This window comes from Mastomys coucha, unplaced genomic scaffold (genome assembly GCF_008632895.1).
Source record: "Mastomys coucha isolate ucsf_1 unplaced genomic scaffold, UCSF_Mcou_1 pScaffold15, whole genome shotgun sequence".
NCBI lineage: Eukaryota > Metazoa > Chordata > Mammalia > Rodentia > Muridae > Mastomys > Mastomys coucha.
In genome coordinates, this window is record NW_022196897.1 from 95,995,569 (window position 1) to 96,065,568 (window position 70,000).

The following is a 70,000-nucleotide window of genomic DNA, read 5'->3' on the forward strand; positions in this document are numbered from 1 at the left end:
GCTGAGTAGTACTCCATTGTGTAGATGTACCACAATTTCTGTATCCACTCCTCTGTTGAGGGACATGTTTGTATGTGTTTATGCTATGCATGTTCAGGTGTCTCAGAAGCACCTTCAGGTGCCCTGATGGTGGAATTAGAGGTTGTAGTGAACAGTCTAATAGGGGTGTTTGAACTGAACTTGGGTCCTCAGCAAGAGCAGCAGGTGCTCATAGCTGTGAGCCATTTCTCCAGCCCTCATAATCAATACTTTCAACAGCACATACCTTATATTTTACTATATTTGTGATGGACTGGAAAACATTTTCTGAAGTGGGAATAAAAACTTTTAGGCTTTATCATCATGGCTAGAAGCAATAGTGAATGAGTGTTATAATTTTTCTCCATACAATTTTTTATAGAGAGACAGACAATTCTGATGAGTGTCATGGTTAATCCATCCCTGATCTAATACCTGAGTCTGGTTGTTCTAACTCACAGATCAGAAGAATGGAAAGTATGGTCCAACATTTCAATGGTTCTGGAAAGAGCCTCCAGGACTTTATCATAAGATAGAAGAATACGTCATAGAAACAACCCATACTGAGAGAGCTACATTGGAGAGAGAAAAAGCCAGAGATCAAATTCATGGCTACATTATCCTTACATTTTCTTTAAGCAAAACAAACAATCCCACTCCCATGAAAGTCTTATAAGAACTACATTAGTTTCTCTGAGGCAAACATTAAACAGGACACAGTTTCCTTGTATTAGTTTCTACTTTTAGCAACCTTCATCATCAGTAATTATGAATACGGGAGCTACATAGATATTTAGCATGCATACATGTCAAGTATGTATGTATAATCATCTCTTTAGGGATGACATGTTTATAACTCATTTACTAATATAAAAATATTTTTATTTTAAATATCTTTTCTCCTTTTATCAAATAGAAGTCATGAGACATGAATGCCGGCATCAATACTTAATTATTTTTATTTTGTAAAATATGTAAAGATATTAGCTAATTTGTGGGACTTAAACAAGGTCTCCAAATCCTACCTCAGTTTTTTGATTTGGATGATCTTGAAATGAATACACTAGAACAAATTTTGACTCTGAAATAAGCATGTGCCCTGGCTTTTCAATGTTCCTAATTATATAATTACCAGGCATATCTAAATTATAGAATGAATACATTTTATATTTCTTGTAAATACTAAGAGTAATTTCAAAGATATATTTGTCATATAACATTGACTCACATATCTCAGATAGTAAAACTCATTCCAATAGAAGAACAGACAGTAGTCAATTTGGCTAGCCTGGTTGGCCTATGAGCATTAAGGATCCATTCACATCTGCCTCCTCATGGCTTTGATTACAAGTTTATACTATCATGTAAGTTTTTTTTATGTGAGACCTAGTGACAGATCTCAGGTTCTAGCACTTGCAGGGCCAGTATTTTACTCACTGAGCGATGCCCATAACTCCTGTACTTTACTGAGTAGCCATAACAGTTTTGAACAAGAACAAATGATAGGATTTATACCTCATGATTTGAAAGCATATTACACCCTTGCAGTAGTCAAAGCAGTGTATAACCAATACATATAACATATGAGCAAATAAATCCGTAACCTAATGTCATTGAGACAGCTGTCTAGATCACTCACTAAGCAAAGGACAGTTAGTTCAATGAATGGTTTCTGAGAAATGTATATCTGAAAGCAAAAGAGTGGAATATAATCCGTACTTTATACTATACACAAAAGTTGTCTCAAAGTGGATTGACAGCAATTAAATTGTGGAATCTAAATGATAAGAATCCTAGAAGAAAATGATAATAAAAACTGAGGGATGTTGAGGTCACTAATGATTTCGTGGGTTTGACACCAAAGCCCAGGTAACAAAAGAAGAAAATATAAATGGAAAAACTAGGCTTAAAACTTCCATTCATAAAATGATACAATTAACAAAGTGTAGAAGGGAAGATGCATAATGATAGCACTTGCCAAACAAAGAACTAGCATTAAGGTTATGGAAAAAACTCCCCCCATTTCTCTGTAACCATAAAATCAACATACCTATGTCAAATGAGCATATTTCTCCAGGGAGGAGACAGAAATAACCACAAGCATATAAAGAAATGTGCAATATAACTAATGACTAGAGAAATACAAGTAAGCCACAATAATGTATCATATCTATTAGATGATTTGAAGAACAAATAACAAGTGATGGCAAGGGCATTGAGAAATAGGAACCCTGTTATATAACTATGTGCAACTGCTACAAAAAACAGTATCAAAGTTTCTCAAAGATTAAAAATTGAGTGACCTTGTGAACCAGCAATCTTAATTCTGACTGTATATCTAAATGAGCTCTAGAGTGTCACACAGATATTTCACACCCATGTTCTTGGCACTATTGTTCATAGCTGAGGGGTGGAAGCCACCAACAGCTGAACAGATGAAAGTAACATGTTCCCAAGATAGTGGGTTGTTTACCAGTCTTTTAAAAGATTGTAAATTACTTTGTCTTGAGAATAAGATTCTTTAGTGTGGTCCCTCAACAAGTATTCATTTCCTTGTGGATACGCAGTGGGAAATCAGTTTTCATTCCTGATGTTTTGTGTCTTACATATCCTTGAGAATGTCCTTGATTTCCCATCTAACAAGTAAATAATTCATGAATTTTCTCACTTATGCTTCATGATTTCATAAAATAAACTTTATCTTTCTTACACACACAAAATAAGTTTTTGCTTTCTTTTTTGCTTCTTATGCTTTTGTCCAATGCACTTTGGTACAGATAAGCAGTAACATCTATCACAGGATAAAATAATAATTAACAAAAGCCAACATCCAAAATTAAACTTCTAACTGGAAGAAAATTTGGCTTGGTTATAGTCAAATTGCTATGAAAACATTTAAAAGTTCTAGCGAAATAAAGTTCATTTTTGTTGTTTGGCATATTTATATATTTCATATCCTCTGTTAGATCTTATAACTGTGATTACTTACTGAATTCTATCTGTGTTCTTATTGTTGGTACTATCCACTTTAAAAGTATCCTACAAGTATCCTTCATCTTACTAGCACAATTTTACAGATGGAAACAATGGGTTTTGAAGTGTCATAACTCTCCTTAAGTGTGTACAGTAGGATATAACTTATAATTTAGATTCACCAAAACAAAACCCTCAAATTACAAATAAATAGAAAATATGATTTGACTGCTATATTCTATTTCCATAAAACTTGACCTTTAGCTCTACCCTAGAAGGCTGCATATTGATTTTTATTCTTTTGACATTAAAAGTATCATGTCAGATTTCAAATGTAATGAGATCTTTGACACATAAGATTTCTGTTAGGTATATTAACATGGTTGAGCAGTACATAAAGAGTAACTTCTCAAGAGTCATATTGTTCCTTTTCAAAAGAAGTATTGTCAGCTGATCCTAACAGGCAAATTACATAGAAAGTCAGATTGAACACATGAACAAAGCAAAGGTCATTTTTATGAAGCTCTCATAATTTCAGTAGGCCTACTTTCTCTTCCTGGTTTTTATTTTCCCATAAATACTGATATTGATCTTAACAAAACAGATGTGTGACATTTTCATTATTTAGTGAACATTCCACCTTACAGACTGAGTTCCAAATGCCAAAGTACAGACTAACTGCACTGTGAGGTGTTCTTTCTCCACTGTGGGAATGCTATGACATACCAGGATGGGACACCCGCTGCAGGGCATGATAGAAACGGGTGCTTCTCTCCCAAGTACCTTCCCCATGGGAAATGTGAGCCAGGTGGTAGGCACTAGAATGTGAGACCATTCTATAAATTTCTGTGATTAGAACAAATTGCCCAACCACTTGCCTACATTTTAGCCCGAGGCATTGGAAGTCAATTCTGACATTCCACGGCCTGATGTGTCCCCTTTAAGGGTGACTTCCCAAGCTGTTTGCTGATGGTAGTCCTCTCCAGTGTGACATTCACTGTCAAGATAAACAGTTTTCATAGTGAATACTAAATTCCATGTCTCTGCTTGCAATGACCCTTTTACATTTATTCTCCATGTTTCTATCTAAATGTGAATATTTTGGAGAATGGACCAGGTTTATATACTTACTCAGCACAGCACATGTTGCAAGCAGGAACTGAGGGACAGAAAAACCTAGGAAGTCAGGAAATATGATTAACATTGGTTTTAATGCTGACCAGAATTAGAGTCTAACAGAATGAGAATCCTGAGGTCTTCAGAACATTCTGGTCCTTTGAAGGATGTCTTGCCTTCTTAGTATTTGTTTACAGTATATTGGCAGAAATTCATCTGGAGAAGCTTCTATCTCAGTGTGTTTCTAGGACTCAAAGTTCCCTGCATTTCCTTGTGTCTAGAAGTTCCCGTCAACAAGCAATGGGTGTGTGTTGATTAGTGACTGCTGACCTGAGAGTGTTATAACTATAAGATCAAAGATGTTGGTTGTTTGGTACAGTGAAGATCTGGGTGTTGTCATCTTAATGGCAAACAGAAATACAGCTGGAAACTGAAAGGATGGAAGATATTATAGGCAAAAATATCAAAACCAAGTAGGAATGCATACATTCATATCTGATAAGGCAAATTTTGTACTAAGATTATTGGGAAGATAAAAAGAAAGTTACTACACAGGGAACCCTTTGTCAAGAGACTATAATAATTATATACATGGGTATTTGTTTATGAGATTTCATACAACAAACATTGCTAGACACAAAAGTTTAGATAGGCTCTTATCAAATGTATCTTCATTTGATTGTAAGTCAATGAGCTTACACATTTTTATAGTTATATAAAAAGCAAAATAAAATAAATGTAAATATCAGCAACAGGAGACTTCTTTCCTCTTGGGTATCATTTCAAAACTTCTATGCTCATGTCTATAAGCCCAGACCAAGAAAAAATTTCCCCTTATGCTCTATTTAGCATATCAGAGCCCCAAAAGGCCACGGTGTTGGTTCCAGCATTTACTGTTCAGCAGTTGAGTGGTTTGTGAGGATCCTAGTGTTAAGGAGCAATATTCTTTATGCCCCATGATCAGCTGGATATTATAAATGTTACTTTTATTTCCTCAGATGAAGAGATGAGATGAAAGTCACACCCAAGCTGTACAAATACATGGGTTGTGCTGAGCCCAGAGTGTTTCTTTCTCTATTTTATCCCTAAGCCTGGAAGCTTCTAGCTTCCATACAATCTAATCTTCCAAGCTGACTGATTCAATCTGGCTTCTCTCAACTTCTGCCTGAATTACTCTGCCTGGCCTCATACTTTTAGTAATATGTTTTAATCTTCTGTCTTCTCATTTTCTGGCCTGTTCCATCTTCACCTGTGTCTAGCCTATCTCTGTAAAACTGTCTTGGTAAAACTAATACACACACACACACACACACACACACACACACACACACACACACACACCCTCCATCTTCTCTCTGTCTCTGTCTCCCCCTTCTCTCTCGCATATCTCTTTCTTTCTGCTCTTAAAGCCTCTGTGTTCTGTATTGTTATCAGTTAGTTGGGGATATCTTATCTCTGATTCTTTTTGTCAAAACTTTCTTAGTCACTTTGTGTTTCCCTAAGAAATAAGTGCTTCCTTCTATAAACTATTCTTATCTTCATTGTTAGGGATTAAAAGTATGTAGTAAGTGTGTCTGTATTCTAGCCAAATCATATTATAATCTAGGGCATAACTACATTCTGCCTGGATCATATAAAAATAGATCTTTGTATGTGATCCCTTGCCAAAGCATCCATGTTGCTAGATCAAAATTCCTCTAGAGGAAATCTTCCTTAAATATCTTACTTACTATAGGATTCTTTTGTCATTAGTATATTTTAATATCAAATGCTCTTCTCTGCTGCTCTTAATATGTAGACTATGAAATCTGCTTTTTAAAAATGCTTAATCAATATGTATTGTCACATATGTTTGCATTTGAGATCCCTGGAGCATGGTGACAAGATACTGGGTTTTCTTCACATCAAAGTAGCACACTTCTCTCTGTTTTCTGGTGTGAATTTTTGACATAAGAATATACTACTAAATTTTAGAATTCTTTTGGTTTTCCTGAAAACTTATTAAAATGTGATTCCAAGTCTTATAAACTATATGAACCCTGCATGGGATGAATTGTAATGTAAAATAGGAAAAGAGTATGAGGACATTAAATGCTACCAAAGATAAGAATTGACAACAATGTAGAAAAAATAGCAGAACATAGTAGACTAGTAGGCTGATACCATAATTTATAATCATTGATATGTTAAAAACAGTACATTCTTTTTACTGAAGCATTTTTCACATCCTTGGTAGCCACATTTTAAGCCAAGACTAATAGGAATCACATGAATAATAGTTTTTCAGGACTGGATTTGATTAAACGTATCAGTGCCTCTTGATTCTTCAGCCACAAGCTTTTAGTTCTTAACCTTGGACCTCATGGATGTAATGGCTGTGTTCTGAACAAGAATTCACTGTCTCATACAAGTGTTTACAAGTCTTGTTGATTGAATATTAACACATAGTAATGTTAATATTAAACGAAACAGTTCAATCTCTAAAAGTCAAATAGGGTTCTGATTTTCTGCTGAGGCCACTACAAGGAGAAGCTATAGCAAAGTCAAAATAAAGGCACGCCCTGGGCATATATTGTTGTAGTATCAGACCCCTGCAAGAAAGCAGTTAGAGCAGTAAAAGCAGTTGCATGATTTTCGGGGCATCTCAGTATAAAATCTATTAAAGTTATGTTCCTATCATACTACCATGTGTGACTTATGTAAAAATTTTTAAAATGTATGTGCTTAGATAAAAAATGTCATTGATTGCCGTAGGGTTACTATTGATGTAATGAAATGTTTTGACAAAGAGTAACTTGGGAAGGAAGGGGTTTATTGGGTTTTAATATCCTGAATCATAGTTAACTGAGGGAAGGTAAGACAGAAACTCAAAACAGGCAGGAACCTGGAAGCATGAGCCATAGAGGCACGCTGCTTACTGACTTGTTCCTGAAGGCCTTTTCAGCTTGTTTTCTTATAGAACCCAGGACCACCAGATCAGTGGAATCCCCACCCACAATGCGTTGGGCCTTTCCACATCAATCACTAGTTAACGAAAATGTTCTACAAGTTTGTGGCATACAGCCTGATTCTATGGAGGCATTTTCTCAACTGAAGTTTCTTCCTCTCAGATGACTTTTCCTTGTATGAAGCTGAAATAAAACTCTCCAGGGCAATTGATGAAATGCTAAGACATCATCAGAGCCTTCTGAAAAGCATATGCTTTTACTTTTTTTTTTTTTAGATTTATTATTTTATTTATTATATGTAAGTACACTGTAGCTGCCTTCAGATATACCAGAAGAGGGCATCAGCTCTAATTATAGATGGTTGTGTGTCACCATGTCGTTGCTGGGATTTGAACTCAAGACCTCCAGAAGAGCAGTCAGTGCTCTTAACAACTGAGCCATCTCTCTAGTTCAAGCTTTTCCTTTTGAACTGCCATCCTGCCTTTATGTTAATGGATGCTAGAAGTGATGCTTGGTGGTTGGTTGGTTGACTGTGGCAACTGCTTAAGATAGATAATAGTGAATTTTGCCAAATAGTCTGATTCCCTTTTTCATAAAAGACTTTTTTTTTTACATACCATAATGGTTTATAGTATTTTTTTCATTTTTTATTAGAATATTTTTATTGACTTTGGAAATTTCACATCATGAACCCTGAACATATTCTATTCCCAATTCTCCTAGGTCTACACTTACCCTTGTGAACCCTCATCCCCCCAAAAAGAAGAATAAAAAGAAAATAAAAGAAAAACAAACAAGTCCAATTTGTTTTGACCCTATACTTGCTGGAACATGGTCAAATTCTCAGTGACCAGCTCCTTAAAGAAAACTGAGCCCTTCCTCACCTGAACTCCTACCAGAGGCCATTAGTTGTGGAGAGCTACACTTCAGTATCCTTATCACATTTTCTAAGAGTTCTCTTCAGTGCTTTCAGTCTAGGATGTTACTTTTGGTGGGTGGGTGGGATATAAGGGTTGGGATTGTTACAGAAGAGATTGTTACAGAAGCCTTCCATGTCCCTCTTTTTCAACTCTAAGTCTGCAGTCAACAATACCACAGCAAAAGTGGCTTCCTTTTTCCACAAGTAGACCTTTCAAATTTGGAGCCAGTGTTTTCAAGCACTGATACAAGTTTGGTAACTAAGGTTATACTATTACAAATCTGTTATAAATATTTTTTGTTACACCAATAATGTTAACATCATCTTTCCTGGTAGTAGATTTTACCTAAAACCAACCCACCAACCAACCAAACAAACACCAGTATATTCTTCCATCAATAATCAGCATATTTTTATAGATTCAGATTTTTACGACGAGGTTTCAACCATTGTGTCATATCCCCTTACTTCCTTTCTAACTATGATTTTTATGCTATTTCTATCGTATCTGCAATTACCTTCTTCACTGAAATCTTGAATCATTAAAATCATTTGGAATCAATGTTTTGCAAACCATTGTTAACTTTGATGTTTGACTTTTTCCCAGTGATATTTAAAATTTTTAGTAACATTTAGAATGGTAGTGAATCTTTTCAAAGGATTTTCAATTCCTTTTTTCCACATCTGTCAGAGAAACCACTATTTGTGGAACCCAGGTTTACCAAATGTGTTTATTGAATAGCAAGACTAGAAAGTTGAAATTACTCCTTGGTCTATAGGCTGAAGAATGATTATGATCTTAGCAGGTGTGGAAAAATGAATGTGTGTATCACTGTTACCATCTTGGGAGACCAGGTACATTTTGACTTCTCAGCAATAGTTTGAAAAGAATCATATGCTGCATAGTCGACTTAAATTATTCAGTGAATCATGGTATAAAATAAATGTGTAGTCATTAAAGCATTATCATTCCACTTAGGACATACTTAGAGCCTTAGGGATGTTCAGGATGGTAAATGGGCATTGATTTCCACCAAAATTCATCAGTTATCCTAGTCATTAAGAAGAGAGTTAGCTGTCCTTTGACATCAAGCATTGAACTTTATTCTCTGGCTACTAAAGTTACGGATAGTTCCTTAATGTAATAGTAAGTTACTCACCTGCATTGAAAAGTCTATTATCCAACAGAGCCACCTTCATCATTAATCTCCATAGATCTGGATAATCAACCACAACTCCTACATTTGCTGGTTTAATCACTATCTTGAAATAAGTTTATTTCAGAAATTGTATGTAATGACCTCAAATAGGTTCTCTCTCACTTTTTTATTCTGTACCTCTCCCAGACCTCACTGAAGAGAACAGAATTTACTCTAGATTAAGATTAGTGGCTAATTTGAGTCTATTCATTCTATATATACTACTAAACATGCTACTATAGCTTTCTATACTTCACTGCTAAGGCTGATTTATTTCTAATATCCACTCTCATAGAACCTTTTAATTTTGTTCAAGAGCTTCTCCTTGTAGTAACGATTTAATTTGAGAGCTTCATGATTGTTCCTCTCAGTTAAACACTTATGAGTCACTGTAACATACTCATATAGAGAGGCAAAGAGAAATGATCAATGGCTCCACTATAGTGTGCACATTTACCATGCTCATTGTTCATGACACAGAAATAGTTATTTCATAACAATGTGAATATTCCTGATCACAGAGTACCACAGTGAGTGTAATGATAGAAAGGTTTCAAATGGTGAAATAATTCATTTTAAAATATAACATGGAGAACAAAATCAAATGCAAGGTGTAAGAAAAAAGTAGATATGAAAGACTTACTTGGCACAGTATTACCACAAAATTTCAGTTTGTAAATATATAGTGTCTGCAAAGCTGAATAAATTAAGGAAATAAAGACAAGAAACACCTGAGCTTTCTGATAAAAATAGTTAAAAGGGTAGTTAAGGTAAAGATAGTAAAGATTCAGTGTCCCATTTATAAAAAGTTCCGTAAATTGTGCAAATCTAGGGAAGAAATTTCAATAGCAGAACACAAAGGGGTTATTGTAGGGTGGGAGGTCTTCACTTCTTGTAACTGCTTTTGGTACATTCTCACACCTAATACAGGTCCCTGAAGAGAATTAGAAAATGAGATTGCCATCTAGCCTAAACTAATAATCTAGTCAGTTATCCAAAAGCAAAATTAAGAGTTTCTTCTGTTTAAAAGAAAGTATTCAGTTGTTGGACATCATAGATAAATTAAAATTTCTCCTTTTGGATTTTGATTACTTTCTATAATGGCTCCTATTTACAGAGTATAGAAAGTAGACCTTTTGCCTCTGTCTCTATGAAGTTAGTCATTTGTAGCATCTGATCTAAGTGCACACAGACAGGCTTGGATGTGCAGAAACTGCTGAAAACAGATGAGAAGAATTGCCAGGTATGAAGGAGAACTAAGGGATCACTACAGGAATTGAAGTGGAGGGGCCAGACAGGGTACAAAGCTGAGGAGACATAACTAGATCCTGTATACTAGGAAGGATTTGTAGAGATGAGGACAGAGAAGCAGTGTGAGCAAACAGAGGGAATAGCTCACAAATGTCCTACTAAAAGATTCTTCCAGTTGTTCAAGGATCCACAAAGAACAGAAGCTGTAATATCCTATTTCATCTTCCTTATCCTCTTACTTGACTTGATCCTAATGCTAACTTATCCTTCGTATGCAAGTATAGAAAACAAGAGAAAATAAAGGAGTGGAGGAGAAAATAAGGTGGCTACAGATAATTTACCAATTATTGGTTAATCCATTCCCTGAGTTGGAAAGTCAGGGGAGATTGCTCTATTTAAAGTTTTCCATTGTAAGTGCAAAGATAGAAGAACAGAAGGGGTCAGACAGTGTGAGATTCAGTCTCACAATGTCTTATCCCAGTGTTCCAGGGAAAGCTCAGGAAAGTGAAGTGCTTTATTAACAGTACCTCAGTGGCGATTGAGCCTTGGTGTGGGCAAAGGTCTCTGGATTACTCAGTTCTTGCTCTTTACCCTCCACCACACTGTCCCAGCAATTACAGGTATGAACACTCCACACTCCCTTAGTCAGGAGGGAGATGCCACTGACAGTTGGGCTTGCATTTTTATGTTCCACTTCAGGAATAAAAAATGCTGAAGTAGCCGGATTTTATTACCTCCATGTTTCCTAATAATGTTTAACTTTCATTTAAAAAAAAATCTAGGAGATAAAAAAGCATGCTAGCAGGCCAACCTACTCCCTCTCCCATAGTAACTTCAGAAGTCCTTTCACAGATGATTCAGAAGAAAAGCAGACAGCTAGTTGCCAGAATCTGATCTCAATTTGTTATTTTTTTCCCTTGGTGCCAGTTTCACTACTAATTGTTCTTTTCACAGCCAGCTTTTGAGAACCTTGAAGAGTTTGGTATCTGAAAATTTACACATGGGAGGGTGATCTTCCACTCTTCAGAGAATCAAATTCTTCTTTCCATCTCAGAAAAACTTTGGCTGTTGGAAACATCTCAGTGAGCCTTGTTTGAAAGAGACTCTCTTGTATCCCACTTCCAAGCATGGAGGTGAAGAACTTTGAAGCTTGGGATTATGTTGTATTTGCAGGTCTCTTTGTCATTTCCTCTGGAATTGGCGTCTTCTTTGCCATAAAGGAGAGAAAAAAGACAACATCTCGGGAATTCTTAGTAGGAGGAAGGCAAATGAGCTTTGGCCCTGTAGCTTTGTCTCTGACAGCCAGCTTCATGTCAGCTGTCACTGTCCTGGGGACTCCTTCTGAAGTCTACCGCTTTGGGGCATCCTTCCTCCTTTTCCTCATTTCATATGCATTTGTGGTCTTTTTCACATCTGAGCTCTTTCTTCCTGTGTTCTACCGATCTGGCATCACAAGTACCTATGAGGTAAGAGATCACTTCCTCCCTGCCCACAGCAAGGAGATGGCACTTGCTTCCCACACAAAAAGTCTTTCTTTTCCTTGATTTGTTGTTTTTCTATGACATCTTGACATCAATAGTAGATGACTATTTTCAAGGTAAGTCAACACTGTTTAGAGAGACAATATGTAGTATGGGGTTGGAGGTGTAGTGCTAGCTTTTGGCTGTAGACACATCTGTTTGTCACTCTGTAGAAGGTAACTAGTAATGTCACTCCCTCTGGCTATGTCCATGATTTAATAAGGAGCAATGTTATAAAAACTGATGCTCTATTTAATTGATGAAAGATAAGTAAAATGAAAAGAGATAATGTTATTTTTATTGTCATTAGCGTGAGTACTCTGAAAAGGTAAGTGGAATACATAGTGCTAGTATTATAATTTGCAAAGAAAAGTAAGATCTAGATAGATGTGTTAGGCATGTTTTAAAATTAAATGAGAATCTACTGAGAAGTCAATATTTGCATATGATTGTTTAATGACCTGTATATCAAACAATAGCTCCATAATGATAATTAATGTTGCACTCCAGTTTTAAGTAGCAGATGGGAATATTTTGGAAAAGTGGGAAATATTTTAGTAGGAAGAAATTCCCAAAAAATAAAAATATGGAAATTATTGTAATGAAGGGGAAACAAGACTGGAATTTTGGCCTTGAAACTATGCTAAATAAAACCAACATGTTCAAAATTGAATTTTCATGCCCAGTATTTAAGTGTGCCTATAAATCAGTTTTTGTGAAGAAAAAAATATTGAACTTCATTGCCAATGAAAATCCTGAAAGTTGCAGAAGACTCATAAAGATACTTACTTTAAAAAAATCTGTGAGATAAATTATCACAAAATGTTTCTCTAGTGTTCCAAAGCCATTCACACAAATAAATATTTTCTAGTAGGTCTTAAGACATACAGTTTCATGGACAATCATATCCCAAATTTTCAACATTAATTATATTGGTGCTAAGAAATTAATCACAATTGGGCAATTCAACAGCTATAGTTTGAGACATAACCACAAGAGAAAAACAAGTAAATGTATGTTTAGCTCTATAAATTGCACACACATGCCATTCAATTGTGCTTCTGAAAACCAAATCATGGCCTAGATTTTCTCATCCATGCATGAAGATTTGACTGTAGAAAACATTGCTGAGTTTTCTAGTTTTGTTCTGGAATTTTTTTTTTAATATTTCCCACTCTTTTATCTGTTTCCTCTTGGAATAGATGTTATGATTATCTCTTCATTTAATAAATATCCATTCAGCACTTACTCTGTCCTATGCATACCTTCAGCTCTTGAGGACATGAGGTAAAGTGCTGTACTGCCCCCGTAGGGTTTACGTTCTTGCAAAAGGAAACAAACAATAAGTGCATAAAATAATTATAACACAAGGTTGTATGTATTTAGCTGTGTGCTAAGTACTGTTCTCAGAATTATCTGTATTAACTCATTTGGTGTTCGTCAACAGAAACATCGCAGCTCTCACCTCAGGGCATAAGAAGTAGTTTATTCTGTAGCCAAATTTGAGCGAATAGAGCTTTGGAAATACACAATTAGGTTAACATAGGTTCTATGTTTACTTAAAAATAATTGAGTAATATATTCACAGGAAGAAACCTGCCTTCTCTAAAGCTTGTAACTTGTATCTAATTTTAGTAAGGTGAATGAAAATTGCAAAAGTAATTCAGCAAATTTCAAACACATAATTTACAGGAAACCAAGGACTCTAACCTGAGAAACACATGTCTCTCAATGCAGCTAGACCATGCCAACTCTGGATAGATTCAAACTCCTTTCAAATTTACATGTTAGATTTAATATACAAACCTATTTTAAAATTCCCATCGCTTGCCCGAGGATTCATTAAAATCCTGTTATATAATAACAGGAGGACATAAGGGTTGTGTAAAGTACTTGTATGGTTGTTTTGAGATAGGCTTCTACTTTATAAAAATTAGCAGTGTGGCCAAGACATGAACAGCACAAACTCTAAGTGTAAGCCTCCTTGGCTTGAATGGTGTGTCTGCCACATGCTAGCTATACCACAGGAAAAAGTTCTTAAATACTCTATATCTGGTTTTCACACTCCAAATATTGTTAATAATACTTCTGTCTCGAAGGATTTCTACAGTGGATGAGATAGTATATGTAGTTATTTTTATAGATCTGGGCTAGAATAGTATGTAAGCATTTCTATTATTTTCTTTTTTCTTTTTTGATTTTTATTGGATATTCTCTTTAACATTTCAAATGTTTTCCCCTTTTTGGGTTTCCCCCAGAAACCCCTATCCTACCCCCTCCCCCTGCCTCTATGAGGGTGTTTCCCATCCACCCACTCCTACCTCCCTACCCTGGCATTCCCCTATGCTGGGGCATGGAGCCTTCACAGGACCAAGGGTCTCTCCTCCCATTGATGCCCAACAAGGCCATCCTCTGCTACATATGTGACTGGAGCCGTGGGTCCCTCCATGTGAACTCTTAGGTTGGTGATTTAGTCCTTGGGAGCTCTGGGGTGTCTGGTTGGTTGATATTGTTGTTCTTCCTATGGAGTTGCAAACATTGTTCCCTCAAATACTGTGGTATTTGAGATTTCTTCATTATGCCCCATTTTATAGTAAAATATATGACTTTTGGAATTTTTTTCAGGTTTGAAAGACTGAAATAAGTGGACTGTATTTTCCATTCCTGGAACATCAACTAGTTTTGTAATTTGCTTTGATGAATAAAAATTTTCAAACAATTAGTGAGTTTGGACTCTAGACCTCATGAAATTTATAGCTTCTGTGTTTGTCCCTTGGAATACTGCCATTATATTGCTATGTAAGCAAGCTGGCACAACCAGTCTAGCACTGGAACAAGAATACACACACACACACATACACTACCACCACCACCACCACCACCATCACACACACACACACACACACACACACACACACACAAACACCACAACCACCACCACCACCACCAACAACAACAAAAGGGGAGCAAGGTGGCTAACTGCCCACTTCCAAATATGTATATAGGCTAGGCCATTCCATTCCTCAAGCCATTGATTGTGCAGTTGACTAGAGCTACACAGGAGCTTGAAGCAATAGCAGAGGAGTAACAACTACCCTCAGTGAGATAAAAAATAGTCATTTTTGAGTTCTGAACCCATCACTTTTGAGATGGATATTCTAGTTTGTTTTCAGTTGCAGTGATAAAAAACTGCCTGAAACCAAGTTAGGGAGGAAAGTGGTTGTTTCATCTTACAGATCCCAATTCAGTATAGAAGGAAGCTCAAGCAGGAACTCACCTGAGGCAGGAATTGAAACAGAGGCCATGAATATGCACTACTTACATGGCTTGTTCTGCCTGCTTTCTTGTTCAACCCCGGACCACCTTTTCCAAGGGTGGTACTATCTCTAGTGGTCTAGTCCATCTTTTATCATTAATTCAGAAAATGTCCCACAGACTGGATGAAGCTATTCCTCAATTAAAGTTTATTCTTTGCTTGATTCTAGTTTGTTTCAAGTTGACAGAAACTAATCAACAATTTATCCTATAGATAAATTACAGGAATAGTCAAGTGTTTGGGTGCTTTGATAGGCAGTGGGATTTCAAGGAGAAACTATGCATGTGTGCAACTTTATCACTAGCTCATCCCATGTCAAACATAGGAATTATTTTCATGTATGTGTTCTAAGTTAGTCTTAGCTCTCTCTGCTTTTGTCTCTTGAAATCTGGGTTTAAAGGGATGTGCAACCTTACCCAGAATAGCTCAGTTTCAATAGCATACATTTTTAGAATCTCCAGTTTGATGTTATCTCCATTTCAGCTTAGCTTATATTCATTTTCTGTGCTAATGAACCCAGCTTATTATGTACTCTTAAACTGTTTAAAATATGTTTCATATTCTATCATTATATCCAGCTTCTTCAGTTGGATGACCTTCCTACTTCTCTCAATGTAAAGTTTTCATATAAAAACCACTTAAATTATAATGTCTCACACAGTGATCTCTGAACATTTTAGTAAGTATTACATTTTAGTAAGTTAATTTTAGCTCTTCTGTGAGTTAGAGTCTATGACATTATTTTGATAATAATTGAATAAGTAATATGTCTAATTATTATGAATACTACTTCATCAAAATAAGTTACATTACAAAATATTTGTTCTAAAATGGATATTTAATATCTGATAGAATATAACCCAATATTATAAAGATTTTAGTTCAATCTATGAAGGAATTAGCTATTGATATTTATAGATATGTCACTATACTGTTTGGTTGAGGAGTGGCATATTTTATGTGGTTTCTATTTTAGGGTTAGAGTCTAGTTGAATGTAGAGAACAATTTTAGGGTTTTAACCACTGAAGCAATTGGGCTAAGTAGGAGTCTGTTGCCAAAATTTAGAAGAAAAGGTAATTTTAAAGCAGCACTAAAAGAAACAAACCAAGTGTTTTTGTTTGAAAATGTGGTGTACCAGGTTCTTTTCATGAATTGGATGTGTTATGACGGCTGAAGATGGGGCAAGATTAGCTTCTTATTATTACTATTTCAGTGTGAGTAACCATGGAAAGTAGATTTTATATTTCTTGAGTTAGGAAATAATGTGGTTGGGCCAAGTCTAGTGTTCTAAGAAAAGAAACAACGCAATGATACTAAATATTACCATTGGGACTTTTAAAAACAGGCATAAAATATGTAATTTTTCTGTTAGACTCAGTTTTTACTCTCTCTTGTAGTTAAAAGGTTACATATTCATCAAAGATAATCAATAAGTGAGGGAAAACACTTGAAAGGAAGAGCAAATACAATTCTTTCAGATGTAGGATTGTGTGATTTCATGCAGGAGAAAACATTCTTAGATCACTGAAAGAGGTAACATTCTCCAGGGCAATGGAGCTAAAAGAGAAGGACTGCCAGAAGATCCTAAGAGTACAGAGAAGCTCAAGGGGGCAATTAGGCACTTCTGTGGGAATGTGGTGCTGCAGCAGTGATTTGGCCTAGGGGAATTTATTTTAAATGGCTGCTCTTCAGAAAAGAAAGGTTATACATTTCTCTTGTTTTAAGCCACCCACTTCCCAACATACCCAACAGGGACTCTCAGAAAAGAATATGCATAGAAATATGGATGCCAGCTGGTTCAATCTCCCTGAGATATAGAACTAAAAGTGTTGGGAACAAATATGAAACTTTACATTTGAAGAGAATCTCTCTCTCATTTTTAAGTAATGTTGAAAAAGTGAAAAAAAAACCCAGCTTTTGGTTGCCACCAACATGTGAATGACACTTATTGCGCCTTTATAAATACTTTGCCGTGGTGGTAATTGTTGTGGTTTTTAGGTCCTATAGCTGGGTAGGACTGCCCCTTATTGATTGTCAAATACAGAATGGTCAACTTTAAAACCGTATATGTATAAGGGTCTGAATATCACTGAAGGAAGACCCTAGACTTAGATAGTAAGCAAAAATAGTGTTTATTGTTACTGCAGAAACAATCAGCATGCAGGGGTCAACCATTCTCTATAATGTTGACCCCAGACAAAGGTACATAGGCCTTCTTATAGAGAATGGGGGTGGGGGAACTCTCTAGAAGAATTAGGTAATCTAAAATTTCATTGGTGGGTACTAGGGGGTCACAGGTGGCCACTGGTCTGCATTCCTATGCCATGAATTCAACCATGTGGTGAAATAGGGCTATCCAGTACAGATGACCCATTATGAGATATTTCCCCATTTTTGTGGTTGTCTTCAGGCAGTTCTTTGGGAGGGAGGTTTATGATCTTGATCTGGGTTTCTTGGTCTTTCCCTGGAGCTGGTTCTTATAGCCTAGTTTATGGGACTTAGGCCGGGTCCTTAAATGGAGACAAATATCCTTACATATGCACAAACAACAGTAAAGGACTTAGTAAACAATATTTATAGATATTTGTGCATACAGATACAGAGATTGCCACATCCACATACATAATAATGATCGAAGGAAAAGAGGCTATCAACGTGTGGAAGGTCATAGAAGGGATTTGAGGGAGAGTAACTCGAAGGAGCTGATGGACAAAATAGAAGGGGGAAATGATGTAATTCTATGTCAATCATAATACTAAAATATAAAAATATAATATAAAAATATAATAATTACCAGTTTAGATACAAATAATTATTTAATCTGGAGAAGACCTGGAAAGCACATATAACCTAAGATAGACAGGTGTAGTCAGACAATAAGGCAGATCAAGCCAGAAAGACATTGTTTTGACAACCACAGCCACTGGAGATTTTGAGATTGGTATGATCAGAACTGTCCTAAGAGACACAATATCATGGGTATACACTCATACTGCCAAGGCTTAGTTTTAAAATAGTCAATGAGAGGGCAACAGAATTCGTCTAGAAAAGAAGAAACAAAAATTTAGGCTAAGTTGTGGGCAGAAGGGACATAAAAGATACATTGCCGTCAATGGGTCCAGCAGGAAGACCCCTGGTTAGAAAATGAAGAAAACTTTCAAGCTATTACTATTTCAAGCCATAACTATTTCAAAAAAAAAAAAGATGAAGAACTAGATGTTAACATATGCTTACTTTTAACAATCCATGTTTTTCCCCACTCTGGTTACTTTCAAGGAAGCATACCATAAAATAGTATTATAAACCCAAATCCTATATTCAAAGTAATACTAAGAAATTAAAAAAAAATGTCAGCTGCTTGTGGTGGTTTGAATAAGAATGGCTCTACTGGCTTGTATATTTGAATGCATAGTCATCAGAGAGTGGCATTTACTTAAGGATTTAGAGGCGTGGCCTTGTTGGAGAAAGTATGTCACTGCAGGTGGGCTCTGAGGATTCAAAAGCCCAAGTCAGGTTCCTTGGCTTTTCCTTCCTGCTGCCTGGGGATCAGGATGTAGAACTCTCAGCTACTTCTCCAGCACCATGTCTGCCTGTGTACCACCATGCTTCCCACTCTGATGACAACAGACTAAACGTCTGAAATTGTAATAACTCCCAATTAAATGCTTTCCTCCATAAGAGTTTGCACAGTCATGGTGTCTGTTCACAGCAATACATTGCTGACTAAGACACAACTCTTGTTTAAGGCTTACAGATTGCTTTTTTTCTCTCTGTTTTCTAGTACTTACAACTAAGATTCAACAAGCCAGTTCGCTATGCAGCAACCTTTATCTACATCGTGCAGACGGTGAGGAGTAAGGGTTGTGGGAGAGTTGGAAAATGAAGGTGAAAAGATATAGTTACAGCTCTGTTTATTTGTGGAGAAATGATCTCAACTAAAGGATAACTTTCTTTCTAAGAAGTTACTACCCTTTTCTAAAGATAGCATTTCTCAGATGTGTAATTGCCCTGAGATGAATCCAGCCAGCATAGATTGCTTATTTCTGGACTAATAACTAGTAACAAATTGTAAGCTGGTTATAGTAGCTCAGGCATTTAATCTCAGCATTTGTGAGGCAGATGCAGATGTTCCCTGAATTCATAGAGACTCTGGTTTACATAAAGAATGAGGCTAACCAGAGCTACAAATGAGACTTTTCCTTAGAGGACACATGACAAACAATTTTCTTCAAATTTATTTCATGCTCTAACTTTTTAAGATTTAATAATGTAATGGTCTGGTGTGTTGTTTTTGTTGTGAGACACGTTCTACCTATGTAACTCAAGCTGGAAGTTCTTCTGCCCCTGTATCACAAGTCCTGGGATCAGGCATGGGCTACTATGTCTGGCTTAATTTTTTAAAACCAATAAATTGAGTCACTCCAGAAATGCCTGCTTTTCTGTAAATCCTTTGTCTCTACTGTAGGAATTTTCATTAACATGTTCTCCTGTCTCTGATGAGCTTCTCCTCATGGGCTTTAGATTCTTTAAGTTAAACACCCAAATGCTGCTTCCTACTTCTATTCTCCAAGTACTTTCTGCTACAAGATAACCTCCTGTTCTCCTAAAATTCTGCCCCTGCCTGAAGGATTTGTCTAAGAAATAGAAGGCAAGTAATACCTTTCTCTTTTGGCCATTACCATTATTTCATTAAATAGTGAGTGTATCAAATACAGTATAAGATTTCTATCCTAATCAATCTTATATTTATTATTTTTTGAGGTTATAATTTAAATATAACATTTCTCCCATCCCTTCTTCCTTCCAAACCTTTCCATTTACCCAACCCTGCTCGCTTTCAAATCCATGTTTTCTTTTTTTCCATTAATTGTGTTTGCATGCATATTATATATGTATATATATATATATATATACATATATATTTACTAAATATAACCTGTTCAATCCATATAATGCTACTTGTATGCATGTTTTCAGGGCCGACAATTTGACACTAGACAAGAAATTGGTATAAAGCAACACTTGTTGAATGGACCACATATTTGCATTTTGAAGCCATGGGATTCACTTGGGATTCCTATTTACATAGCTCTAGATAATGGAATTCAGCTTAAAATAAAATGAAGGTTAACGAATTTTCACCAGTGAAGCAATTGAAAGCATGGCCCAAATGGGTCTGCACCAGGTACACTGCATAGATGCTATGACTGTTTGCTTGATGTTTTAGTGAGACGTCTAACAGTACGAACAGGTATATTTCTGATGTTTTTGCCTGCTTTTGGGGCTCTTCCTATTGGGTCACCTTGCCCAGCCTCTATATGAGGGCTTTCGCTGTGTCTTACTATATCTTGTTTTGCCTTAATTAGCTGTCATCTTTTGGGGGCCTGTTCTTTTCTGAAAAGAAAATGGAGGAGGAGTGGTCCTCGGAGAGACAGGAGTTGGAAAAGAGATGGGAGGAATGGAGGGAGAGGAAACTGCCCTTGAGAAGTATGAGACAAGAACTTATTTTCAATAAAAAATTAAAAAGAAAAAACTGGAACAAAAAAGGACTAAGGTGAATAAAGAACTTTCTAGTCAGGCTTTCCCTCCTTTAACTTTCTGTCTGTTCCTGTGTCTACAACAGATTCTCTACACAGGAGTTGTGGTCTACGCCCCTGCTTTGGCTCTCAACCAAGGTGAGTTCCTGGGCATACTTCATCTCAAAATTTCTGAATTCTCAGCTTTGAAAATGTATATTTGATACCTTGTAAGGGAGATACTCTAGTGGTCACTACATATGTGAAGCTCAAAAATGTACTTGATACTGAAAATAGTATAACACTATTACTAGAATTTGCTTTACAAATCTTGCTTATAAACACACAGTTCTGTTGCATGTGGTTTGTTTGGATGTTTCAGTTTTGTTTTCCAGTATTTGAAATGATGTCAGAGTTCTGATTATACATTTATGAGTTCTACATATGTCTTCTGTGTTGAAGACCAGTTCATAAAGCAGAAGATCTTAACATAAGAGTAAAAGGTGTCTATGACTACATTGAGATATACAATGGATCTCTTTGAGATAATAGAATCCTGGAAATAAAAATAAAGGAAAAATAACAATACAAAAGGTACTTTTCTCAGAGGCAGGCATCTCTCATATTGAAAGAGCACAGCAGTGATATTAATTGAGCTGAGAAGTAGTAGTTCTTCAAATTAACTAAGAACAACAACAAAACTGGACCTAGGATATAAACTACAGAATCAGAGGAGGCCACATTTGCTGTTACTTTTTGGCAGAGATGTTCGCTTTAATGTTTTGTAATGACTTTTCTTCTTTTGTAGTGACCGGTTTTGATCTATGGGCCTCTGTGTTCGCAACAGGAATCGTTTGCACATTCTACTGTAGCTTGGTATGTACAGAGCTGTGAAAAAAACTATTATGAGCTACCTCCTAATATGGGGAAAGGATACATTTCCATCAAGAAGCCATCTAATTTTGGAGGAAAGTGCTATTCTAAAACTAAATGAAAGCAGCGTATTACCTTGTCTGTCATAATTTCTTGAGGAAGGCACTATTGTTTTCCTTAAAAGTCTTTGTAGTGTCTATTATAAAGAGAATTTGGGCTCTGAGCTCATTCAGAAAAAAATAAAGCTTTGTTTTGGGGCTTCTGTGGGTAGCAGCTTAGGGTGGGACTGTCTCACTAGCCTTGGGTCATTGAGAGAATCTGAAGTGGCTTATGCTTCATAACTCGCTTTGATTCATGTGATGTAAAAAAAAAAATAAAAAGGCAAAATATGTTTTGGAGAAGAATCTAATTAAGGCTATAAAACAACCAGTTAAAATCATAAAATAATAAAGTTTCTTTCTAAAGAATAAAATAATTGACATCAAAAATCATGTTTAATTAGAGATAATTTAGTGAAAGAAATATCTCCTTAACCAAAGGATAAGTGACCCTTTGTAAGCTCTGAAAAAAATTTTCTTCTTAAGAACACTTAGGAATTATAACATTAAATTTCTTTGGATACTATAAGAAAAATAACAAAATACATGTATATGAATGATCAAGGACAGTTGTCACTTAATAAGTCTGAAGGTTCTATGCCTATTTTGTCTCTTATTTATAGTTCATTTAATCTTTTGATCATAAAAATTATCAGTTCTCAAGCAAGCAGTATGGTATGCATAGAATTTATATAGTTGTGACAACTGAGATCAAATAGTAGTTAATGTGTACTTGCTTGTATCTATTTCACACAATTAAAATCTTTTATTCTTCTGAATCATTATATAATTTTCTGCCATACTTTAGCAATTGTTACCAGTTAGGTACATTGTGTATCTGCCACTGCCACAGCAAAGAAAAAATAGTTGATATTGTAGATGGATGTACATATATTCTGCACTATGCTCATATCATATACCCTTTGTAACACATACACTGCATACCCTAATATTTCTTAACATTGAAACATTTATCCTTATCACATACTTCTTCACATTTTGCTTAAGAAGAGCCTCCTTCTCTGTCTAACCTGTCCAGGTATGACAAACTTGTTGCTCTAATAGAAAAACAATTAGACTCTAGTATAACTTTTAGATGAGCAGCTGAGATTGCACAGAAAACCATAGCTCCCCAGGGAAATCTTCCACCATGCCCACCCACTTATAAGTAATAAAAAATGCAGTATTAAAATAATTTAAATGTGTGATATTCAGAACTATTAATTGGAAAGTGTAAGTGTTTGGGCAAGAAGATCAGACTCCCTGGCAATCTCATAAGTGTGTCTTTATTATATTAATGAGTTTTGGAATCCTGTCAATATAGATGAGGTTGGGACTTTCTTACTAAGTTTAGATCTTTTGAGGGATCTGAAGTTACTCGAGTTTAAAAACTCATTTTTCTTTGTTCAATGCAAATATAGTATAAATTATCTGTGAGAATAAGTCCAGCTTACCACTATAAAATGTTCCAATTAAAATCTTAATGTAATAAATCATCAGAAATAGAATAAAATACCAAGAATGAAGAACAGTAAAACCTCAAACAAGATTTAGCCTCTAAGAAATACCACATACTTAATTGTAAGATGTTGAATAAGGAGTAGATATGCATAAACTAGTACAATAAAGTACTATTTTAGTATATCATGTAGTATGTAGTATAATGATGTACTATATTAGTAATAATTTACTACGTAGTATATGGTCAAGTTATGTAATATGAAATACTAAAAGACCAATCCACAGTATTGCTGGCAAGGCACTGGCCTATTCTCTCTCTCTCTCCTCTCTCTGTCTCTCTCTCTCTCCCTCCCTCCCTCTCTCCCTCCCTCTCTCTCTGTGTCTCTCTCTGTCTCTGTCTCTTTCTCTCTCTGTCTCTCTGTCTCTGTCTCTGTCTCTGTTTCTGTCTCTGTCTCTGTCTCTCTCTCTAGTTTTTTTTTTTTGTTGTTGTTGTTTGAGACAGGGTTTCTCTGTATAGCCCTGGCTGTCCTGGAACTCACTCTGTAGACCAGGCTAGCCTCGAACTCAGAAATCTGCCTGCCTCTGCCTCCCAAGTGCTAGGATTAATGGCTTGCACCCCTCACTGTCCGGCTTCTGGCCTATTCTCATCTCATGGAGACTCTCTGACCCTGGAGCTCTGAAATCTCTCCACCCAGCTCGCTAAGTTCCCACTGGTGAGTCACTACCATGCCAGCCCTATGTTTCCAAATTCCCATGGCCTTTTGGGGTGCACTTCTTGCAAACCCACACTTAGTTGTTGTACTTTTCTCTCTGGAATCCAGTTGAGAGGCTGTGTGAAGGAAAACAGCACACAAAACTTAGTTCAGATTTAACAGTTAACTCAATTACTGAGCTCAGCAACTAGCTTCCTAATTTATAAGCCTTTCTGAGTTTAACTCCTCCACCCAGTGATTGGTCCCCTGAAATCTTCATTCATATGGGAAAGATTCTGCTGCAAGTTTAGAACTATTACAACAAATTGGATTTATTTGAAGAGATGATTTTCATCTTGGAAGATATATCTGAAGGAATAGCATCATGCAATCAGAAAGATAATGAATGAAAGAAACTATGAAGGTATATTGATAACAAAATGATATTTAATTTATGTTCAATTGGAGTCTAGAAGAAGAATATACCAAGAATGGAGAAAAGACAATATTTACAAATCATATATTTGAAGTTCTTTAGAACTGATAAAAGGTAGAAATCTACAAGTTTAGTATGTGCTATCTTTAAAGATGAAAAGTCCATCTCTAGACACATCAGTAAATGCACTGAATAATGTACACAAGGAAGACCTAAAATAAAGCTGGTGATGTAGAAAGAGGCTGTGTAGGAACTCATCAGACAGATTTCCTAGAAATTTTTTATTATTTATCATAGCTGGAAATAGGAATAATATGTTCAATGATGGAGAGAAAGCTACTCTAAAATTATAGTTAAGTTCCCAAAAAAGTTATCTTTGAGAAATTGAGTATCAGTTAATCTGAATATTTACAACTAACAAATCATCCCCTAGGATTAATATAAAGGAAATACTGTGAAGAGAAGGGGAAAACCTGGCTAGCTTAAATAGTATAATTTATAAGAAGAAAGGAAATACAAGCTGAGGGACCCTAATCCAAAAATCCAAAGTGCTACCCAAATCTGACACTTATTGAGGAAGCTCAAAATTGTTTAGACTTTAGATCATCTCAGAGGTTATACTTTGGTGTCACTATCAACTTTATCACAAACTCTATATGAACATTCCAAAATCTGTAAGACTTTGAAATGTGAAGCACTTCTTTACCTAAGCACGTCATACAAAGGATTGTCAAGTTTTGGCACTTGATAATTATTGTTTTAATGTGGTTTATAAGTAACATTATTGAATTTTCTAAGTATTATTTGTCATATAAAACTTGAAAAACATAATAATTGTATATAGCTATGGGTTTAAAGAATGAACCCTGCAAAATATCAAATGATATCAAGTGAGTTAGGAAGACAGCAATCAAACTTTTAAAACTTTCAAAAATCTTGAATTTGGAATACTATTGAATTGTTTGAAATTTGACATTCGTGAATGGATAAGAAAATTTCAAGAGGATCTATGTAATAAAACAGTCAAAATGAGAAAGTGGAGTTTAAATAAAGCATCTCAATGTATCTATGCAAGAGAACAGGAAAGTATTGACAGAATAAGAGATGCTCAAAAGTAAGTAGCAATAAGTCTTTATGTTTCAAGAGTCACTGTATAGGAAGAGAAAAACAGTCATACACTGAACCAGCTCTGTCCTGCCTGTCTTTCTCACACAGTCTGTTTGCCTAAAACCAGCATTTATTCATGACAAAATTATTGCTTTCAACTTTTGCAGAATAGCAAGCTTGTTAGTGTGGAGTTGAAATTCTTTCCAAGTCCCTCATCTATCCTTACCTCAAATCTCTGTTCCATCTCTTTTCTGTCTAGTCAGCCAAGAGTGACAGTGCCTCACCAACAAACAATTTATTTATTCAGCAGTGACTTTCATATTGCACTCTCTTTATTCTTTGATCTTGTGGATGATCCACACTTGGAAATTAATCAGTTGAAGAGATTTTAAAAGTGATTCTTGTTATTCAGATCATTTGCAATTTAGTAGTCAGTGCAATTACAATAATTAAATATAGTGAGAGAGAGAGAGAGAGAGAGAGAGAGAGAGAGAGAGAGAGAGAGAGAGAGAGAGAGAGAGAGAGAGAAGAGGGAGGGAAGGAAGGAAGAAAGGAGGGAGGGAGGGAGGGAGGGAGGGAGGGAGAGAAAGGACATCTGAATTTGATAGTTTTCTTGGATTACCAGCTGATGTGATGATTCAGTTATGTGTAGAATCTTATACAACTAATGATAAGTATGCTCAGAAAACAGGAGCCTTTAATATTTCATCTTCATAGTACTGAAAAACTGAGGTTTGGATCAGAAAGAATTAACATCTTTGTTTGGTTTTGTTTTTGTTTTTGAGACAGGGTTTCACTATTTGCATTGAATCCTGGAACTCGCTATGTAGACTAGGCTGGCCTCAAACTCAGAGATCTGTCTGCCTTTGCAATCCAAATGCTGGGATTAAAGGCATATGTTACCATGCTTGTTGGGTTTAGCATCTTTAAATACAATCAAGACACTGGAGATGTGTATGTGGTCATGGGGGGATTTATTATTCTTCAAAACATTATTTGAAAACTATATACATATAAAATGCTTTTAGAAGAGACTTCAATGATTAAGATTATGGTTTAATTTCAATTACCAGTAAATGGTGAGCAACTCCAATGTCTTCTTTCCTCTCAAACTAAAGATAAGTATGTCAACTTTTCATAGAAGTTACTGACACTCTGGAGGAGTAACAGGATGATAATTCCATTTTTTTAGTGTTAAAAATATTACCTCCTTTCATTTTACTGGCACTTACTCACTTGCAAAGCATCTTTATATGCCACTTCATTTAAGTTTTCCCTAATTGCCTTTGCCATGTTCATGATGGTCCTAGGGGACTGAGTGATGGAATGCTACAGCAAGCTCTCATTTTTCTCCTTCTTCCTGCCCACGTGCTTTCAACAAGAACTCTACATTTGAATCATTTGTGGAACTTTTAAAACTCAGAAAGAAAAGAACATAATCCTAGCTCCAATTAATTCCTCAGTTAATTTAGGACCCCTGGAGAGGAATATGGACACTGTTTTCTTCCTGCCCCCTCCTCTTCAAGGGAGGCAGGTTTGGTATATTTACTGCTCAAATTTCTTGCTTAATAATTATGGTGAATTTAACTATTTGGTTAAACTTTCTGAAACTCTGGTGTGGTTACCTGTCTAATCACCATGCTGCTTTCAAAACTCCTCACTCCATATATATATATGTAAAAACCGGTTTATTCCTTCTTAGTTGTTCACTGTGTTTGTCTCTGTCTTTGCCTTCTGTCTCTTTTTGACTCTGCCTCTCTGTCTCTGTCTCACTCTTTGTCTTGCAGTTTCCAAAATGTGCTACCACTAGTTATATCAAAACTCTAAATTTGTCCAGGTGGACCTATGTGTTTGCACTGAATCCTTTCATTTCTTCCTCATCCGTATTTATGCACTATTATCTCTTGAATATCTCTTAAAACCACAGACTTTTTTCCTTTTCTGCCTTGCTTCAAACCATTAATTATCTTGGTATCAAGAATAACTTGGAATTTTTTATTCTACTACAACCTTGTAATTCACAGTAGCTGACCAATGGCTTCTGTGAAACAATTCTCATCATATTCCTCTTTTTGTTTTTGGGAAATCATTTAAATAGTTTGTCTAAATGTATCCATTTTGACTTCTAGAAATTTTACCAACGTGCCTTTTAGTCTATGCACACCTCACATCTGTAACTCCCAGGGTTCTCTCATTTCCTCAGAAACCTACATTTCATTTTCCTTCATATCCTCTAGACATCCTCTCAATTTGTGATCTGAACCTCATAAATTTTTATTTACTCTTCAGATTTTACCTTAATGGCTATTTCCTCAGACCAGGTCATGACTCTACTGTACTTCTCAAAAGTAACTAGTCTTTCATTACCCTTCCCATACTTTGTTTTTATTCTTAATTTCCAATTCTACCATTAATCTTAGAAATTCAGAATTATTTCATGGGAACCTGTCTTCTTCACTTACCATCTTATTGCCATATTTAACCCAGGACTTGCCATTTAAAAGATGTTCAGCAACAACTCAGAATGAGTTCATACATGATTCAGTGGTGGGGATACTGTCTGAGTTGGAGGGTTAAAGGGATAACTTTACCACTCTTCCCGTTTCAGGGAGGTTTAAAAGCAGTGGTGTGGACAGACGCATTTCAGATGGTTGTCATGATTGTGGGCTTCTTAACAGTACTCATTCAAGGATCCAATCATGTTGGTGGCTTCGACATTGTGTTAGAAAAAGCACGAAACGGATCCCGGCTACACATTGTTGAGTATGTCCAATGCTAGTTTTTCATGCTTTATAAAATTTAATTACATGGCTTCATAAAATGATATCAGTGAGGCATTAAGAAAATATCTGTTATTCCCTTCTTTCTGTGTCACAGCTTTGATGCAGATCCTCTCAGACGGCACACTTTTTGGACAATTGCAGTAGGAGGAACTTTTACTTGGCTTGGAATCTATGGAGTGAACCAATCAACCATCCAGAGATGCATCTCTTGCAAAACAGAAAAGCATGCTAAGCTGTAAGTTATCAATTAAGAAAAAAATTTCCATGTTATCTTTTACCTTAGTGAGTCATTAAGGTATGTATACATGTGAAAGAGAAAAAAGAAGATATTAATTTAATCGGTTCAAAGTCTTTGTGTGCAATTGTATTTGTGTATGTGTGTGCATGTTTGAGTGTGTATGTATGTATGTATGTATATATGTATGTGTATGCAGAAGTATGTATTAGGGGTAAGGGTGTACATGCGGAAGCTAGAGGAGAAAGTTGGATGCCTGCTTCATCACTCATCATCTCAGTTTTTTGGTGGTTTGTTTGTTACTTATTTGATACAGGGTTTCCATATATAGTTCTAGATGTCCTGAAGTTCACTCTGTACACCAGGCTGGCCTCAATCTCACAGAGATCTGCATTTTTCTACCTCCTGTGTGTTGGCTTAAAAGGATGTGCCATCAGGCCCCTCCAGGTCTTACTGTTTTGAGACATGATCTTTCCCTGGACCTGGAGTTAGAATGGCAGCCCAGTAATACTTTTATGTCTCTCCTTTACTCAGCCCGGAATGCATGTACAGCTATGTCTTGCTTCTCACATGAGTGCCAGAATCCAAAAGCAGGTCCACAGGCTCATGTAGCAAGTATTCATACAGCCATTTCAACAACTGTTTCAGTCAAACATAGCTATTTCCATTTCAGCATACCCTGCTTGGCTTTTCTCTTGATTAATTTTTGTCTTGATTTGCTGAGAGCTAAGCAGGCTAGATTAGGTGCATTGAGCAAGGAAGAGGAGCAAATCATGCTTCTTGCTTATAGTCTCCATGGCAAGACGGTCCTGGTCATTTTTGACTCATTGTGTGTTATCTGTAGCTGTAGCTGATTTTTTATGTGTTTAGGAGGTAAATTGAGACACATTCTGTAATTTTAAATAGTTAATTTCAAAAAAAAAGATAACTGATGAATCACACAGGTTCATTTAAAATATTTCTTGTGGCACCACTGAAGGACTACAGGCATGAGGCTTTTAAAGTATGAACACAGAAGAAAGCAAAGAATACATGCTATTGATTAAAGCTACATACCCGCCTTCCTTGCTCATCCCTATGAGAAGCCCTTTGAGTTGTTTAGGGTCTTCTCATAGGTTTGCCTTAAGTTTCTGTTTCCCTAAATACTTAGAACAATGGAACAAACCAAGCTTCACTTTACGTTTGCAAATCAACCAAAGTTAAGTTCTCTCCACATCTAACTTTAGGATTCTTTAATATGAGTAGCTAACCTTAACATTTCTAAGGAGAGATTTAAGAAGTATGAAATGTAAGGCATGTGTCTATGGCTGCTGCAGCTCTCATGGGAACAGTTTACTGCATAATATAAGAATAGGCACAGTTAGATGTTTTAGGTTCCAGCAAAAATTCCAGAACAGCCCACTTGCTAGAGAGAAAGCAAAGACATTTTTCTATTAGTTTATATAACTATCAGAAATCCCCAAATTTTACTTCAAAAGGCATTTCAGCTCCAAAGATCCTCCTCAAGGTTCCTGACCCTAGTCTAGTCATTATGGCTACTTCTTTACACAATTTTAAAATGTGTTCAATGTAAATTTCTTATTTTCATTCTATGAGATGTAGAATTGTCTTGAAATAACTCAACCATTTTTAAGTTTATTTCTACAGTGGGAACTACCACATCACTATATGTAAAATTTTATTACAGTAAATTACATTAAATAAGCTTTCCAAACACATGGTCATCACTTTTTCAAATAGATGAAATGATGAAAAATACATGTGGTTTTGATCTGAAAATTCATTTAAAATTCAAATTAAAATAAAAATCTGCCTTTAGATAACCTATAATCAAATATATGTATAAAGAGAATAATCTTTTGGTGAAATAAATAATAACTTTCTCCTTTCCTTTTAATATTCTTATTTAGTTTTGAAATAGGATTTCTATTTGTTCCAGAATGGCCACAAACTTCTAGGTTCAAAACTTTTTCTCCTCTGTCTCTTGAATTGTTAGTAAAATAGATATTTACCATATGCCTAGATATTACTGTCTTGTAATATGTTGAATTTCTGTTTCTTAACAAACTAGTAAATGGATGTTAGGAAGTATATACTTCTCATCAATTTTTCCCAAAACACCAAGAATAACATATTGTATTTGTTAAGTATTTGTCATTTATTAAACAGTACAATGTTTAAGGAAGGTCATTATCTCATGTTTGTGCAGAAACATACAGACACCCACATATTGGAGGAATGTATGGATGTGTGCATGTATACACATACATATATATTTTTATTTATCTCAAACATCATGCCATGGTTTCCACAAAAGAAATGTATACTCTTACATTTAAATATGGACTCATCTTTAAATCCTGACTTAATTAAAACAAATAAAAAGTAACAATGTGAGTCTTGTCATATTGAGGTTTTTAATTTTATCAGCACAATGTAAGGCCTGCCAACTTCCACGTCTTCTATGAGATTAAGAATATGAGTAAAATCTCGACAGTCAAATGTCTACATGAAAGCAAAGTAATGTATAGAACCTTGAAAAAGCACCCAACTGTAATTGTGCTTGTGTGCTGTAGAATAAAATTCACTTCTGCAAATAATGTTTAAGTTGATCTTCCTATTGTTGATTTTTCTATTGTCTCTAAAATACTTTAATTTTTATCTGTTCTCATCTCCAGTACTTAGCTGTAATCAATACTCATCTATTTTTATGTTATCTCATTATTGTCTCCCTGGAAGAAAAATTATTAAAATTTAAGTTGGTTTTTTTTTTTTTTGACAGCTTCATTAATTGAGTAGGGAGAAGTTACTTAAAGTTTTATAATGGGAATAATCATTATGTAAAATTTTATACAAGAAAATAGGTCATATACCACACACATTGCAATTTGGGGAAAAACTCTTATTCAAAGGAAAATTCATCTAAAATCTTAACTTATTCAAATTTGGCAATTATCCTAAATAGTGTGATGACTCCTTCAATGTGAATTGTAAAGTGTAATGCTTCCTCAAAGCTGGAGAATGAGTCCTTCAAAGTGTATCCTTCAGTCTTTACTGAGATACAATGTGTCAGACAATTGCTCTGTCCTCTTTTCTAGTGCCTTGTACTTTAATTTGTTGGGTCTCTGGATAATTGTGGTGTGTGCAGTCTTCTCTGGTTTGATCATGTACTCCTACTTCAAGGATTGTGACCCTTGGACTTCTGGTGCTATTTTGGCACCAGACCAGGTATGTACTTTCCTGATTTCATAGCAGAAATATGTTGTGTAGTGGTGGAGTTATCCTTTTTCCAAATAAACCTACCCCCCACTGGCCAAGCACAGCCCCCGGGTTCTTTCCCTAACTCCTGGGTGACCTCACACACAGTACATTCTAATATATAGAAGTGGACCTACACACAGAAAGAGAACACTTTCCCTTGCTCATGAATACATTCTGAAGACAGGCTAAGTAGAAGGTAAGCTCCAATCCATGTGTGTTGGTGATACTCTTTTCTATGTAGTCTAAGAATGATTAATGATTCTTTAGTCGAAAACTGAACAAAAATGAGCATAGTGTCAGGTACTTGGAATTAAAGATTTAAAAATGGAGCCAGAGGATCAAGAATTTAAGGCTAGCCTTAGTTACAGAATGAATTTGAGAAGATTTCCAGGGCTATATGAGAATATGTTACAAAACTACAAAAAATAAACAAGGTAACATTAAATAATGAAATTGAACAAATAGGTTTAATTAGGGAAAAGCTGGAAGAAGTTGAGCAGGAGGGTGACCCCATAGGAAGACCAGAAATCTCAACTCACCTGGGTCTCCCAGATCTCTTAGACAGTGAACCCAGGCATCATACACCAGCTGATATGAGGCCCCCAACACGTATACAGCAGAGGACTGCCTGATCTGGCCTCGGTGAGAGAAGACATACCTAATCCTCGAGAAACCTGAGGCCCCAGAGAGTGGGAAGGTCTGGTGGGGTGGGGGTGAGGGGTGGGGACAGCCACTTGGAGATGAGGTGGGAAAGAGGAATAGGATGAGGAAAAGTCAGAGAGTGGAGCAGGGTGGGGATAATGACTGGACTATTGAAAAAAGATTAAAGAATAAAAACATTGAACAAGTAGTTTTTATTCTCATAGTACCTATTATTATATTCCCACCAAAGCAAAATATGTCATGAAAGTATAGATTACTAAATGTGATTTTTGAAACATAGGCACAATAGTCTCATGAGAAGCATTCACTCTCCCTTTCTTTTCATATGCATTCAGCTGACCTACTCCATCATGTAGTCTCCTTTCCCACAAGCTGGGTTACACCTAGGTTCCCTGAAAGACAAATGTTAAAGATGGGCTTTTAGAGATTAACTCTAAATTCAGAGAAAACATACAAGAAAATTTCACACATTAAAGAAAGATACTGGGAACTAAATTTCTCATCTCAGTTGTTAAAATCTAAATTTAAACATTTCAGATATTGATGAGCTAACTCTTAATATACCCTTTCCACCCTCCCTCTATTTCTGCTTGTTTTTAGCTAATGCCATATTTTGTCATGGAGATTTTTGCAACTATGCCAGGGCTGCCAGGACTTTTTGTGGCTTGTGCCTTCAGTGGAACTCTGAGGTTAGTATGCTGACAAGCTGAAGATGATGTTGGTGATGGTAGTGGTGATGGTGAGCTGACTGGAATGATGATGGTCATGACCAACTGTCTACTGAGCACTTGCTGAGTGTCAAATGGCCACTTCAATGCTGCATTTCTATTTGATCGTTGGTTTCACTTAATATGTAAGAGAGAAGCTTTACACTCACTCTCATCAGTTTGCAGATGAGGAAACTAAGATTTACTAAGAATAGGGAGAAAACTTTCCTTTGGTAAGTGAATACATTGTGGATGCAGGATGCAAGTGTATTTTTCACTTCTACTTTAAAACTTCCTGGCTATTACTTCAATGTTGGCTATATTCATTCTATCACAAAAGACTCAACTGTTTACATTTTTCCATCATCGATCAAAAGCCTAAAGTCTTCCTACAACAGTTATGGCAAACTCAACTGTGAATACCTAAATAAATAAATATATAAATAAATATATAAATAAATTTCTATACTTTCTAATTCTGGTGGGACATACCATAGGGGAGACTGACCAAAGACAAAGTCAAAACCAAATACTGCAGACATTAAATCTTGACCTTCCATGTCTCATATCTGGGGATCATAGTACTAGAAGATGGGCTCTCTAGGGTTTGAACAATTCAAACTCTGTGTTGCCATTCACATGATCAATAACTGAACCTGGTTTTTCCAGAGGCCTGTAACTTATTCTAATGACCAATGTATGTTACTGTCTCTTCTGTCTTTGCTGGGTCTCCATTGCAGCTTCGACTTGACTTCTGTGACTCCATTTCATTCTCCTATGAAGGACTGCTTCTCCAGCATGATCCTGCAGCATGCTGCCTAGTTGTCAAGCAATCTTTGAAACACTGAAATGATAAATCATATATGATATTACCTTTTGGTTTATAATATGAGTAAGGAAATATTTTCTATTACTATGAGTATCACAGTATATTTCTTATGTTATTAATGGGTGAAATGATCAATTATCTACCTTATATAAATGATGTCAGAATCAAGTAGAGCAGTGATATATTTCCCTTCTAAATTATCAGCCATTTGTCTTACTTTTTAATAAATAAGCTACCTTTTACCAGTGATTTCAAATATTACTTTTATTTCATTGTAATTCTTCTATATATTTCAAATACTTTGTAAACTCTACATTTTTATCCTCTCAGTTTTCAGTCCTCCCTTAGTCTATAGTTGTAATGATGTCATTGTTAGTAACAAATATAACATGCAAGTTTGTATGTATCAGAAGTTGGTTATTAGTTTCTATTACACAATTTTCTGCACATTGCAGTCTTTAATCTTATGGGATATTTTTCCATCAAATTATTAAAGCCACAAATATTTTTGAAGTTTTCTTCTTTTCTACAAATTATATTCTTTTGTATTCTTATATAACTATGCTTTGTGAACAAGGACAAATAATTGAAGCTAAAAATCATTGTTTTATTATATTTTTTAGAAGGAACCATTCTTGGGTGATAGTTTTTCACCTTTTAAATTTAATTCAACTTTCTGATGCTTTGGCACATCTATCACACTTAATTTTGTGATGTCAGAGAGAGAGAGTGACAGAGAGTGACAGAGAGAGATAGAGAGAGCGAGAGAGGGAGAGAGAGGGAGGAAGGGGAGAGGGTTAGGGAGAAAGAGAGGTAGAGGGATAGGGAGAAAGGGAGAGGGAGAGAAAAGGGAGAGAGAGTGATATGGAGAGGGAGAGGGAGAGAGGCAGAGGGAAAGGGAGAGAGGGAAAGAGGGAGAGGGAGAGAAGGAGAGAGGGAGAGAAGGAAAAAGAGAGGAAGAGGGAGAGAGGGACAGAAGGAGAGGGAGAGAGGGAGAGGGAGAGAAGGAAAAAGAGGGGAAGAGGGAGAGAGGGATAGAAGGAGAGGGAGAGGAAGAGGAAAACAGAACAGCTGTTAGCCAGTTTTTGTTTCTTCTCAGGTTGTTTTTCTCCTATACTAATTCCATTCCAGACTCCTGGAAGCTTCAGGATGTAGAAGGCAACAGCCACCTTTGCCCCTCCATGTGTATGCTCATGGTTTCTCCTTCATTCACCAGGGCTTTCACCTGCTTTTTATGAATCTTTTCCCCACTTGTCTTAACTGTCACTTTTAAAGGGACATCTTCTGTCAGAGTCAGGTATCTTATAACTGTCCTCCATTAAATTTGACAGTTTTAATAAATTATAAAATTGATTTTTATATTCCGAGATAAACTACAAGGACTATGGCCTTTCAACACTAATATATAAATGAGCAGATATACAGATAGATAAGTTGTTAAGTAATGGCAAACACTCTTCGGGGTTAGGATAGTCACTTCTTTGCTGCTTCCAAATGAGCCTAGAGGGATACTCCCATCCACATACACATTGGTATGTGTGTGGAACATTCCTCCACTATTGCTTGCTATGTAGTTCACTGGGTTCTAAAATGTGGAAATATATGGATATCTGTATTTCTCAAGACTATGTTGCCATGCCTCTTCTGGATGATAAGGTTGACATATGATTCATCCTTTTTAGTTCAGATCATTTTCTTGTATGTTGTTTTGTTTTGTTTTTCCTTTTGTAGCACAGTGGCTGCCAGCATCAATGCCTTAGCAACAGTGACCTTTGAGGATTTTGTCAAGAGCTGTTTTCCACATCTCTCCGACACGCTGAATACCTGGATCAGTAAAGGCTTATGTAGGTATAGCTGGTGGAAATTCTACTCCATATTATGAAAGTTAGATGGCTTGAATCAGAATCTTCCATGTGCTGTTCAGGATGCAAGAGTACACATAAATACCCACTGATAGACAAGCATGCAGATTCTTAAGCTTCCAAAGTTCTTACCAGAGGGTACCAGGAAGGAATGGCTATCTAGTTTACCTTGCTCTGGTCCTACTTTTCAGGCATCTCATGCTCTGATCTCTTTACATCAGTGATAATGCTGAGTTGATCTTACCAGACCTTTTACACGAGGAGATGTTCTGTTCCACACTCTCTGGAAGCTACAGTCTGTTGAAGGCAACAGTCAACCTTCGTACCTCAAGGCTTATGCTTGTGGTTTCTCCTTCATTCACTGAGGGCTTTCATCTTTTCCCTGCTTGTCTTAACTGCCATTTTTAAATGGACATCTTCTGTTAGAGTCAGGGTACCTTATAACTGTCCTCCATTATAATTTCACAATTGTAATAAATTGTAAAATTGATTGTTATACACCCAGAGTACATGGGTGCAGAGGTCCTGTCATGTCCACAAGATGATGTTTTAATCTAGTTCTTTCCAACCTCTGGTTCTTATATTTATAACCCCCCCCATCCAAATATTTTCTGAGGTTGGGTGGAAAGGCTGTGATATAGATGATTGACAGTTGATGGTTGTTAGGAGAGATTAAATTTTCTTTAGAGATGTTGTTTTACATAGGTTAATTATGAACCAATTGATGTACCCACATATATGAGTATGTTGGTATGACTAATTGGACTCAGCAGATTACTAAAACATAATAAAGAGGATGTAGCTGGGCAGTGGTGGTGCATGCCTTTAATATCAGCACTTGGGAGGCAGAGGTAGGTAGATTTCTGAGTTTGAGGCCAGCCTGGTCTACAGAGTGAGTTCCAGGACATCCAAGGCTACACAGAGAAACCCTGTCTCAAAAAACTGAAAAAAAAAAAAGTAGAGGTTGTGAAGTTGGGAGGGAGGTTTGAGGAGAGACATGAATAATTGGAGAGAGAAGTACTGGTGGTCTTATAAATTGAATCTGTATGCATGAGATTCTCATTGATTTTTAATTATTAAAATTGCATATTATAATCACTGAAGCAGTTATCAATTCAATTATATTTTCATAAACAATTGTATTTTAGGATTTGATTTTTGGTTATTCTATGTATATGTGTATGTCTGAGTACAGGTTTGTACCCATAGTATAGTGCCCATAGAGGTCAGAAGAGAGTTTCAGATCCCTTGGAACATGAGTTGCAGGCAGTTGTGATCTACCTGATGTGGGTGCTGGAAACAACTCAAGTTCTCTGCAAGAACAGTGTGTGCTCTGAAACAATAAAATAAGCATTTATTTCCTGAGGCCCCAAATTTGCTGCTTTTAAAGTATAGATAAATTATGTACCATGTATACTTAATATAGAAAGTACAGGAAATTTAGAAAATAATTTAGTTTGTAAGTAAAATTATACCTATATAATCCTATTTATAGTTTTTTGTAGCAATTTACATTGTGCCTTTTCTTATATATGTTTTGAAAATGTAGGAGTTCAATGATTATACAATATTTCATTCAATAGCTTACTTTATTATATTCTTGTTACTTTTATAGTGTTTAGTCATTGGACATGGCAATGAACTTCTTAAAGTCATTTTCTTTCAAGTATCATATATTTTGAATACATTCACTACCCGTAACTTCTCATTTCTCCAGTTCAATCCATTTTCCAGCAAAGGACAAAACTTCATTCTTTATGCCTAACCAAAGCCCAAGGATCCTCTGGGTGCCTTGGCTTTTGATCTTGGGGCAGACTGTTCCCAGTACAGTTTGCTAGCATGGAACTCCTACTCTAGCATTCTTACCTCTGGATCTTTACTTTTAAAGATATTTGCATTTTTACAACTTAGACCCTTTGATGTGTGCAGTCTTGCCTTCAGGACAGACCCTGAGGTTTCTCTTTAATTACAGCTACTTTCTCTGTACTACCCTACCTCTAACTTTAAATGGCCTGCTTCAAATCTCTATTCTTTCCTCCCTATCTTTCTCTTCAGTCTTTCCTGTCTTTTCCCTTTTTACTGATACTATAGATGATATGATTTTCTCATAATATTTTCTCCTATTGCAGTACTTACCAGGCTTGACACTGCTTATCTGCAAAGATCAGATTAGATCTTAAATACAGGATGGTATAGCCACAAACCATATAACATTTTTTTAAGTTGTTTATATCTGTGTGAAACTGCTAATTTTTTTGTCCTTTTTGTTTGTTTGTTGTTGTTGTTGTAAAAAGTTCATACATAGCCATTTACCTAAATCTTGTCTACTCACAACATTTAAATTGGATTTTACAAAAGTGTGATTATTGTATTCAATAGTTATATTTTCCACTTCTTTATTCTTCTCATTTTGGCTGTTTGTTTCTCTTATCTTTTAACTTTTCTTTGTTGTTTTTTCATACATTTTTCCTCTGCATTCCTGACATATATGTTCCTATCAATATTACTTTGAACTAGCCTCAAATAAAAATCTCCTCACAATAGCTATTTTTACTTTTTACTTATGCTTTGTTACTTATATTTTATTATAAAAATAATGTGGAAACACATCAATACACTCATATAAATATCCAATTCCAGATTAACTTTTTCTGAAACTTTGTCACACAGTCATCCAGCTCTTTGACAATCCATTAACCCACCATACCAGTTGGTTATTTAAAAGTAAACTGCAAGCACCATTTCATTTTCCATAATTATTTAACTTGCATATCATTAACTAGAATTCCATATAGGATTCAAGACTTTTAATATAAGAAATGCTTATAAACATAATGGGAAACTTTTAAGTACATGCTTATTGAACTTTGACAAATCCATTGCCCTAGCTAGGGTTACAATTGCTGTGAGGAAACATCATGACCAAAAGCAAGTTAGGGAGGAACTGATTTGTTTAGTTTGCATTTCTATATAAACACTCATTGTAGAAAGAAGTAAAAACAGGAATGAAACAGGGCAGGAAGCTGGAGGGGCTGGCTCTGAGTTGATTACTAGCTTGCCTCAGTGTCTTATTTAGTCTGCTTTCTTTTTTTTTTTCCTTTTTCTTTTTATTTATTTATTTATTTTATTAGATATTTTCTTTATTTACATGTAAATTTCTCCTTTCCCAGTTTCCCCTCCAAAAAACAAAGAAACAAACATTGGTCTTTAACTCCTTCATTGGGGACCCTGTACTCAGTTCAATAGATGTCTGTGAGCCTCTACATCTGTATTACTCAGGTACTGTCAGAGCCTCTCGGGAGATAGCTATATTTAGGCTGTCTTGCCCTTCCTTTAGTCTCTGCTCCATAGATACTGCAACATGTAATAAGGACACATGCTCTACCATGTTCATAGCAGCCTTATCTATAAAAGCCAGAACCTGGAAACGACCCAGATGTCCCTCAACAGAGGAGTGGATACAGAAATTGTGGTACATCTACACAATGGAGTACTACTCAGCTATTAAAAACAATAAATTTATGAAATTCTTAGGGAAATGGATGGATCTGGAGAATATAATCTTGAGAGAGGTAACCCAATCACAAAAGAACAAACACAGTATGCACTCTCTGATAAGTGGTTATTAGCCCAGAAGTTTGGAATACAGGAAGAACAACCCACAAACCACAAGGAACTCAAGAAGAAGGAAGACCAAAAGGTGGACATTTCATTCCTTCTTAAAAGGGGGAACCAAATACCCATGGAAGGAGTTGCAGAGATTAACTATGGAGCAGTCTGCTTTCTTATTCAAACCAGGACCACCTGACCAGGCATGGCCCCACCCAGAACAGTCAGGACACTTCCACATAATTGTTAATTAAGAAAATGCCCTACAAATTGCCTGTAACCCACTCTTTTAGAAGCATTTTTTCAATTTAGGATCCCACTTTTCTAGTGACTTTAACTTGGATAAAGTTGTTATAAAACTAGCCAGCATATTCATCTACCTATGACACCTAATTACTTACTAAGATATGTTGTCATGATTAATACCTTATAATGCTTTCTATGACTTTTCTCATTATCTACTCTCATCTTCCTCTAGAGGAAAACAACAAGTAGATTTTGTTTATACACTATAGATCTTTGCCTTGAATTTCTTATAAATGGAATCCCACAATGACCCAGACTTTGTAAGTTCTATGTATATGTTCAAATGCATACATACATATCATATGTGTGTGTGTGTGTGATATGTATATATATTTGTGCAATATATACACACACACACATATGCTTAGATGAATTTAAGAAAACAAACCCATGGATTTGAGGATGAAATTTGTGGATGGCCCTGGGATGCTTCAGTTTGAAATAATTAGGAATGATCTCATACAATTCTTTTTAGAACCCACTGTTCTTCAGAAGATAAGTTCTGTCAACTGTCAAGATTTCACATCCAGTTGAGATACTTCGCTTTTGCATCTAACTTCATTTTCATAAAAACTTATTAGTGTTGGCTCTTGTCTGTTTGTTTTTTTAGTTGAATTTGTTTGATTTACTTTATACTCATATTTCTTTACTTAAATGACCCTGTAAATCGAGATTGCCAATTTAAGTGATATTTTTATGATTATTTGGTCAATTATTTTCAGAAATATTTATTATATGTTCACTAATCTCTGTGATCTTGCATTTGCATGAATGATAGTATAATATATTTTTTCCTTTATGTTTGTATAAGCTTAGATGGATACAATCACATATTTGCTCACTGGAGTCTCCACATCTTTTTCACTACATTAATTAGAGATCCCAGAGGATGAATGGGCATTGTGGCCAATGCTATATACAGTTAATGGCAGATATTCATGGACAAGTTTGACTAAGGAAGAAGTTATTTCTGTAACGGTGTTGCCTCATCATTGGAGCTGATATAGATCTTGTAGGACAAAATCCACAAGCACCATTATTGTGAGAGTATTTTTGGATACATATTTCAATTTATTTAATGTAGTTAGTCCCTTCTCAGAATGGGACCCCTTGTGTAAAGAGTAATTTTGGCTTTATTACCCTGGTATATGGCATAGTGCCCAAACTTTAGGGAGGATCTAATAAGATTGAATCAATAGTTACATTAGGAGCAGGGTTAGATCTTTAGGTGTTTTAGCTTCATTTCCTTTGCTGAGATAAACTAGTATAACAAGCACAACTTAGGAGACAAAGGCTTCATTTTACCTTATAGGTTACAGTTCATAGGTTACAGGAAGTTGTATCAGCTAGTTAACCTTACAGCCAAGAGGAAAGAGAGTGATTCCATGCTTGCTGTGCTCAGCTGGCATTCTCTATTTATATAGTTCAGGATCCCCTATCCAGAGAATGGGCCACTGTGTCTGTTACTCTAATTCTATCTCTCCGTTTATTTTGTTGATAAGTTATAGAAACATGTTCTTGGAATGTTTTTAAAATAGAAATGTATAAAAACAATAATTTTTAAAGAGAAGAAATCATCTTTAAAGTCACTAGACAATACAATGACTTCAATGTCAAGCTTCTGTGACATCAGAAGCTCCTTGAGCTAATGTATAAACAAATCTGTATGTTGATATATGAGTAAATCAATATTTAATTGTAATAATGTTATAGCATTACTACGGACCACAAAGATGTTATGAATAAAACGCCAATGGGAGAAGCAAGAAACACTTTCAGATTTTGGAGCCTGTATGGTAGTATGTATTAATGCTGATTCAGACATTAAAGGTGAAAATCTGTCCATATTTTCAAGATTCCAGTAGCTTCTTCTTTAGCTTATTGCTGTTGAGTGGCTGACCTGAAATTAGTGCCTACAAAATTAGGTTGGATTTGCTTACACCCTTTCCACATTCATGTTGTTCCACATGATAGACTTCTGGAATGCCAAAAAGAAATCTTTAAATTCTGGACTCAAGTTCATTTTCCCTGAGGAAAGATTACAAGTGTGCTGAGTTGGGCTGGCTGTGTGCAGAAAGTTTTCTTTCTACAGTCCTTCAGTAGGACTTGAAGTGGACACAGGGATGGGTGCTCAGGGTTGACCTTAAGGAACTATATCATCCCATGTTTTCCTCTTTGCAGGTCTCCTTTTTGGTATTATATGTACCTCCATGGCTGTGGTTGCATCCCTCATGGGGAGTGTTGTACAGGTAAAGGAAAAGGAAGAAGACAGTTGATTTTACAGCAGAATTTCTCCTGTTATCTTTTCTAATGCTGTGCCTATTATTCTAAGGTCCAACATTAATGTTTATGGAAACCAAATCCAATTGCAACATACATGAAAATTTTAACCAAAATTACTTTCAAGAGGTGAAAGTGGTAATAGTATGATTTGTCGTGGGTTTATTTTCTCAGTTCAGTTTCTCATTCCCTCTAGTGTCTTATGATCTTTTTTTTCTCTTTTTCACTGTGATTAGTAGTTTAGAAATATCATCCAATTTGAGGAAATTATGAGTCTATGAAAAAAATTGAGAGATTTTTCCATTTTCAGCTTATTTGTAATTACAGTGAGGCAGGTTCCAGAGGAGGCAAACCTCCTCTAGTGACTGATGGAAAGAAATCAGTATCTATAGTGAGTGAGTTAAGATAAGTGGACTCATCCTTCTGTTCTTGTTCAGTTGAATATTCTGGCCCAACTGACTTGATTGGCTCAAGTGAGTGCCAAACAGTCCACACAGCATGGATGCTGGCAGGTTAGCAATGGAAACCCCTATCTTGTCTTTCTGGTGAGATGAGTGTCTATACAGTGATCCACACATTTCTCTTGCCAGATCCGAGTAAATAAAGGAAATTGTTGTTTTTTAAACTCTACCTTTTCACTATTTGAATATAGTAAATCAATATGCAGATTCTGATTTTCCATATGGAAACCAACAGAAACTCAAGTCCCACACATCTGAATGACTGGACAGAGTCTTCCTCCTCTTCACAAAAGCCACCTGTATACATGTGTCAGAAACTTGTAGGTGATGCTGATGACCATAATTTTCAGTGCCATAAAAGCTAAATCACTTCTTTTAATTGATGTTTTTGTTTGGCGTTTCCTATATTTAAGTTTGGTATTCAAGTCCTGCAGTATTGTTTTAGTGTAGGAATTTACGAAATGTGTCTTGAAAAGTTTCAGTCTGTGAAATGTTCCAAGAGAGACAATTGCTATGGTCAGGTCTCATGTGCAACATGTCACACATAGGGTATTCTCTTAATACATGTGATGAAACATATAGTAGTATTCTGAAGGCTGTGAGGAATCCAATGGCTAGGAAGGCTGTCTATCTCGAAATAGTGTGCTGGAGGATGCAGGGTGGGGATCAGAGGGCAGGAGGAAGGCTTTTTCAGTAATGAGGGCCTCAGAGATCTTCCAGTGAGACATCTCTGATTTATACCTCTTTGCTCTTCTAGTTTTTAATCTTCTGCCCATTTCTTATGTAGTATGTTCTGATAATCACTATTGACAGACCTGAATTAACTAAAGATGTAAAATTTCAACTGGATTCCTTTCAGAAGAGGAAGATACTAAAACTAGTGAAGTGATGACAAGATTCATTATGATTAAAACTCAAAAGCCTTTTAAAATTCCTGAGAGTTAAAATGTTGTCAGACATCTTGTCATATAATATTTCCAGACGTTTTTATTGCAACTAAAGCAGATCTAAATCTTAAGCATTCTAACATCCAGAAGCCATGCAACAAAAATCAAAGCTCCATAGCAGGGGACAGCAGTGACACATACCATGAGAGTAGTGGGCATTTCAGGGTCATCCCTGATATGTGGTACACAAACATGTTTTTGAGTTTTCTTTTGGAGTCCACATTAAATCCTCACCAGAAAAACGTTCTAGAAGTGGGTATAAGATGCTCTTCTGACATTTTAAGCAAGTTAAGCAGAGCTAAATGCCATTAAGAAGCCCTGTAAGCACAACCAGAGCCATAGAGTACACAGTTGTGTATATTGTGCACTAATTGTAGGAGGAGCTCAGAAGGAATGTAGACTTTGTAGTAGACACCAAGTGAGACTAGCTTTAAGTTTGTCTCCAGATAAAGGCACTGAATGACAATAAAAGGAAGCAAAAATAAAATTCTGTTGCCTTCATAGACTACAAATACACACACACAGGGAACGTGTGTGTATGTGTGTGTGTGTGTGTGTGTGTGTGTGTGTGTATTTATATATATATATATATAAAAAATCGAATCTCTTGGATTGAATTTCTGTTGTTCTTTTTCTCTGAGACATAAGGCATTGTAAGTCCTCTCTCAATTAAAGAGGAGATAAGCATCTTTAGTATTTTATTGCCTCTTCTCATAATAGCTAGTAATTATCTTCAAAACTAAGCTGCTACACAATGATGAATTAATACTACCTTCAGCAAAGGAAATACCACAAATACTATATAAGACAGTGGAAAAAGTCTTAATCTCATATGCCTCTGTCTTATCAAAATGACAATAGAAATTGAATTCTTTGAAAATGAATCAGGAAAAGAAATCATAATAAGTATATTACAGCTCATATTTCTGGAAAAAGAACATAAGTTATGGCTAGAGGAAATGGGAAGATTTCTTGGACATTTATATCTTTATATAACAAGAAGAAAGTGGAAATTGAATAAATATTTCAATGGCAGAAACTTCATCAAGTCTTAGTATTATGTAGTAGGTTGAGAATTCAGTCTAATTGTTAAAGATAGGCTCTCTCAAAGCTAGTTTATTCTTTAAATAAAATAAAGAAGGTGTTATAGTAATCTATCTATCTATCTATCTATCTATCTATCTATCTATCTATCTATCTACCCATTATTTTCCTATCTATTTATTCTTCATATTTAGTTATTCAAGGAAAGATTTCCATGTGTAGCCCTGGTTGTCCTGGAACTAGCTCTGTAGACCAGGCAGGTCTCAAACTCACAGCCTGGTCAAAAAGAGAGTTCCAGGACAGCCAGAGAGGGTTGTTACACAGGGGACTCTCTGCCTCATAAACAAAAACAAAAACACAAATAACAAACAAACAGACAAAAACCAGGCCAAACTTAAAATCTCTTGATATTTTTTAAAGACTACTTTTGTTAAAAAACAAAAAAAGAAAGAAAAAGTAAAAATGTAGAGCCAGACAAATCCAAAGGTTTGTATGACCTTTGCTCATTCTCTAAATGAAAATAGACTTGAGTGTCTTTCTAGCAGCCACAAGTTTCTTTTTTACAAACTCTGTTTACTGTCACTGTCCTGGGTGAGTGTTGGAATTGAAAGAGTTATTGTCCATAGTGTATGGATGGATCTTCTTGACTGTCTATGGTGAATCTTCTTGACTACCCATCACCTGGGTGACACATGACAAACAAACTGTTATGAGATCTTGGGAGCATTCTAAAGCTTGGATCCTGATATAAACTCCACATGGTCTTGTACAGATATAGAAAGTACTGCAACAAAAGTAGTTTTATGTGTTGTATGTGCATGTGTCTGTGTATGAGCTCATTGGCACAGTTCAGTGCATTTCTATTTTTCAGTTGTTGGAAGGTCTCAGAGACTCTTCATGCTGAAACATACTTTCTCAGTTTTGCCACATTGCTATTTTTTCTTATGTTTCCCATGCATTTACATGGACATAATTATATAGACTCCAGAAAACCTGTTTTTACTTATGTTTATACTATAGGTAGTCCATATACCTTAAGGAAGTTTTTTGGTTCAGTTATTTAAAGAATAAAAGACATGAAAATGCTCTACTCAAAATTTCTTAATATCCAAGCAATATATTAAGATAATATCCATAAATGTAGAGAGAAATCAAAGGAGGAGTTACAGGGTTTCTGATGGTCTCCTCATTGTGTTCTACAGACATTTTCTAGGAACTGAGGTGCAACGGGTGGAATGTCAGTGGCTGCATTCCAGATAATTATTATCCAAGTGACAAAAAATTCAAACCAAGTTAAAACACTTGATCAGCCATGTAGGATAGGAAAAATCAGTTATAGGTTATTGATACAGTAAATCACTTAAGAAACAAACAAAATCTCTTCTATGGTGCTGGGAATTAGATCTGGGGTCTTCTGAGTTCTAAGTGAGTGAAACAAAGAAAAGCCTATTTGCTATAACAAGATAATGTGGCTCCAACAATTTCAAGTTTATCAAACTGCTATACTCTAAACACACACACACACAAACACAAACACATATACATTGGTGTGTATAAGCATATGTATAGCTTTATGTGTGTGTGTAATGGTATGCATATACAGATGCATATCTATCTATCTATCTATCTATCTATCTATCTATCTATCTATCTATCTATCTATCCCATATGATTAATGATTGTGGCTTAACTTTATCCTAGGTTCAAGGAAGGGATGCTGGTGTGAGGGGAATGTTACAAATGCTGTTTCATTGTCAGGCTGATCTGGTCTGCTTTGTCCAACAGGCTGCCCTCAGCATCCATGGCATGTGCGGGGGACCGATGCTAGGTTTATTCACTTTGGGACTTGTGTTTCCTTTTGTAAACTGGAAGGTAAGGATTCAATACCCCTCTTCATAAGCCCAGTTAAAGTGGGCCCTTTTCATTTTCTCTCTCCTCTTCCCCCGACTTGGGAAGGCTGTTCAGTTTTGCCAGAAATCAAACAAACATCCTTACAAGCAAATAAAACCCCTGAAATTCATGTCACCTGTATTTGTATTTTACAAACGTATACATATTCAGAGGTATAGAATTAAACAGGATGTAGCTCCTCCTACATTAGACTATACTGAAACCTGCTTAGAACAAAAGACAAATTAAAGAAGAGGTGGCCTTGAATGGTCATATGCCAAATAATTAATACATAGAAATGACAACCAGATATTCTCACATATAGCTCTTTCTCTGCATGTCTTTAAATAAATACAAGTAGAGTGTTTATCAAATGCAGGCCAGATCAAAACATTTTAAGAGAAGTAACATAGCACCATTCAGAATCATTTTGAATATAAATTTCTCTAATTAAACAGTCACTTGTATTGTCATCTTCTACACACTTGCATGCACAATCATAGAGACTCCAGAAAGTCTGATTACATTTATGTAAAAAATAAGAGTTTGAAGGCCCATCTGGTTATACACATACAGCTATCTGGTTTTTGTTGATACTATTCTAGCTAGTTTTGTAGAATTAGGTAGTGAACTTGGATATATAGTGAACATTTGGGCATTTGTAAAACTTATGCCATCTTATTAGAACACTGAAAATTTCTTCTGTGGTATTTGGGCTTATAAAAATGTTAATATCATAGATTATAATTTGTGGTAATACCTAGTTACTAAACCCATACCTTCAAAAGACATGTTGAGTAATGTATGTTTTTGCTAGAATACATATTATAAGAAAAACAATAGCCATGCTTATGTGGACATAGGAAAGACCCACAAGGCCTCAGCTCTATACAAAGAAATACAAGCAACTAAGGACTAGTGAGAGGGGACAAATAGCCTTCCCCAGGGAAGAGCATATGAATTGGTTATCCGATATGGCAGGGTTCAGAGGAAAACGAAAGGAGAATGATATGGTTACATTATAATCTCAAAAATAAGAGAAATAACAAAATGGAGATTATCCTTGTTAGTATGCCCTAGTTCTTCTAATTATGCAAAAAAAGAATGCTGTTCTATATAGAGGATAGTAAATATTACGAAGTTGTGCCATCTCTTCTGTTCACTGACCTTAACTACTAAGAGACTGTAGGAACAGCTGCAGTTTCTGCCTCAACATGGCTGTCTTGGTGGCTACCCAAGTCGAAGTTTACCAGTGGTTTTTACTGTTAGGCTGAGTTCAGGAAATTTGATCTAGTATAAACATAGCTATATAGCTGGCTTCCCGTTTGGGGATAGGACCTGCAATCTTAGAGGGTTTGGACATTGTAAGTAGGTAGAAACTCAAGGTGCTTATATTTAACAACACATTAATATTAAATTTTAATGTCCATCAATAAAGTCTGACTGAACCACAACCAAACTCTTGAGTTTGGTGTTGTCCATGATTCTTTTGGTACAAGGGCCAAGATGAAAAGCTGTTATATACTTCATAGATTATAAAGCCTAAAACATGTATCTGGCCATTTACAGAAGTTTGCAGACCTCTTGTCCAGGCCAAAGCACAAGTATTCATTTACACATGTTGATTTTATTTCACCAAACAACAATGGAGAAAGCATTCTGAGTTCTTACAAAGGACTCCTTTTGTGCATAAGGAAACTCAAAAAGCTGTTTTCTTCCACAAAATTCTCAGCTATATAATGGCAAACTGTGGGTGGGTGGGTGGAAGGGAGTACCCTCATAGAAGCAGGGGGAGGGGTGATGGGATAGGGAGTTTCCAGAGGGGGAAACCGGGAAAGAGGATAACACTTGAAATCTAAATAAATAAAATATCCAATAAAAGAGAGAAGCATCTAATGTCACTTTCCCAGCAACCTTAGTGTTAGAATTGTTCCACTTCCTTACAGGATAAGTTACCCATCAATTTTCAACTGTTTATTAAGAAACATAACCTTTAAATATTAAATGAATAATAAAAATACACTTATTCAAGCTTAGAATCAATCAATTAATCAATCAATCAAACCAACAAACGCAAAACTAGTGTCAGGAGATTTTCTAACTTGTGAAATGAAATCAGAGCCAGATACTATACTTTCTGTATAGTATCTCTTGATAAAAATTGACTACGATGTCTCAAGCTTTAATAGCTTCTGTTCTTCTATTGAACACCAAGGCTTCAAGAGTAACAGGAGGAACAAACAGATATCAGAAAAAAATCACTTAAGGAAAACAACTTATTCTTACCTAAAATAACTTTATTATCTGGTAGTGGGTTGTGATTCAGTGCTAGAAAATTGGTCTAGCATGCATAAGAGCCTAGAATCCACACCCAGCACAGAAACTAAGTAAATGAATAAGTAAATAAATCTTGCTTTCTGAGGGTTGAAATGAAAGCAGTTTGAGCTGTTTCAAATGCATGTGACCAAGATTTAAGGTGGACAGCTTGGCTCTCCCCAGTACACAACACCTTATATCACTATTCATACCTGAAAAAGCATTAGCACTTTATAGCAATAACACAAGGAAAGTCTTCCCCTAATCCCTCATTTTCTTGTATTTTTCTCCATCAAGGGTGCTCTAGGAGGACTCCTTACTGGAATCACATTGTCATTCTGGGTGGCCATCGGAGCTTTCATTTACCCTGCACCAGACTCTAAGACATTACCTTTACCTCTATCAACAGAGCTTTGTGTCGAATTAAATATAACAACAACAGTAGCCCCACAGCTTTCCAGCAGGTATGAATGCTGAGTTAAAAAAAATCATATTAAGTCATACTTCTAGGTTGGATTCAGGAAAACATAACCACATAGCTAACTTCCTGTTTGGAGGTATGACCTGCAATCTAAGAATGTTAGATCACATAATGCTAATTATACTCTACAATCTAAGAATGTAACGTGTATTATATATATATATATATACATATATATATATATACATACATATACATATATATACATGTACATATACATATATACACACACACATATATATATACATATATATATATGTATATATATATATATACACATCAAGGTTACACAGAGTTCTGCAGGTATTCAGAGTTCTGTATTCAGGTAAACAAGAATAAAAGTAGTGTATTGGAGGGCTGAAGAACAGATGGAGGTGTTGATCCTACGGTAAAGTATCTGAAGGCTATGCTCTTTCTGTGTATCTATAATCCTCTGCTCCTTTCCCATGAAAGCTTTGACATGTCTCTTTGGAGACTTTCTCTTAGTTCATACACATAGGCAAATGTCTGTCACAATTTTTTCCAGTAAATCTGGTGTTAATGAAAAATTGAAAGGTAAGTAACTGACAAAGAATGAATACACAAGTGCCTCATTTCAAAATTTCTCTCTCTCTCTCTCTCTCTCTCTCTCTCTCTCTCCCTCTCTGTCTTCATCCCTCCCTCCTTCTCTCTCTTTATAAATACTTGTATATGTACATATATATCTATATTTATAAATCAGGGATGATATGAATTGTGAATAATGAAAAGTCAAAGTAGTTCATAATTATTTTTTATTAAAGAATTAAATAGCAAAATATGAAATTTGGGGATTTTAAGAGATGCTAGAACCTAAAGGGAACAGTAAGTGCCCCTGAAGTGATGAGTCCTTATTTCTGAACAATGAACATAGTTGATGACATGTGCTGCTTTTTTCACAGACCTGTCCTAGCTGACACTTGGTACTCACTCTCCTACCTTTACTACAGTGCTGTGGGCTGCCTGGGATGTATAGCTGCTGGGATAATCATCAGCTTCCTGACAGGTAGGTTAGCCTCTTTGAGGCTGATTTCACACCATTGTTAACCTGGCAGCCTCACAGATTTGCTTCTAAGGGCACCACAAAAATGCTCTCTTCCTGATGTGCTTAGTCCTGATGCGACTAGATGTCCCAGGGTGGGGTAGTACCCAAACTGGTCTTGCCCTTCTTGAAGGGGAAGGGGATGGGGTAATGGGTATAGGGATTTGCAAGGGTAGGTCTGGCAGGAGAGAAGGGAGTCGGGGCTATGACTGGAATGTAATATGAATTAAAAATGTAAGTTATGAAAAAAGTCTTCTCAAAGAGCCATGCCTACCATCTTTAGGCTGATCCCCCTCTCTCTCCCTCTCCCTCTCCATGTCTCTCTCTCCATGTCTCTCTCTCCATGTCTCTCTCTCCATGTCTCTCTCTCCATGTCTCTCTCTCTCTCTCTCTCTCTCTCTCTCTCTCTCTCTCTGTGTGTGTGTGTGTGTGTGTGTGTGTGTAAAAATCAGAAAATAAGTAAGACATTTTGAAACAATCCTGATATCACACCAGGATATAAGAAATTCTTTGAAACAGCAAATATGAAAGAAGGCTGAATGCTAAGTAATACTATTTTACATTTTAATACTATTTTACATTCAGGATTTCATTATAAGGCTTTGAAGCTTGTGTACTGTGCAGGGGGACCACAAAGAGGAAAAGAAGTGGGTGGATTATAAACTATGCTTTATTCTGCTCTCACAGGGTCTGTGCCTTGGCACAATATTGCTTTTGTTCAGAGGAAGAGGAACGAAGGTTGCAATAAAAGTAGTGATATTGGTGGCTGGAGACATATATTAGTGGTTAAAATCACTGGCTGCTCTTCCAGAGGACCAGGTTCAATACCCAGCACCTACATTGCAGCTTCCAATTGTCTGTAATTTCAGTTCCAGGGACTCTGAGGTGCCTTTCTGGCCTCGGTGGCAATGCAGGTTCATGGTTCACAGACATGAATGCAGACAAAATACCTATGCACTAAAAATAAAAATCAGTAAATAAATGAAAAGCATAGTAATATTTTCCCTTCAAATCTTGCTCTATTACTTTATAAAACTCAGTTATTTGAAACTTTTCTTACATATCGTAGACAGACTGAAATAGGCTACTTCCATTAATGCTTGCTCTTCAAGGTCCTATTTGTGAAGGATGTTATAAACCTAGGATTAAGGAAAGTATAGAGATCCCAAGTTGAGTTACAATTTTTTTTTTTTTTTTGATTAAAAGGACCAGATTTTTTTTTGGTTTTGGTTTTTTGTTTTTGGGTGTTTTTTTTTTTTTTGGTATTTTTTTTATTTATAAAATTTTTATTAGATACTTTCTTTATTTACATTTCAAATGATATCCCCTTTCCTGGTTTCCCCTCAAGAAAAAACCTCTATTCCCTCCCCTCTCCCCCTGCTCACCAACTCACAGTCTCCTGCTTCCTGGCCCTGACATGCCCCTACATCAAGTTACATTTTCATTCTTTTTTGTTTGTTTGTTTGTTTGTTTGCATTTTTCTTAACCTTCCTGCTTGTGAAACTGAGCTGCTGTCCTCACTTCAGGATCTACTTCCTGTCTCCCAACCTCTTATTTTTTGATTTTAGAAAATAAACAACCAAACCAAAATGAAACAAAACACCCAGAACCTAATTAATATGAAACAAAGAACTCTTTTGAAGGACTCCAGCCTGACCTAGCACAGAAAACGTGGCACCAATATGTTTTGGCCTCCCCCCCCACTTTCCTCTCTTTGGTTAAAAACCAATAGATTGTATTCCTAAAGCTAGCCCCCAGGTTCCATTCCCTTATTTGGACACTGACTCATTCCTGAGACAAAACACCAAGGTCCAACAATTAAAATGTATTATCTGCCTAACATATCCAATCAGAATTTACCCACTCATCCTAACACAGATTCCCTGTACTTTTTTCTTAAAAACCCACTCCTGCAAACAAACAAACAAACAAAAAACAAAACAAAACAAAAAAACCTGCTTGTGCCTTTGTCTGATTCAGAGGTAGCCTGTGACCCCTTGCTTGCCCCTCTAGGGTGACAAATCTTCTTTGTGCTGAAAATTTTGTTAGCAAATTTTAGGCCTTGGTCTGTATTATATAAATTATTTTTTACAGTGTTTGATATCTAGTTGTCTATGTACCACCACCTTCCTTGATTTAAAAACATTTGATCCAGAAGCGCACTGACATTCTCCATTATGGGAGTCAGCCTTTGTACACCATCCTCTCCCTCTACCAATCTCTCTCTCTCTCTCTCTCTCTCTCTCTCTCTCTCTCTCTCTCTCTCTCTCTCTCTCTCTCTCTCTCTTATTAATACTGACCTAGATTATCCTGGAAATATATGATTTAGATAAAATTTAAGAAAGAAACAGAGTTTTCATGTTATTTCTTCAGTTGACCTGCAAAATTTGCTAGTAGAGGAATGTTTTTCAAATAAATATGTTATCACAATTTAACTTTATAGTCCTGAACTGTCTTGAATTGACAGTTCGTGAATTTATAACTGCTAGCTCTCACCTCTCTCTTAAGTCTCCCCATTTCTATGGATCCACCTCTCAAGCTTGTTTCCAAGCTGTTCGAATGTAACTCAGCCTTTAAGTTGATACTGCCTGTACTGAAACGAGAGGCCTGGAGCACTTTAGCCATTTAATCCGTCTCCTTTTTCCTTAATAGGCAGGCAAAGAGGCAAAGACATTGACCCACTTTTAATAAGACCAGTTTGCAATTTATTTTGCTTTTGGTCTAAGAAATACAAAACTCTATGCTGGTGTGGAGTTCAGCATGACCGGGAAACTGAGCAGGTAAGCAGATGAATGAGCTTCTTAAAATAGGTGTTGATTTCCCCAGTACTTCCTTCTCCCCACACTCTACCCATACCCTCTACCCCCATCCCCAGCTAGAGAAGTGGCTCTGGGGAGGACAGAGGTGTATGTGTGGAGAATAGGAAAGAGTGGAGGGAGCGAAACTGCTGCCAGGGTGTAATACATGAGGGAAGAATAAATTAAAGAAAAATTAAAAATCAACAACAAATAAGCAAACAAGAAACAGCTATTGGCTTACTACGTTCTCAACCTTCAGTTGAGTTTAATTTTCTTAACCTTTCTAATGTTGAGAACCTTCAATATTATTCCTCATGTTGTGGTGACACCCCTACCATAAAATTCTTTCCCTTGCTACGTCATAACTGTGTTTTTGCTATTGTTATGTATTGTAATGTGAATATCTGTGTTTCCCAATGGTCTTAGGTGATAATCTTAAATAAGGAGTGTCACCCCTGGGGAATGCCCTTCTGCCCCTTTGCAACAACTGCTAGTGAAAGGGCTATGAGAATGGAAAACAGTAAATGTCAGAGCTTGAAAGGATCAAGCTTTTGACTTCTGAGCCCCATAGCTGTCTTGAAGTGTGTGGGTTGATGGGCAAATGTGCCTCATGGCTGGATTGTTGACACTGTAAGTGATCAATTTCCAATGTCTCTCTCTCTTGCCCCTGTGAGGTTAGTTCCAGGAAAAAATATCAAATTAAGTTTTAGAAACAGAACAAAATACAAGACACAGTCAAATGTGCTCCATGAGTTCATGAGTTGGAGAGTCAGACAGCTTAGGGTCTAACCCTGCTTCCAAGTCTTGTTTTCCTTTTGTTTAGCTTTTGCTATTTGAGAGCTAAAGAAGATGATTATACAGAGTGATATAGACACAATTTTCTAATTCTATACCACATTACATTAGTTATTTTTGCCTATTAACTCTTACAAAAATTCCTGACAGAAACTCTCAAAGGAGGAGTTGTGAGTTTTTACTGCCGTTTGTTGTGTTTTGGTTTGGTTTTGGCTTTCAGTTTCAAATGGTCCAGCCATGATTGTGTAATCCCACGCACTTGGACAGATTAGGAGATTAGTGGGAACATGAGAAGGAGCAGACTGTGGAAATCCTGGTGGGATGAAACAGAAGGAGTGTGAATACATGTAGGAGTCAGAGCAAGATATAGCCCCAAGAAAAAGCCCTGAGTAATCTAGATGGGCTCCTCTATCCCTGAGTAATCTAGACGGGCTCCTCTTCTTAAAGAGTCACAATCCCCCAACAGCATCACCAGCTGATGTGAAGCTGTAAGCAAAACTTCACATTCAAACGATAACAAGTGGGAATAGTGGAAAGTTACAGTCAAAGAAACATCAACTATGACTAACTTCCTTAGGCCCCTTTTTACCCTAGAAGTACATTTATGTTCGACAGACTAGAGACCCATAAAGTCTTGCCTCCTCATCAGTAAAAAAGGTATGAGCTCTAAGTAAATCTCACTGACTGACAATGGAGAGCAAGCTGGGAAACAGCAGAAGAGTTAGGCTATACTGACCCTTGTCAGGAGGAGGCAGGATATGCTTTTGTATGTTCTGAACTCCAATGTTAGGATTGTGAGAGGATGTGAGGATGTTTAGGAAAAGTAGAAACTAATACAAACCTATCTTGGTCATCCTTCATAAAAGAGCAGTAGTTACACAATGTTCCCTAAGTTGATTTTAAACATGTCAAGACTGGCTTTTAATAAGTGGCTTTCCTCAATCCTCAGGATTACCTGGACAGTGACAGTACCTGGAAACAAGGGGTTGAATCTGGCCTACAGAATGGACTCAAGCAAGACACCCTGGCTCAGACTCCAGGCTACAACCCCATAGACAAAAGCTACAGCAACAGTGTGCCGGAGAAGACCACTTATTTCTAGGACAATACATGCGACTGATAATATCCTTACACACATACATGCCTGTACTTCATGTCACTTCTTATTATAGCCTTGTGTACAGATTCTTGTCAGCAAAGAAGGATCTCCAATACCTATTTATACTTATTTATAGAAATGATGTGACTCAGGATGTTCTTTGGGAAGACCCAAATTCAGGTGAGAAAAATCAGCAGAGGCCTGAAGTTCTTAATGACACGTGACCCAACAGGACTGAGTTTGATCATGATGAAAGGAGTTAGAGTTTCTTTGATTCTTCTCAGATTAAAACTCTGGGTTTATTGTCTATTTGTTTGTAGGCTTTTGTTTTGTTTTGGTGCTGAGAACTAAGCATAGGTCCTTTCTCTTACAAAATATCTGCCTGACCACTTACCCTAGTCTATATTTTGAAGTTTTAATCATCAGAATATCGTGGTGAGTTAGAGGACAAACGTAAAGGAGAATCTGCACATTCAATGCTGCTCTCACAAGGCTCATAAAATAGCAATGGCATCATCGCCAACCTCGTGTCTCACATGTATGTAGACACGTAGACATAACCATGCCTGCCTTGTGGCCACAGCCAGAACACTTTATTTCTCTTAGTATCCTCATACTGCCCCTCTTATGCATTCTGTTAGTTGTTTCTTCTGTTGGAGCTATTATGACCAACGTTTAAGGGTAATTTTACTAAGTACAAGGGGAGAAGAATCAGTCTTCAGAGTGGAAGCAATCACCTATAAATATACTATTCACTTTGTATTGTTGAAGCAGTGTTTCTTAATTTCTGTCATTTAAAAATGATAAATTTGGAGCTTGAAAGATGGCTCAGTAGTTAGGAGAACTTGTTGCTCTTCCCAAGGACCTGTATTCAATTCCCAGTACCTAAGTTGAGTAGCTTATAGCGGCCTATAATTGCAGCTCTCAAGGGAATCTAATGCCTTTTTGTGACCTTCATTGACATTCACCCTCCTGTGCACATACCTGCGCGTAGATGCACACATTTACACATAATAAATAATTAAAACATTTTAAGTGGAAAGAAGTCTGTGCTTATCCAAAAGTTAAGAGTCTAATCTATAAAGCTGAATAAAGGGGAAACCATGCTTTATTGAAAGCTGTGCGGACGCACAGCATGTTTTAAATGAACCCCGTAAAGGACATACCATTTACAGCAGAGATCATTAGCAGCAGAGTTTTATAAATTATTTAAAGAACTCATCCAGGTCACATGTGCAAGCTTAAGTCACTCCGTCAGATGCAAGCACTATATTAGTTTTAGCCTGGAGAATAACCTTAAAGTTCTGCAGCAGAACTCATCCAAACTGAACCAATATGTCTTTATGTAGAAGCAGAAGGAGATATGAAAAAAGAAACATTATACAGGTTGGGAACTGTATTAGTTGTGTGATGAAGTGGAAGAAAACTGCAAAGTGCACAGTCAACAAACTCAGCAAGTGCCATCACCTTCTCTTCCGTCCCTCAAAGGGCATCTCGGAGTGGGGTTACAGGGCCAGGCGTAGTGTAAATGGATTGAATATGGGGCTGTTTTGCCATAGAGTGTCCAGAGACTTCTCATACAGTGTGTGAGTGGTGAGTTTCTAGACGTGGAAAGTGTACTAAACTCTATGCTAGCCTTTGTGCTTTTTGTGTATAATTGCAGACTCTGGTGAGGATAAGAATATCTACTTCACTAAACTCCCTTAGATGATTGACATTCTCTTTGTCATTTATTTGGACCAAAAAGCCCAAAAAGTAGTTTCTTGGTTGGCAGAAGGTATCTGAATCAAATGGCTTAGACTCAAACATGAGTTCTGACACAAATTATCTGGTCATTTGGAGGATAGACTTTTTAAGAGTTTTAGTTTATTTTCCAATTGAAAGAGATAGAAACTATTTTTATTTAATGGAACTATTGTGTAGTGTGTGAAAAAAATGGGGTTCCTTTTGACCAAAATTGTTTCATTGTTTCTCTTTGACAATATTGACTTAGTACGTGTTTTACTAGGGTGCTGTGAAAAAAAAATAGAACTGATGAGATTTATATAGTGACAAGTCAAAAATAATATCCTGAATTACCAAACACTGGATTTTGTGTTAGAATATCCATAAAACATTATTAAAAGGTCCAAAATGGGATGGATCTTATATCCACAAGTTCATTACTGGAAACAACATGCTCTATTATGGTTTATTAAGTCTTACATTTGTAAATTCTAGCCTTAAGCAACATCCTAAGCTAAGTTAGTAACTCAGTACACAGAAGCAAGGGTGAATCTTAAACAGAGGCAGGGGCACAGAGTTGGCTTTTGTTTAATTTAAACAGCATTTTCTGAGTAATTTTAGTATTTTGTGACCACAGTATTTCAACAAGGATAGCAAAGCCCACAAACTGTGTTGCTTTCACACAAGCATTAAAAACAAGTATTAGCAAAATGTTTTACAATCTTCTCAGAACATCAGAAAATACACATATCATGCAAAGTATGAGTTTTCTGTCATCTGTTCTCTCAGTCTAAGTTCAGATTTTTTCCAGAATATTTCAGAAAAAATTCCAAACTTGTTTAGTGTCTGTTTGTATATTTATAGATTCCATATACTTCACAAGCAATTGTAGCTTTCCATTGATAGAAAAATCACTGCTGGGCTATTTCTATTTATAGCTTTTGAAAAGATTGAATGTTACAGTTTCAAACTCCTGAGCAAGTCAATAAAGATTCGCAAACATGTGAATGACACTTAAAGGTGTACTTTTCCAATACAATATTTTGGGGGTTTGATGTACCAGAAGTCTTCAAATAAATTTACACTTGGGTGCACGCCTTTAATCTCAGCACTTGGGAGACAGAGGCAGGTGGATTTCTGAGTTCGAGGCCAGCCTGGTCTACAGAGTGAGTTCCAGGACAGCCAAGGCTACTCAGAGAAACCCTGTCTCAAAAAACCAATATATATATATATATACTTAATAGAAATACAACTGTTTGGTTTCGGACCCAGGTACAAGGGACTGAATGAAGTGCATATTTTACATACCAAAGCAGATCTGGTTCTCCAGGTCTTCAGTCCCTATCTGGCCCTAACCCTGAACTTTCCAGCCCAGGGGCTGGGCTGTCATTCCCCTAGAGGCTCTTCCCTATATAATCCAGATATTTGGTCTCTCCTCTCTTTTCTCTGTGCTCAGGTGTCCTGCCTCCCTCCCTCTCTCCCTCTTTTCATCCCTTCCTTCCTCTCTCTCTACTACCACCTTTCCCCATGGTGAACTCCTGGCCTTAATCCTTGTGGCCAAGAATTTGCCCACCAGAGAGCAGCTTCCCAATTAAATCTGTCTTTAATATAGTCGATTTGAATTGGGTTATTTCACTGGCAACAGAGAAATAACCTAGAAGATGGTGACAAGACCTGGGAGAAGTTGAGTCCCAGCCTGACGGCCTCTGTCTTTCCAGGCCACGTGGGGAACACTTCTGACCTTCTATCCTCCACTGGATACATCGTTTCTTCGGACTCTGTGAGTACCCATCCCCAGCGTTTGCCAGAAATCCCAACACTACTGACTGCTGAATTGTCATCCAGATTTGTAGTCTGAGATTTAAGGAAGGATTTCTGAGAGAGTAAACCTCAGATTAGAAGTCTCAATATCAAAGGTTCCCCCAAAACAATGCACATAGAGAGAAGAGAAGAGAAAAAGAGGAGGAGGAGGGGAAAGAGAGACGGGGGAGGGGAAAGAAGGAGGGAGGATGAGGAAGGGGAGAGGGAGAGGTACAAAATGTCAATCCCTTGTCCCAGATCTGAAACCAAACAATAAACATTATTGGGAATTTCAGTTTTTTTCTTGGCAAATTAGTGAAAACAAACCAAACTAAAGCAAACCAACCAACCAACCAACCAGCCAACCAACCAACCAACCAACCAACCAACCAACCAAAAAATCCTCAACCTTATCTTACAGAAGAAAATATTAAACGATACTTCTGTTTATCAATTGGAAATCTCATGGGATGTTTTTGTTTCAATAAAATTTAACAGACCTTTGTATTGAGGAATTCTGGGATACTTTTAAATCTGATGTATTTTTTATATATAGCTACTTAATTTTGAAGAACATATTTAGAGGATGATGGATGTATAATTAAGGTTATTTAAATTGTTTCTTTTAAAAATGAATTCAGATTAAAAAAAACATTGAAACAACCTTTGTAATATTTCCTAGGAATGGGTGCAACATGATCTACTACTTTGAAAACCTTTCTGTAAACTTTAGAGACTAAGGTAGACCAGTCAGCTAACCAGTAAACATGATATAATAAGTTTGTATATACTTCACCATAATATAGACAGTGTTTTGGATAAAGTATGTTATGTTAGGTTTATTTGATCCTTAAGGAGCACATACAGAAACACAAATACGCAAGATCCAAAAAAGGTCTCATTTATTTTTATGCTCAAAGATGAACTGAACTTCTTTGTGCTCTGATTAGAAAAAAAGCAAGATATGTTCACCAGTGAAGCTAAAGAAGCACCTGCAGAGGAGAGGTCTTGTTATACAGAGGTCAGGTGTTCCCAGGTTGCCCCTACTATCTCCAAAGCATAACTGCCACTAATATTTTGCAAGTGGATTATTTTTTGTTCTGATCATTCAATTCCCTTGCTTCCCATGTAGATGAAGACACCAAGAAAAGCAGTGTCTATTCATATGAGATAGAATTGAGACTGTATGACTTAGCATCCTGTATGTCTGGGTACTCACATCTCAATTGTGTTGTGGGTTGGTATTGTACACTGTATATTCAGATGTTGATTTCTGTGTCCAGAGATCTAGTTACAGTCCAGATGTTGATGTATGGTTAAACATCTCCACTCTCAATATTATGTAAAATTTGTTTTCCATCACCTCTGATTGGTTAAAAAAAAGAACTTATCAGCCAATGGCTGGGCAGGAGAAGACAGAGGTTAAAATTTGATCCTATACAGGAGGTCTCAAAGAGACCAGCGAGGGACAGAGAAGTAGAAGAAAGGAACATGTGCAGAGAAAATGTGGAAGGATCAGGAGGATTTGCCACGAGATCTCCAGGAGAGAACAGCCAAGAGGACACATGTGGACCAGAGCAAGCCAGGGCAAGATGCAGATGTAGGTAAAGTACTATGTGGATCAGAAATAGGTAGCCTTAGAGGATTAGAATAGGTCAGAATCTGCCTATCTTAGTGCTGTTAGTTTGCTAATAAATCTATTAGGTGTCCTTGTCAATTATTTGGAAGTTAAAATGGGCTAGAGCATGTAGAGAAATACCCTGCAGTTATTTGGGAGCAAAAGGGGCATGGACCTCCCCCCAAATGCCATTACACAATTGCGTTTCTGAGAGGTGTTCCAAATATAGTTCTCATGTTTTCTTTTCTAAGTAGTAATTTAGGAATTTTGCTTTTTCAAAAACAAAGTGGGTAGAGATTTTGTATTTTACATCCACATTTAAGTTGGAAAAATGGATTGAATAAGTCAGTACAGATCTAGGCTCTACCATTATGCCTTGCCTTCTTTGGGAAAGACAGCAAAGTATATGCTGACTGTCTGCTGTAACTAAGGGTTGCCATTTAGAGTCAAGAAATGTGGGAACGACTTTGTCAGGGAGACCTGTCAGCTCACCAGTTACAAAGCAGTAAGTAAGTGGAGTTAAGAATCCATTATGCTACTATTCCCTAAAGATAGATCGAGGCAACAGCAGTCAAGAGTACTGACTAGAAGACACTTTCAAAAAGGGAAAAAAGAAAAAAAATGAAATAAAAAACCCTCCTGTTCCTTCTCCCCTCCCCCTGCTCACCAACCCACCCTCTCTCTCTTCCTGGCACTGGCATTCCCCTACAATGGGGCATAGAACCTTCATAGGACCAAGGGCTTCTCCTCCCATTGATGACTGAGTAGGCCATCCTCTGCTATACATATGCTGCTGGAGCTATGAGTCCCACCATGTGTACTCTTTGGTTGGGTGAAACAAGGATGATCTTCAGAATGAAAGCCACCAAATATAGTCACAACTATAATTCCAGATGAACCCCGAAGGCAAGCTTGTGAAAGGATAACATAAATCTCATTTGTCTCCATTTAAGAAACAGGCCTGATTTCAAAAAGGTCATAAGGCACCAGCTCCTGGAACAGACCATGCATCCCAGAAACAAAGTCATAAAACTCCTTCCAAAGAGCAGTCCTGGGGATAGTGACAAGAATGGGAAAATATCTTCTCCATCCTCTAGTTAAACAGTTCGTGACATAGGAATGCAAATCACTGACCACCTGGTACAAGCCACTCAGAAGCTGAACCCTGTCATCTCCCCAGCACTGCCATTGAAATTTTAGATTACCTAACATATTCTCTAAATATAGAAGAACTAACAATAGCCAATCAAAGTTATACTAATGTTTCTGCTTTAGCACCTACCAATTACATTAGAGATTATTTAATCCTTCTACTGGGTTCCCCTGGTTCCCTAAAAGAAGGCCTGTGCACCTTTGTCTGCCATCATCATTTTAGAGAATAGTAGACCTCCCCCCACCCCACCCCCTGTATTTTGGTTGTTTCTGCAGAATAAACGCTCTTTGTCTTTGCATACTATCTGAGTCTGGGGTCTTCCCTCAACAATTTTCAGGCCCTTATACTTGACTGGAAGAAATTTATCACTTTTGCACAAAGACAAAAGCCCAGGTTTTTTCCTACAAAAGTAGGAACATGGGTTGACCAATAGTTTAAACAAAAACTCAATCCTTTCATTAGTTTATGCAATATTGGCACATTTCATTTTGAATAAAAATGATTATCAGAAAACCATTAACTTTCCAAATGAAACCAGGATTTTCGGTCTCCTCAAAATGTTCTCCTTGTAGCTCCAAAAATAGCAGGAATAAGGTAAGAGGTTAGCACACTCGAAGTGCTATTTGGAAGCCTTTGTGATTCTGTAATTTGGGGAAAATGAAGTACACATGTCTGATGAGATCAGTTTTGGTTTTTGTTCTTTTACTTGCCCAATTAACCAATTAATCTATCCAGCCATTTCATTTGATAAACATGAATTTTCAAGTTAAACCATCACATCTAAACCCCCAAATGGGTAAGATGATAATTCTTGTATACGACATAAGAGTCTATCATAATAGCCTATACTGCATTTGTGCTTGAATTCTGGTTCCACCCCAGGGAAATTGCGCTGGTTATTTCCACAGTGAAATTGTCAAAACTTGGTCAAAACCTCATCTCCTTGGCTCATACCCTATGCTCTTTTGCAAGTTATGGTGGTCTGAATGAGAAGTGCCTCCCATAGGCTCATGTATTTGACTCCTTGGTCCCCACTTGTAGTACTGTTTGTGAAGGTTATAAAATCTGTAGTAGGTGGCAACTTCCTGGAGGACACCAATCACTATGGGCAGGCTTTGAGGGGTTTTAGCTAGATGCCATATACTGCTCCTTCTCTTTGCTTCTTGTGATCAGATGAAACTTCATCAGCTTCTTGCTTTTGGCTTACTATTATGCCTTCCCCATCATGAAGTGTTTATCCCTGTGGAACCATAGACTAAAATAAAGTCTTTCTTTCTTAAAACAATATGTATTTTTAGGTTATGTATATGTTTTGTTTGCATTTATTTTTTGCACACCACATGTGGGCCTGGTTCCACCAGAGGCTGGGTGAGAATATACTGGAGCTCCTGGAAATGTAGTTACAGATGGTTGTAAGCCATGAAGTGGATGCTGGGGTCCTCTGAAAGAGCATCAGGTGCAGTACTCTTATCTGCTGAGCTATGTCTTCAGACTCCCCCTGTTTGCTTTTGCTTTAAAGAATTCCTTGCTCTATGAGGTTCTGATAGTGTTTGGGAGAGTCAGAGCATGTGTGCAGAATCAAAGTGCTTGCGTGTGGTAGAAGCCTACTTAACCTCATATGACCTAGTCAAATGTATTTTCTCATCTGCTTCTAGCACACAAACCATTAGTATTAATGTGATATCTCACCTGTACCTTAATATGAAAATACTTATTTTATTCTTTTTTGTGATGTATGAGTGTTTATGTATGTTACCGTGCACTTCTGTGTTTATGTGTGTGCATGTGTTGTATGTTTGTGTGCATGTGCATTCATGTGTGTATGTGTAGACTAGAAGTCAATATCCAATATTTTCTATTGATTTCTACTTTGTCTTTTAAGACAGAGATTGTCACTAAGTCTGAAGCTCACAGATTGGCTACACTAGCTGGTGCCTTGGACCCTCCTATCTCTGCCTCCCTGGAGTTGGTGGTCACAGACTTATTCTACCATAGTAGGCTCTTTTATTTTGTCAGCATTGACGCTCCATCCAGACTTTGGTTGTCATACTTATAAGGCAAACACTTTACCCATTAAGCCATCTTCCCAGTCCTGTGAATGACCTTAAGATAGGAGTATTATCCATCAAGAGACAGTCTGAATGTGCTAAGTTTCTCTATTGTTTGATAGCTAAAGAACATGCAATCTTTCACCCATTCAACAGACCCCACTTTAATATTTAAAGAAAAAGCAGGATGAAGTGCAATGTGCAAATTATAATAAAAATGATAATTTATTGAGTGAAAAAAGTTTCTCTTCATTCCATTGTATAGTAGATTGTGCCAGGAATCATTTAGCATTCAAGTTGAATCTGATCATGCAGCCAGGCAGCAGTGGCTCACCTAAGAGTGCATACACAGACTCAGATGACTGAGAACTATTACAGTTAAGACTCAGAATGGTTTACACAACTTGTCAAGGCAGACTGCATGCACATATCCACTAGGTGTTAGCATAGAAAGACAAGTGAGAATACGAAAATATATGAGCAGCATTCACATCATACAGAATTCCTGAGAATAGTGTGTGCTATAAATCTTCGAGAAAGAATATATATTCATATGAAAAACACGTATAAAACATTTCTCTCAACTTAAGTAGAGTGTTCTAATAAAGCTAACATACTGTCAGGGGCTGTCTGAGTTTTGCTATCAGTGATGATGAAACAAAGTTTGATTGTCCTGCACTGTTTAAGAAAAAAAATACACCAGATAATTTTTTTTGGTTCTGTTTTTCCTATCCATCTCAAAAATATCAGCGAGGATATTTTCTAAATTAATAGACTACAACGTTTATTAAAATATCTTCCTCTGTTCGTATCAATCAATATTATTTAAACCCCAGCGGTATATAGAAAAACCCTAGAAAAAGAATTCTCAAGGAAAAGATAGTTATTGTCTGTCCGACTGTAAGATATATGTCTGTCTTGCATCCCTAAATTAGAAAAAGATGTAAATGTTAGGAAAACAAAATATACTCAGGTATGTGGATATATCTAATTAATAAGGAAAAGGGAGCACAAATGTTTCAAAACAGAGGAGCTAAAAATCCCATTTAATAATTGGTTAAATCAGCCATTATGTTTGTAGTAGAAGAGTCCCAGGAACAAGGATTTGTGTTGGGATTCACTTCATATTTCATTTTACTTACATTTATTTTATTTGTTTGTTTGTTTGTTTTGTGGTGCTGATACTTGAGCTTACGTGTTCCACATACCTGCTACACACACTACCACTGTGCTACATCCCAGATCATGTGGAAGACTTTATTGTCTCAGGTTGTATGCCTGGCTCAGAATCATAGAGACAGTAGAGAAGTGAATATCCTTGGCAGAAACTATAAAGCAACCATAACAAAGCTTTTTAAGTGTTAGAATTAGGCCAGTGTACTTCCAAAAATGAAAAGTGTTTCCTTGATAGAGAATCACTAACTTGTGTGCAAAGTAGTTTTATTTTTGTGTTTTGACTAATATAATATTTTACATTTTGTAAATATGTTTGTTTTGCTTAATTGAGCAAAACCAAACTGAACAAATAATAGAAATCATAACAATCATGTGTTTGTGTTCTCTGTGTGATTGTGTTCTGTATTCTCTCTGTGTTTGTGTTTTCTGTATGAGTGTGTGTTTATGCATTTGGTATGTGTGTGCTATCTGTTTATGTGCTCTTTCTGTGTGTTCTCTGTGTGATCACACACCATTCACAGACAAAAAAGCTTGACTCTGTTTTGCAAAGAATGTGCATTCATTTCTACAATATATCCTGCTCCTTCACTCCCTGACTTTCTTTGCATTCTGCCCCCTTAATTAAGGCTTCCTCTGAGATTCTTTTAGTTGAATATTCCTTCATTTGTGCTCCATCAATGTAGGATAAAATTGACATTCAAATAAGGATTCTACAACAAATTATGATCTTCACACTTAAATTGACTTTGTTTCTAGAGAGTTTTGAAACTAGATAAAATCAGCTCATCAAAAAACAGAAATCTCCCTTCCATGATGAAAAAGTGAAACCAGAAAGGTGTTTTATGTAAATAATACACTCCATGCATGCATTATTTTCATTAGCTCATAATTGAGGATGCATGTTATAGAAAAAGCATAAGTGCTGCAGAACATTTGGCTTCGGATTTCCTGAATGAACAGATTACAGTAGCATCCTGTGTAACTGGTCTTAGAGCTCCATAGGCTGGAACTCACAGTACACAGTGTAAAGTGCAAGCATATAAGGAACGTTGGCGTATTTACAAAGTTTCAATATAGCATTCTGTGAGGTTTTTAATCATTCAGAGAGGGACACATAGAATAGAATAGAATAGAATAGAATAGAAGATAGACTTTTGCAGTAAAATACGAATTAGTCATATTCCAATGATACAAGAATAGCCATTCAAATATTTGAAGTGGAGCTATGGGCATTTGTTAACAAAAATGGGCAGTGCATTTGGTTCTGGGTGAAAGACTTGAACACAGCCGATATAATATAATTATTCCAGTGATGCTCTTTTAGGAAACTTGGAATTTTGGTTTGACTACTGTAGTGATGTTCAGCTCTTCAAGTGCATAGTCGACATAGAGCAACATAGATGGCATGTGCATATACTTGTTATATCAACGAGACAAAGGCAACTTCACAAACCTGTAAACTGAAGGGACATGGGGTTCTGACATCAGAGCCAACAACTGATTTAACTCATTTCTCATGAATATCTGAGCTTATGTGAAAGTCTTAGAATCCAATTAGTATTTCCAGTTTATGAACATTTATGTGGAAATTTGTTCCTGGAAATTTCACCACTATGTTTCCTATTTGTTCTGCAGCTAATCGAACAGAATGGACTCAAAACACAGAACTCCCCTGAAGGCTTGCTCTGAGAATCAGAGCCTGGCTCCCTGCCATTCAGTTGCAGCCCTTTGCAGGTCACAAGTCTTTCCTTTAGAAGTCTGAACATTCGAAATCCCTAGGATGCTATGATGTATTTCCAAGTAGCATTTTACAACATAGTTTGTCAAGTATGCCTTTCCCTTGGATCCCATCTGCATTCCAAGTGTCTCACTCCTGCACACTAATAGTACAGCCCCTTTCGGGTAGCAGGTACTGCCTAAGGCCATTCATGGTGAATAGGATGACCACTTTTTCTTCTTTGTTGCTGTAAATGTTCCAGTTCAGCCTCATACATCATTTCTTGAACTAAGTATTTCTCCCGCCGTATGCGCTCACGGAGGCCCTTTGGTATATCAGGAATCAGGTATGCAATGAATGACTTGATGCCAAAAACAAGATGCTGTAAAGGTAAAGATAAAAGTATGTTTTCAAAGGTTCCAGAGTGCTCACTGTAAAACATAAAAGTCATGAACAATGATGCATTTGTCTTAAAATCAAGCATCAGAACATATTGTGTAGAATTTAGAATATTGTTTCCAAGACTTATATTGGAAATACAATGTTATTGACAGTCACCTTAATTAGTTAGACACTAAAAAAAATTGTTTCTTCTTTTTTAATGATGTATATTGACATCGTTTCATAACAAAATTTAAACTCCTGTTTAAAATACTTATATGCTATTCAATACTATTATAGTACACATTAATAGATACAAATACAAAAGAAGATTCTAAGAAAAAAATGTATATTCAATAGACCAAAATACATTCAACATAAACTTGTGAGCCAGGGATTAGACTCAGACTCAGCAAAGTATTTTTTCAGAAATTCTATTATATAATTTCACTAACACCATTATTACTATCAAGCCTTTAATTTGTGTTGCATAATTTTGGTACAGTGTGTACTATTTATGATTTGAGAATAAACTGGCAGTAGCGGGGGTTTGTTGGTTTTGTTAGTTTGCTTTGAGAAATAATTTTGCCATTATTTTGTGCTCAGCCTAGAACTTTCTTTGTAGATCAACTAAAAGAAGTCTACCTGCCTCTAAAAATGTCACACCTGCTGGCACTAAGGTGTGCACTGCCATAGCCAGCCTTAGTGTTGGACTTGAACAAGTAAAAGTGGCACTCAAAAGGCATTATGCTTGTAAGTGAATGAGACCAATAATTCTTCATCCCACAGACACTCAGGAACTGTGTACCCTTGATCAAATCATCCACATTCTGTGCCTCTGATAATGAAGATAATGCTCCATCTTAAATGAATTAACACACACTTATAAAGCTTAAAAGAGTGCTTGACACAGAGTGAGCTCTGCTCAAATGGCACTTCCTACTGTTCTTTTTTTTTTTATTTTGCTATTTTTTTATTTTATTTATTTATTTTTTTATTTTAGATATTTTCTTTATTTGCATGCGAATTTCTCCATTCCCAGTTTCCCCTCCAAAAAACAAACAAAAACAAACAAAAACAAACCCCTGTTGCCTCCTCCCTCCCCATGCCCGCCACCCTGCCCTCTCACACTTTCCTACTGTTCTAAGTATACTATGAGAATGGTAAGTCTTTCCATTTCTCAGAAAGGAAAGAGAACAATGTGATATTTGTGGGGTTAATATAGCCTCTTGAAAAACACCTTTATGTAACAAGTTGTTAGTGGACAATAGACCATTTATGAGAAAGGGAAGGATTAATTGTACTTTTAGCTAGACTTGCTATGTGTCCCAAGAAATTGCATTGCAAAGTATATATCTGGAAAGCAGTTCTTATTTTCCAACACAAAATCAGGCCTTCTTGCTTGATCATTTAAATATACAATACTTCTAAAAATTTAATGATGTGTTTTAAAATGATAGGAATACAAATAAAAATATTGCCATGATTTAGTAAAGTGTAATATATGAAAATAAATATTTCATCATATTTAAAGATTATAATTCATAGGATTAGTAGATGTGTTCTAAATGTAGAGCTCATTGACACTTCTTTCTAGAGCTAAACACATAAAGCAAGTAAAAGATGAAAGAAACTTTAAGGTACAAAATGATTGAAGTTATTTGGAAAATACGACATCCAAAGTAGTGATAACTTAAGAATCAAGAAGAGTTTCACATAGGTTGCTCAGGAAATAAGGGATTAATAATGGGAATGAAGAGAGAGAAACAAAGAAGGTCTCACATGGACCCTTAAGTGATATTCCAAACTGATGTATCTGATTAACTTTGTTCATTTGACTTCTGAGGAATACAGAAAATATGTATATTTTAAGACTGAATAATGAGAAACATTTCATTGAATTATTAGATTGAAAATATGAGTTAAACCATTATACTACCTGTAATAAAGTCGAAAGTTTTATTCAGTAAGATATATTTTCATTGATTCAAAGAGTCATTAAGTCAGAAAAATAAGACCTTTAGAGGCAAGAATTTCATTTTCAGATATGTAAAAATTGTAAATTTATATTTGGACATCATTTGGAATATGTAATTGTCTTTGAAAAGTGTTTTTCCCTCAGAATCATTAGGTAGTTCCCTTAAAATTGCCTCACAGTATTACAATTTGATATAACATGTCTATGATAAATCTAACTCTAATAATTTCTAATAAAAGTTTTAGGCAAAATTAATGGGAACATCCAATATGTTTTAAACAAATATCTATGTGATAGACTGTATTTTGAGTTAATTATTCAGAAATAATACGTGTTCTATCCTCATGAGTAGATTTGAAGTCATTTATCAGCTTATGAAAACCACCTCTTTATTTTTAAGCATGGCCTCTAGGAACGTAAAACTAGGAGTCTCAAAATTCTATGAGGTAGTATCTTTCTCCCCAGATATCTTGTACAAATAGCCACTAACTTGTGGTTACAGTATTCAGCTCTTACTCATTAGATTTTATGTTCTTTAAAATTATTTTATCTGTTTTGATTCTTTTCCTGGGCCTACCAAAGTCGTTTTTTAGAAGCCAGTGAAGAAGTAACATCAAGACTGACATCTCCTGAGCCTGAGACTAACCTCAAACACAATAATGAAGGCCAATCGAGCAGCCAGGATGTGCCAGTACTGTAAGGTGAATTCATAGGGTTTGGAACTCCAAGGGGGTCCTCTATAGTCTCGGTACCTGCAATCCACAAAAACAGAAAGCATGAAGAGAGCAGAGCATTCTTGATTTACCCAACCCCTAGAATGTTAAATGCTTTTATACATGTAGAGGGGAGGAGATGAGGTGGCCAAAGCAAGTAGGAAAGATAAATACACTATGGGTAAGTACCTGCAGTAACCAGATTTTCCCATGCCAAGTTCACTCAGGTCGAAGAAGGATAAGCTATTGTTGACATATCCCTTCAGGCAACTAGGAGGAAATAACAGGGTTGCATGAGTCATAAATTAATAAATTTCTGAAATACCTTCTTCTTTACAAGGGACAGGATTTAAATAATGCCATTGTTCCTCCTGTTTTAACTATTCAGGACTCTTATTTCAATCTGTCCCCACCTCTTGTTCTGTCATTTCATCTCAGTACTATCCCCATTGATTTTTTTTTGCTTTTTTAGCTTATTTAAAACAAAACAAAACAAATAACAGATAAAAAAACCTTTGTGGTTTCTGTCCATAATACTTGTGCATTTAAACTCAGTAAATCTTTTATAAACACACATGCATGCAACATAATTGGCTGATTATTAGTAATACTTATTTATCACCTATTCACTTATTTAATATATTTATTGTGCACCTATACTTTGTTATAAAAACTCCCAGTGCTTGATACTCAACAATGAGCAAAACACGTCTATATACACAGTGAAGGTGCTGTTGTCTACAAAGAAAGATGATTATTAGCCAGGTGTGCTGGCACATGCCTTTAATCCCAGCACTCATGAGGCAGAGGCAGTCAGATCT

General features: G+C 36.3%; 2 protein-coding genes across 3 annotated transcripts in view; one reads left to right on the plus strand and one right to left on the minus strand.

Moving 5' to 3' along the window:
- Positions 1-11,242: 11,242 nt before the first annotated feature.
- Positions 11,243-55,009, plus strand: Slc5a12 (solute carrier family 5 member 12). The gene is made up of 15 exons (XM_031373597.1): positions 11,243-11,890; positions 19,043-19,108; positions 20,885-20,936; positions 21,586-21,653; positions 28,053-28,207; positions 28,322-28,462; positions 31,561-31,690; positions 32,987-33,075; positions 35,654-35,766; positions 41,881-41,948; positions 46,217-46,303; positions 48,935-49,101; positions 50,039-50,142; positions 52,831-52,958; positions 54,721-55,009. Exons 1-15 carry the CDS (start codon positions 11,552-11,554, stop codon positions 54,871-54,873), a joined length of 1,860 nt encoding a protein of 619 aa, XP_031229457.1. The 5' UTR covers positions 11,243-11,551; the 3' UTR covers positions 54,874-55,009.
- Positions 55,010-65,464: 10,455 nt separating this feature from the next.
- Ano3 (anoctamin 3) overlaps positions 65,465-70,000 on the minus strand; it is a 337,010-nt gene continuing 332,474 nt past the window's right edge. For both annotated transcript variants that reach the window (XM_031371327.1, XM_031371328.1), the window contains 3 exons: positions 69,369-69,449; positions 69,113-69,218; positions 65,465-66,489 (listed from right to left, as the gene is read on the minus strand). In XM_031371327.1, the coding sequence (XP_031227187.1) occupies positions 66,307-66,489; positions 69,113-69,218; positions 69,369-69,449 (370 nt within the window). In that variant the 3' untranslated portion in view covers positions 65,465-66,306. The remainder of the gene's footprint in view (positions 66,490-69,112; positions 69,219-69,368; positions 69,450-70,000) is intronic.

Coding starts and splice junctions, on each gene's coding strand:
- Slc5a12 (XM_031373597.1), top strand. CDS start 11,552: ATGGAGGTGAAGAACTTTGAAGCTTGGGATTATGTTGTATTTGCAGGT. Junction 11,891..19,042: donor GCATCACAAGTACCTATGAG/GTAAGAGATCAC, acceptor TCTGTTTTCTAG/TACTTACAACTAAGATTCAA. Junction 41,949..46,216: donor TCATGGGGAGTGTTGTACAG/GTAAAGGAAAAG, acceptor TTTGTCCAACAG/GCTGCCCTCAGCATCCATGG.